This window comes from Hippopotamus amphibius, chromosome 14, assembly GCF_030028045.1.
Source record: "Hippopotamus amphibius kiboko isolate mHipAmp2 chromosome 14, mHipAmp2.hap2, whole genome shotgun sequence".
Lineage (NCBI taxonomy): Eukaryota > Metazoa > Chordata > Mammalia > Artiodactyla > Hippopotamidae > Hippopotamus > Hippopotamus amphibius.
The window spans coordinates 351,818-414,874 of record NC_080199.1 but is presented as its reverse complement, the minus strand read 5'-3'; the positions used below and the strand labels follow the sequence as shown (position 1 = coordinate 414,874).

General features: G+C 61.4%; 1 protein-coding gene across 6 annotated transcripts; it reads right to left on the bottom strand.

Annotated features, from left to right (window-relative positions):
* Positions 1 to 10,054: 10,054 nt before the first annotated feature.
* Positions 10,055 to 42,068, bottom strand: GAS6 (growth arrest specific 6). 6 transcript variants are annotated; one of them, XM_057707365.1, is made up of 16 exons: positions 41,806 to 42,068; positions 41,470 to 41,636; positions 29,940 to 29,964; positions 28,571 to 28,633; positions 24,363 to 24,485; positions 23,465 to 23,587; positions 21,777 to 21,851; positions 21,179 to 21,307; positions 20,522 to 20,643; positions 19,811 to 19,929; positions 19,322 to 19,511; positions 17,203 to 17,367; positions 15,975 to 16,143; positions 12,674 to 12,849; positions 11,255 to 11,483; positions 10,055 to 10,468 (listed from the first exon to the last, which is right to left on the bottom strand). In XM_057707365.1, exons 1-16 carry the CDS (start codon positions 41,876 to 41,878, stop codon positions 10,317 to 10,319), a joined length of 2,100 nt encoding a protein of 699 aa, XP_057563348.1. In that variant the 5' UTR covers positions 41,879 to 42,068; the 3' UTR covers positions 10,055 to 10,316. The 6 variants fall into 6 exon arrangements, with proteins under 6 accessions (XP_057563348.1, XP_057563350.1, XP_057563351.1 ...); XM_057707367.1 differs by lacking the exon at positions 21,777 to 21,851; XM_057707370.1 differs by lacking the exon at positions 10,055 to 10,468 and having other exon boundaries at positions 11,292 to 11,483; positions 12,678 to 12,849.
* Positions 42,069 to 63,057: the final 20,989 nt, after the last annotated feature.

Here is a 63,057-nt window from a genome sequence, read left to right as displayed (position 1 = left end):
AGCCCCCTGCCCCAGCGCCGGCTGGGCACGCAGCTCTGTCGCAGCCCTCACGTCCAGAAGCCCCTCTCACGTGGTCTTCTGAGCCTGTGGACCGTTTCCTTTGAGAAGGAAGGACACGCGTGGACGCCTCTGGCCCCTTTGCCTCGGGAAGGCTGTCTGTCACAGACGTGGCAGCAAGGGGTGTCCGGGTTGTTTTGGTCCCTGCAGCCCCCCGCCCGCCCCCCCAATGAGGGGAGACCCAGAGTTCTTGATTTCCGGGTACAGGAAAGCTCCCTTTACACTGTCCTGCAGTCTGTTGTCAGTACCATCGTGTCTAAAGAAGCAAGGTAGAGCCTTTCATTAAAAACACTTTATTCCTAAAAAATACCTCAACAGTCACAGTAGTATCAAAGATCACCAATCACGAATCACCACGCAAGTAGGATAATAATGAAAGAGTTTTAAATATCACAAGAATTGCAAAAACGTGACACAGAGACACAACGTGAGCAAACGTGGCTGGGCGGACGTGCTGACCGACCTACCCAGTGCAGGGCTGCCTCAGACCTCCCGTTTGTAGAAAGTAAGCGTAGTTTGTAAAGCATGGTAAAGCGAGCTGTGCCTGCATTTTGCTAAACGTGGGCTCAAGACCCCAGTGTTACCAGGCGGGCCTGCGCCGATGGGCCCAGCACAGCCCTGACCTCGTGGCCTCTGTGGCTGGGACGCGGCCCCCCTCCTGTTGTGCTGGGACTTCAGTGCCAAAGGCCACGAGCGCAGCCAGGTCGCTCCTCGTCAATGTGGAATTTTAGGTGGGACTCTCCATGGCTAATCCTGCTGAATTGTTTGCTTGCTTTCGGCATATCGTAAAAAAATAACAAAACTAGCAGCGAGGAGGAAGAGGAACTCCACTGGCTGAGGTGGAGCCCGTGGCCACACTGAGAAGCAGCGTGAAGTCAGGTTTTGAAACGTCCTTTGCTTTGCTTGGTAGCCGGGTGAGGAGTTAGGCTCTGTGGCTAAGCTCTCCCTTTCGGGGGCTTCACGGTCACAGTGGCAGGCGTTTGGGGCCTGGAGGCGGCCTCGTGTGCCCCCCAGGACCCACAGAACAAGTGTCCCCGTGTCCAAGGCAGGCTTTTGCAGGACGAGTCCAACTCAGCTCTGCGACTTGGGGAGACCATTTTCCACCAAAGAAACGTGGTTTGAACATCGTGTAAAACAATGGTTATAAAAGAAGAATTCACATGGTTGTCTCCCTGCCTAGATTGTGTGTAGAACATAGAAGACATTCTTATCTGTGAGGCTTATAAGAACCAAATGAGTTGGGGCTTCCCTGATGGTGCAGTGGGTAAGAATCCACCTGCCAATGCAGGGGACACGGGTTTGAGCCCTGCCCCGGGAAGATCCCACATGCCACGGAGCAACGAAGCCCGTGCGCCACAACGACTGAGCCTGCGCTCTAGAGCCCGGGAGCCACAATTGTTGAGCCCGTGTGCCTCAACTGCTGAAGCCTGCACACCTAGAGCCCGTGCTCCGCAACAAGAGAAGCCACCGCAATGAGAAACCCATGTACCGCAATGAAGAGTAGCCCCCGCTCTCAACAGCTAGAGAAAGCCGGTGCGCAGCAACAAAGACCCAACACAGCCAGTAAGTAAGTAAGTAAGTAAGTAAATAAATAAATAAATTTATTTAAGAAAAAAGAACCACATGGGTCTTGTTTTGCATAAGGAAGATGATCTTACTACTCAGGACCCTCTATCGCCTACCCGAGCCCTCAGCTCTGCTGGAGGTGCAGCAGGCACCCCTCACGCCCGGGCGCCAGGCAGGGACCGGAAGGGGCCGTCAGGGCAGCAGCTGGAGCCGGGTAGCAGGACCAGCTCCCGTGTGCTCCCTCATCACAAAGGAAGAGGCACAGTAGTACTTTACAGAGGTTACACGTGTAAATTCAGGGACTTTTCACAAAATCTAAGAATTTATGTTGAGAATTAGGATATTAGCGCACACATCACAAACTGTCACGTGCCCTGCGTGGGGTGAGACCGGATCCCGGCGCCCTCCCTCCTGGGCCTGGCCTCCCGCTCGTCCAGGTGGAATCCACCCCGAGCTCCCCGCGTCAGGGCTTAACCCCAAACTGGCCCCCGCAGCCCCATCGCGTGTGTCTGTTCATCCTGCTTCACGTCAGGGAAGGTCCTGTGGCCCCCGTTTTCCCTCGTGGCGTCTGTTGGGAGATGCACAGGTCTCGTCGACATTTCTTGGGGACACCTGCGCGGACCTTACGGGCACTTAGGGCTCCGCGTGTGAGGCGCCCGGCCCGGCCTGGTCGGGGCCAGCCCGTGCCCGTCCGGCCGCCCACCCTGAACGCGTCACAAAACCGCACGAACCAAGCGGCGCAGTGTTGGATGGACACATGTCGCTTCAAGCCAGGGAAACCTCAGCCCATCTGGAGTCCGGTGGGTTCGGGGAGGAATTCTTCCTCCTTTGGGTGACTTTCCAGTGGATCCTTGGTTATGTTCCTGGCGTTTCTGGTTCAGGTGCCCGCAGCCGTGTTGCTTGGGCCACGGTTCTGATCACCGGCCTCGGTGCTCTGCCCGCAGCCAGGTCAGCCTCCCCGTCACAGCGAGGAAACACCGTCACCCGTCTTACTCCTTCCACCTTCGTTGCTCCTGGAAGTGTCCGTCACGGCGGAGACACTGTCTGCGTGCAGGGCCCTCCACAGCCCCTGGGCTGGAGCCTCTGGGGGGAGGACGTGTCCCCCCGCCCGTGTCTGCAGGCACGCGCCGCAGGGCGTGTATAAGCACGTGCGAACCACGCCAGGCAGAAGCAAGAGAGGAGGAAGGAACCGGGGCTGGAGCTTGAACTGGACGCAGGGGCTGAGCTCCAGCTGCTCCCACGGGCACGCGGCTCGGCGCTTCCAGAGGGGAGGGGCTCCCCCAGGGCCCCTGCACCCACGAGGCTGGACCGTGTCAGGACCGAGGAGCAATTCCTCTTTCCTTGCCTTCTCTGGTGCCCGCACGCCACTTTCTGCACTCAGACATGAGCCCCAGGGCAGGGGGCGTCCTGGAGACGGAAACCTCTTGCCCGGCAAAGGCACGAGGGGCCCGGCCTCTGCTTTCCTCTCCTGATGGCAGAGCTCGACCACGGCGTCCGCTTGGGTCCGCGGAGCAGGAACCACACGAGGCCACCCGCTTGAAGGGCCGACGCCTTGCCCCGCGCACCCCCCGAGGGTCAGGAGGTCCGCCTGCCCCGCTGGCCTGCCTGGGCCCCACGGCACGGCAAGGCCCTCATCCACCTGGAAGACCCTAACTGTCCATCCGAGCCGGGGGTCTGCGGCCCAAGGCGTCACTCTGCTCGGTGGTCCCCGGATCCGCAAGAGCCCGGACAGGGAGGGAGCTCGGCTCCAGGGCTGCGGGGAGTGAAGCCACGGCCCCCGGGGTCCCATCAGGCCCGCCGCTGCCCCCGGAGCACACAGCAGAGAAGCCGGTTGCAGACCTGGAGCGGGCCTGTGCGCCCGGAACACGGGACGACCTTCAACCTCTGCACACGACCCAGGACGAGGCCCGTGGCGCTTCAGGGTTTCCCCGGGCTGTCCACACCTGCGTCACCGGACCTACGCTATCTGCCCTGCCAGGTCTCTCCCTCTTGCCTAGAGCCAGGCGCTGGCACAAAATGTTAAACGCCAAGGCCAACAGCTTGCTCTTGCCCACAGAAATGTCCTTACCCCTCACGCCAGCCACGAGGAGCGTGAATGACTCCACTCCCAGCCTGCGAGCCACCCCCTCCCGAGCCCCCAGGACCCTCCCCCCACCCCGGCACACAGCACCCGCCCAGGCCTGGCCTCGGCTGCTCTGGGGGCCGCTCCCCGGGGGGCCCGTCTCTGCCCAGGCGCTCCCACAGCAGAGCCCGGGCCGGCCGCGCTGCCGGGCCCCCCGTGGCTGGGTCTCCGTGGGGTCTCTCATCCCCAGTCGCAGACCGATGAGAAGGGCTGGAGGCTGCTGATGGGGCAGGGCTCCCTGCTGCCGCGATGGAACGTTCTGGCACCGACGGGGCAATGGCAGCACAGCCCAGGGAAGGCGCGGAAGCTGCGGGGCTGCACTGGCAGGCGGCGCGCGTCCGGGTGTGCGGCCTGGGTCTCGGGGGAAAGGCGCTCAGGGCCCGGCCGGGGACAGTCCCTGCTCGGGGGACGGGCACGACCGTTGGCGGCGGCGAGGAGAGGGGCCCTGGCCTGGTCCGAGCGGCCTGCGGTCACCCCCACTGCCCCGCCCTCCCCCTCCCCGCCCCGCCGGTCCTTCCGCGCGCGGTTCCGCCACCCCTGGGCGTGGGGAGAGAGCACAGAGGTGGCGGGAGGTGCTCCCTGGACCGTGGGGACGTGCCCGGCCGGGCGGCGTCCAGCCCGGGCGAGAGGCGGCGGGGACGCCTCGCTCTGTCAGCGGCTCTCGGGGCCGCCAGTGGCACGCCTATCCCTTTCCCATCTGCTAGGACTTTTTTATTATGGAACTTAATGCACGTGCAGAAAGCCTGCTGAAAACCAGCGTGTAGCGTGGTGACTGCTCACAGAGCGAGGCAGCCGCCCGTCCTGGGGGCCGGCCCGCCCTTCTGCGCCCGGCGCCCACCCTGCCGCTGTCCTGTCGCCGGTGGGGCGGCCGGTCCCCTGCAGGGACGGGCACCGGCCTCCGCCGAGCTTCCCGCTGGTGAGGGGCACGCGTGGGCTCCACCCCGAGCCCGGGCCCCGTGCCGCCCCTTGGGCTGTGGGTGGGCCTTGGCTGGCCTCAGGCCCCTGCGTGTGTGCTGGCCCCTGGCGTGGATTTGGGGCACACGGGGGACGTAGACTTTGCGGGACGACGCCCGGCCCCGGTCCGCGGGGTTGGCCCAGCGCAGCCGCAGCTCCAGCCCACCCAGATCTGGTCCCGCTCGGTGCGAGAACCTTTCCCGGCTGTGGGTGCAGGGGTTCCTCCTGTGGTTCTTCTCGTGGCGTCTGTAACCTCCTTATTAATGCAGCGGGGGCCCCGGTATTTCCTGTTCCGTCCCGCGCCCGCCGGGGCTTCCGCCCGTTCTTCTGTTGGGTCATTACTTTCTCTCGTCGATTTGCAGGAAGGACCTGTCATCCCTGTGGGCTCACGTGGGTACCCACACTCATGGGTTCATGTGGTTTCCAGTGTCTTCTCCGTCCTGAGCTGGCCTTGTCACGCTCTTGACGGTGCCTTGGGTGAACAGACGTTCTTGATGTATCGATGGATTGATTGGTTTGTTCACTTCTAATGGACTTTATTTTTTAGAGCAGTTTTAGAGTCACAGCAAAATTGAGAGGCAGGGACAGAGACGTCCCGTAGGCCCCTGCCCGACGCAGGTGCTACCTCCCCCATCCCCACATCCCCCACCCGAGGGTCCATCTGTTCCTGTCCACGAGCCCACACGGACCCGTCATCGTCCCCCAGAGTCCATCGTTTACATTAGGGTCACCTGGTCCCAACGTGTCTGCACGTTGTGTGCGTTTGGACAGATGTGTAGTGTCCTGTGTCCACCGTCACTGTCTCGTACAGAGTGGCTTCACTGCCCTGAAAGTCCCCGTGCTCCACCACTGACCCCTCCTCCCCCAACCCTCACCAACCGCTGGTCTTTCTATCGTACTAACTCCATAGCTCTGTCTTTTCCAGAATGTCACAGAGTTGGAATCATGCACTATGTAGCCTCTTCAGATTGGCTCCTCTTACTCAGCAACACGCATTTAAGCTTCTTCTGCGTCTTTGCATGGCTTAACAGCTCATTCTCTATCGCTGACGAATAACCCTCTGTCTGAGCGTAACACAGTTTGTTTGCCCATCACCTACTGAAGGGCCTCTTGGTTGCCTCCAGGTTTTGGTAACGGTGAATAGAGTTGCTATACACATCTGTGCGCATGTTTTCGTGTGGACGTTAGTTTCCAGCGCCTTTGGGTACATACGCAGGAGCACGCTTGCTGGATCACGCGGCGAGGGCGTGTTTAGCTTTGTGAGAAACGGTCTTCCACGGTGGCGGCCCCGTCTCGCACTCCCGCCCGCGATGCCGACTGCTGCTGCTGCTCCGCACCCTCGGCAGCGCTTGGCGTTGTCTGTGTTCTGGATTTTGGCCGTCCCAACAGGTGTGCGGTGGAGCCTCGCCGTTGTTTTAATTTGCATGTCCCTGAGGACATACGGCACTGAGTGTCTTTTCACGTGCGTATCTGCCATCTGTGTGTCTTCTTGGGTGAGGTGTCTGTGAAGGTCTTTGATCCGGTTTTTAATTGGCTTGTTTGTTTTCTTAGGGTGGAGTGTCAAGAGTTTTTTGTGTGTTTGGGGTAACAGTGCTTCGTCAGATGTGTCTTTTGCAAACACCTTCTTCGTCTGTGGCTTGTTTCATTCTCTTGATGGTGTCTTTGAGGAGCAGAAAATGTTCATTTTAATGAAGCCCAACTTATCCATTATTTCTTTCATGGACTGTGCCTTTGGTGTTGTATCTAAAAGGTCATCCGCAGTCTAAGGCCATCTGGATTTTCTCCTGCGCTGTCTTCTCGGAGTTTTATATTTTATGTTTTACGTCCGGTCTGTGATCCGTTTTGAGTTGACTTTGTGAAGGGTGTGGGGTCTGTGTCTGGATTCATTCACTTGCACGTGGATGTCCAGGTGCTCTAACCCCATGTGTGAAGACACTGTCTTTGCGCCGCTGTGTTACCTTTGATCCTTTGTCGAGGATCAGGTGACTCTGTTTTTGTGTGTCTGTTTCTGCGCTCTCTGTTCTGTCCGTTGATCTGTTTGCCTGTTCTTTTGGCAGCACCAGGCTGTACTGACCCCTGTAGCTTCAGAGTAAGTCTTGAAGTTTGGTAGCTTCCTCCAACTTTCTTTTTCTTGACGTTCTGGATTTTAATGCAGCCCAATTTTAAAATATTTTTCTTTAGCATGAGAACATCTTGTTTTATTTTATATTTTAAAGTAATCTTTCTTTACCCTGGTTCAAGAAAATACTCCTCCATCGCAGGGGTCAGCAAAGTTCCTCTGTAAAGGGGTGGTACCCAGTTCGGGTTTTGAGGGCCCACCGTTGCGAAGCCACCGCTCAGCCCTGCCATCGTGGCAGGAGAGAGGCTGCAGAGGATCATAAGTTAATGGGTCGGACCGTGTGCCAATAAAGCTTTATTGACAAGAACGGGGCGCATCTCATTGGGCCCAGAGGCTACGGTTTTACATTATCTCCTAAATGCTCTGTAGGTCACCTTTAGACTGAAATATGTGCTCTACTTGGAGTTCATCTTTTGTGTTCTGTGAGCTGGGGTCAAACTTCCTATTTCTTTCATGCAGAGGTTGCAGCGGGGTGATTTGCCCCAGGAGACGTGCTGCAGCGTCTGAGGACATCTTGACTCCAAACTGTGTGTGTGTTCGGAGCGGGGTGGCTACTGGCAGTGGGGATGGAGGTTTCAGAGGCGCCACCAAATACCCTAAACGGACAGAACAGCCCTTCACACTAAAACGGTATCAATCGATAGTATCTGAAAAACAAACAAAAGAAGGAAATGCAATCAAATATTACAGCTCTAAAACAAGTCACAGCTCTTCTCTTCAAAAAGCAAACCAAAATAAAACCCTGAGATCAACTCCGACCACATGTCAGCACAGCCCGTCGGGCCCCTCCCCGGGGGCGCGCAGTCAGAAGACGTGCAGCTCCCCGTCTGCCCAGCCCCGTGCGCAGTCTGGCCCCGGACCAGGTAGCAGCAAGGACGCCAGCCTGGCTGGCACAGCTGGGGAATGTCTTGCAGCCTCTGGCTCTGCGCTGGCCGTAAGCGTTCTCTTGGCAGTCGTTAGAATAACCCCTGGCGCCCGGTGGAAGTCTCTGGAAACCGCGCTAGGAAACAGATGTGCGCCTTGCTCTCCCGGGGGAGGGGTGGAGAGAAGATGAACCCGGGTGGTCAGAAAGCCCCTGAGAGCTGGCCTCCGCTCTGCGTCTGTGGGGCCAGAGCGTCCAGCCCCGGAGCTCAGTGTGTGTCCTGCCTGCTCTCTGGCCGTCCTGGCCTTCGTGAGGGCGTGGGGGCTGGCCGGGAGGAGGCTCCCAGCTGCCAGGGCAGCGTTCTGTAAGAACATTCCAGAGCTGCCTGCAGCGTGGACGGAAACCATCGCGCACGGCGGGAATGCTGCGGTTTCGGGGCTGAGAGATGGGCCAGGCCCCAGAATGGCGTTGCGCTCCCGAGGCCACGTGGGGCCAGAGGGCGGGCAGCACGGGGTCTCCTGGGGGCCGCGGGCGGGACCGTGGATGCCATTGCTCGGCGCTGTGCCCAGCGGCTCTGGGAGGCCGCGGGCGGCGGGTGACAGCCCTGCTCCCTGAGCCGACAGCCCCTGGGCCTGGTCCTCCTGGTCAACGTCAGGGTCCCCAGGACCTGGGCTCCCGAGCCCCGATGGAGAGCCCGAGGCCTGTCTGTAGCTCCAGGCCCAGCCTGACCAGTTCAGCCCAGCGGGCCGCCCCCCGACCCAGAGCCGGCGAGGGGCCCGTTTTGGGGTCCACTCAGGGCGTGGGCCGGCCCACAGTCTATGCGGGTCACAGATGGGGGGGATCCCACGGTGCCGTGGGAAGAGGCTGGGTGGAGGTGGACCTTTCAGGAGGACCCAGCCTCTCCAAGTCTCCTGACGGACCTCCCTGCCAGCCTTTCTATGGAAATCACTTGAAGAAGCTCTTGGGCCACTTCTCTGAAGTCCCGAGTCAGGAGAACTCCCACCCACCGGCCCCCGAGGTGTAGGGATGTCTGAGGGAGTGCACCGTGCCCAGCGGAGGCGGTGCCTGGACACACACACACGCAGGCACGCACACAGACACCCTCATGCAGAGACACGCACAGACAGCCACACACACACACACACACAGTCACAGTCACACACGTGCAGACACACACGCGCACACACACACGGCCGTGAGGTCGGCTGGGGAGCAGACCCGCGGGTTCAGGCCGGCAGGTCTGCAAGGACGAGGGTGACCAGCAGCGGGCTGACCCGGCGGCTCGTGCCAGCCCCGCCGGGCCCTGGGGCCGGGGCGCCTCTGCCTCCGGTGTCCTCGCCAAGTCACCCCGTGCCTTCAGGCCTCGGTCGGGGCCTCTTAGACGCGCCCGGCCTGGGGGTCCCTCCTGACGGGCGTCGGTGGTCGTGGAGACCCCGCCCCTTCAAGGGCTCGCCAGCCGCCCCTGCCCACGGGTCTCCGGGGTCACTCCGCCTTGCCCGTGCCGCCCGGCGGGGGCCCTTCGTGCTGTCCCCGTGGCCAAACCCCCTCCTCCAGGATCGAGAGGGAGCCCCTCCTCCTGAGGGGCCACGGTCACCCTGCTCCCCGTGGGCCCCGCGCGTGGCTGGGCTGGGGTCTTCGGCGCCTGCCCGTCCTTCCGGCCCCGCTCACCTCTGTGTCAGGTGGTGGCGTGTCGACCCCCGTCCAGCAGCCGGGGGTGCGGGCCGAGGCCCCGAAGCCGCTTGGAGGGACTCACCCCGTGAGGCTGACACGGGGCCGTGGGACCCTGGGCGGCCTGCCCGCCCGCCTCCAAGCACACCTGGGGGGGCAGCGTTTAACAGAACAGAACCGCAGTCCCGGGGCGGAGTCAACCCCCACCGGGCGCTGGAAACGGCCCAGGGCCCCCTCTGCGATGGCGCCCACAGCCGGGGACGTGTCCCCTGCAGCTGCGAACGGCGGGCTTGGTTCCACACCACCCCCCCCCCCCCCCCGTGCCCTGGGCTGTGCGTCCCCCGCGTTTCCCGCGGCGGAGGTCGTGGCGCCGTCACCGCCCCGCACCGAGCAGGGGCCCTTCCGGCTCTGCGCGCGGCCTCTCGACGTGGGAGGACAGGGCTTCCTCTTTAACCGGGGCACCGCGGCCGCGGGTGAGCGGGTGTGCGGAGGGAGAGGCAGATGCTTTATCTGCGGCCACGCGGGCCGGCGACCGGAGCGTCCCGTAGAGCGGCTCATCGCCATCACGGGCACGCAGCACGCAGACGCGACGACCCCCGGGGCGAGGCCGACGGACGTGGCGGACCCCCCTTGGCCTGGGGCCCTGGGGAGGCCCTGCCGCGGAGCGCCGAGGAGCAGAAACCGCCGACGCGGGGCTAGAAACGTTCCGTAAATATTTTATTTTTCCATAGTTTTAGGTCAGAAAGAAGCATCTGGTAATAAAAATAACAGAACTCTTTTCCCGGGTCCGCTCGGCAGCGCTGAGGTTAGTCCACTATTTACACGTATGTTACACGCGGGGAGGGAGGCCTCGAGGGGACTCGGCGGGCGAGGGCGGTGTCTCGGGCGGGGCAGGGGCCTTCCGCCGTCCTTCCTGGGCTGGCGGAGCTGAGGCGTGCGCGGCAGCGGGTGGCCAGCGGTGGCGGAGGCTAGGCGGCCGGCTCGACGGCGGGGCAGGAGTGGGCCGTGATGTCACTGTGCTTGTAGGCGGCCTCGTCCAGGTCCAGCACCTTCCGGTTGACCTCCAGCGTCATGCAGCCACGGTAGAAGGCCGTGACCGGGGCTGAGGTCACCGGCACATCTGGGCCACGGGGAAAGAACACACACGTCTCAGCGGGCAAGCTGCCTGGTGTCTGGGGTGCCCCCTCCGGGTCCCCGGCCTCCTTCAGGGCACAGCTCCCCTTCCTTGCAGAACCTCGCCCTCCGGCTCGGCCACACGCCCCAGGCGGGCAGCAAACCTCTGCCAGCGGGGTTGGCACCGCCGCCCTGAACCACCCGCCCCGGGGGCGCACGCAGTCCAATCAATTAAAGATTATCTCCTCGGCCCAGATGAGTCACGCAGGGCTCCCAGGCTCCCCCACCCTCCTCAAAGCTCTGTGTGTAAGACTAAATGCACTTTGCGTCTGGCGGCCGAGACACAGGTGCTGCGTCTGCGGCAAGTGGCCACGCGCCCCGAGCGGCGGGCGCAGGTGGGGCTTCCTGAGGCCCTGGCCTCGCCCACCTCCCGCCCCCCGTCCCGGAGCGCTCGGCTCCTCTGAGCGGACACGCGCCCCCAGACGCAGGAGGGGCCCGGGTCACGCTGCTGCTGCCGCGGCAGCTGGACCCCAGGCCCGCGTGGCCCGCTGGCTGGGCCCTCCCCACCGGCCCGGGCCGGAGCTGCCGTCTGCCACCCACGGTGGTGGGGGTGGGGGGCTGGGGGGCTGCAGGCCAGAGCTCGTCCTGCGCGTGTTCTCAGCCCGAACGCACACTCCGCCAGGCCCGGGCCGACACCCAGCAAGGCTCCCGACGCCGCCCCGGGCGCTTCTCTCTCGCTCTCAGCGCAGAGCACCCTGGCCCTGCACGGGGTGAGCACGTCGGGGTGCCCTACCTGGCAGCCCCCCGACGAAGGTGAGCACGGAGCCCCGCAGGTGCCCCCCGAGGACGGCCAGCCTCTCCTGCAGCCCCGCTGGGCTCACTTCACTCTGGCCCTTGGTGCCGTCCACCTCCAGCGTGGCCTCGTCCTTGTTCACAGAGACGGTCACCACGTGCTCCTGGCCGTCACAGACCTTGATCTCCATCAGGACCAGGGTGACGCTCTCCACGGCCAGGACAACCAGCTGTGGGGAGAAGCACGCCTGAGCAGGGCAGGCGGGCAGGTGGGCTGGTGGCCACGTGCCCCGGGCTCCGCTGTCCTGCTCTGGCCGGCGGGCCTCCTGTGAGCGGCGTCGCCTGCGGCCGGGGCGTGACAGGGTCTCCGTCTCTATACGTGTGAAGAAGGGGGCTGCTTGGACCCCGTGAAATGTGAGGGAGGACAGACAAAGCCACACGTCCCTGGACAGGGGTTGCGGGGAACACGCGGCAGCCACGCGGACGCGCAGGCACACGCCTGGGCAGAGGTGACCGTACCCCCGTGGGTCCATGGCTGGGACACAGGACAGGGCTGCCCCCTCCACGGGGAGCGGCCACAGGAGCACCACAGAGGGCTCAGGGCAGCAAATGCAAACATCCCAGGAGGTAGCAGGGCCGGCAGCCCGGGGTGCACACCCCAGGCAGAACAAGCCTCCAGCCACGTGGGCAGAGGGGTGATGACACGGACAGACACGCTCGGACAGCCGACGGCCCCGCCCTCTCCTCCCTCCCTCTCCCCGCCCAGGGCCGCGCCTCAGCTGGGTGGGCCTCCAGGCTGTTTATCCCAAGTGCCGGGACTGGGAAGGCGGGCCTGAGCGGGGCACGGGCCGCGCCCCTCGGCCTGCAGCCACGGTAAAAGGGGAGCCGGGTGGCCCTCGCGGGCAGGCTGACTTGGCGAACACACCATTCTTAGGACAGAAGGGAGAGAATAAACCTACTTCCACCGTCTCTTAGCTGTTCTCTGAGAAAACAGTAAGTGGGTGGGCACGGTGTGGACGCGGGGTCGCGAGGCAGCTGGGAGCAGCGGGGACTGCGTGCCGCTGACGGCAGCACGTCCAGGCGTGTGCTCAGAGCTCCGCCTGTGTCACCCGGGGACGGCTCGGCAAGCGTCTGGGGTGTGTCTGCACATCTGACTCTTCAAAAGGAAAATCTGATTTGTAAGCAAAATCGTCTGGCTTAAATACGAGTGATTAATTCAAATGACACCACTGAGCGGGTGGGAAGGTCTCCCCACCGCACGACTTGCTTGTGGGACCCCGACACGGTCCCTGGGCCACGTGTGGCTGGTCAGACCCTGGTGAGAGACGGGAGGGTGGACTAGAGCCTCAGGGGCAGGCAGCGGGCTGAGGCTGGGCCGGGGGCCGTGGCCCATCCTGGGGGGCGGCGCGGAGAGCGGTACCTGCTTTTTGAGCTTCTTGGTGGAGTGGTAGTCGACCAGGGCCACGGAGAGGGCCACGGCCTGGTCGTCGTTGCCCACCAGCGCCAGCAGCACCCCCGTGTCGGCGGCGGGCCGGATCCGAGCCACGGCCTCTATCTCCCAGGTGGTCTCGGTCCCCACGCCCGGCGATGTCCGAGCTGCGGCGAAGGCGGCACGTCACCAGGCGATCCGGACGGGGTAGGCGGGGAGGGAGGCGGGAGGAGCAGGGCCGCGAGCGCCCCGGCCCCCCGGCCGCAGGCCGTGGAGGACATGGGAAGCCGGCCACGCGGGGCTCAGCTGCCCAGGACCTGCTCTCTGCGCCAGCGGCTGGGACGTGACGAGGGACCAGGTGCTGGACTCGGGTCTGGGCCACAGCGCAGAGGCCCCGGGGCTGCCCGAGGACGGCCGCGCCGCCCGGCCCCACCGGGACCGCAGATGCACCCCGCGGGCCGCACCCGCCGTCCTGGGAGCCCCCGACGCCCTCCCCCGGGACGGCTGAACGGGGTGGGGTCTCAGCCCTCGAGCCCCCTGCACCTCACCTGCGGCTTCGCGCAGCCCTACGAGCTGAGAGACTTTGACGCGTCAAGAACGCCGTGAAAACGGAAGCTTCCTTGAACACCACCCAACAGCACATATGCCCTTACGTCCCGAGCCACACTTTCCTGCTGTTACAGTCACGCCTCCGAGGCTGAGGCTCTGTGCAGACGCGTCACACGGACGCAGTAGGTACTGTGCGTGCATTATAAACCGCACGGTGCGTCCCACGTGCGACGCACCTGGGTGAGATACACACGGCGCGTGCGTCTTGCACAAACGGCTCCAGAGCACTGCTGGTAGCAGGGCGGGACCCTGGCTCTTGGGGGCAAACATCACGTGACGTTTCCTCCCCACATTTCATCACCTGCTGCAGAGCAGCCGGAAGAAAACCTCCGCCCTCTTGGTTTTCAAGTGTTTGCAGCTCGCGAGACCGTCAGGGGCTGCTTGGGCAGAAGGAGGGAGAGGCCACACCTGCGCCCGTCCGGGCGCAGACCTTGCTGCGGGCCGGTCTCTGCCCGCAGCGGACTGTGAGTCCCTCCAGCGGTGTGTGGGTCCTCACCCCCGGGGGCCCGCGACGGTCCATGCCAATGATTGTTCACGGAACCGGACGCACACAGAGCTGGGAAAAGTACCCCCCCCCCCCCGCCCTGCCTAAACCCAGCCTTCTCCTCTGTCGCCGTCTCCCCTGCATCCCTGCGGGAGCAAGGGCATCTTCTCTGCGGAGTTTCCCCTGACAGATGAGGCCCACGGCCTGCTTGTCACAAGCGTGTTTGCGGCCCCAGTGCCTGGGCTCCCCTGGGGAAGTTTTCTCACGTGGGGTCAACCCCGTGCCTCTCACCTGAGGGCTCCTCAGGCTTTGAGACCCAGTGAGTCCTGCTGCTGAGAATGGTATCTGTCGTTTCCTAATGCGTCCTTTCTGTGTTACAACGTGGACACTGATGGTATAGCTTAGGACATGTTAAGGATGCGTCAAGTTCTAACTACCATTTGGCCTCTGCTGTCACAGAACTTGCAGATCAGAACCACACGGCACAAGTGGCCAGCAGGCCACGGCAGGCACAGTGACAGCACTGCAGCCAGCAGAGACCGCGCCTGTGGCACCTGCGCTACCACGGTGTTAGTGAAAAAAGAATGAAACGTGATGTTCCGTGACGTGATATTAGATATCACGAGGACGCGTTCGGTTTGCGTGTACAAAACGAGGCCTGAAGGAGTGACGTGTGTTTTGCATGAGGGAGTGTGACTGGGAGTGAATGGTTCCTTTCTAAAAACCTTCAGTGACGTGGTGACACTTTTGACAGTCAAAGCAAAGACAGAAACGGGACGGTGACACAAGGTCTTGAGAGGATGGCCCGACTTGCTAAGGAAGAGGGAGCAAGTTCCATGGTCTCCGAGCTGGACTGGCGCTCTTTGAACTTGGATGCCACGTGGGGCAGCGAGGTCTGAAGGAGGGACCCCGCCGCCTGCCCTCCTGGGGGCACCTTCAACCATGAAAGGCTCAGTTTAGCAACAGAGGGGCTGGGGCGCGCCGGGGACGGTCGCAGGGTGAGAGCATGGAGGGGGTGGGTGGCCCCGGGAGGGGTGGCCTTGGCAGTGACGCAGGAGCCTGGCAGGAGTGGGCTACAGGGGAGGGGGAGGGGGGCGTGACCAGAGCCTCCCTGGACCAGGTGTCCACCCGGGGACGCCTCGCCGACCCGCGGAGAGAGGCGCACGGCTCCAGGGGCGGACTCCCTGGCGGGACCCAGGGCTCTCCCAACATCCTCAGCTCAAAAGCCACTCAGTGCCTGAGCGCAGGCGTGGTGACGACGCAGGGCTCCAGCTGGTGCCGGCCCAGGAAACAGAGGTTAACTCCAACCCCGTCTGAGGGGAAGCTGGGGAAATCCCGGGTCCAGACTCAGGCAGACCTGCTCCCCCGCCCCCCGCAAAGTGCACCCTGTCCAGGCCGACGTCCTCAGAGCAGGTGCAGCAACGGGACCGCCGGGCTTTCCGTAAAGGTGACGTCCAAGGGCTCGTTTATCAGCACATGAGGACTATTCGCCTTTACTGTAAATTACCAATTGACGATAAGAGGCGAGAGAGAGTTGTGCTTTGTTCTAGGAATTAAGGGCCCTGCTTTCCAGAAGCTGGAGGGACTCTGGGCTCACCCTCTGTCCCCTGCAGCCACACTGGCCCCCGGCTGCCCGTCCCACCCGCTGCAAGGCCTGCTCCTCTCTCTCCGGGTGTAAAAAGGAAAAGCTTCTTTGTTACTTTCAGCACCGGCCTGAAAAGCCTCAGTTCTCTGAGGCAGAGTGTCGGGCAGAGTGTCAGGCCACTGGCCTGTCCCCAGCAGGGGGCCTCTCTCCTTTTCCCTCTGAAACCTGAACTCGCCAGACTCCTGGGGTGCTGCCCCCGCCACGGCCCGCCGTGCCGTGACCCCAGTGCCGGGCGCTTCCCGGAGCAGCTCCGTCCACGTGGACGCGCCTGAGCCTGTCTCGTCTCAGAACCTTCCGCGAAGCTCCCCCTTAGAGACCTGCATCCTCCCGGCCTGCCTGTCTCGGCCACCAGATGCGGGCAGGGCGGCCGCCTGCCCTCCACGGTCCCTTTTTCCTCCCGGCCTGCGCACCCCTCCCACCCCCCGGGGCCCGGGGCCACCCCTCATGCCGTTGCCTGGGCAGCGGGCTCCTGCTTATCTGGTTTCTAGTGTATTTTGGCTACTTTCGGCTGGAAGGACAAGCACAGCCATCCCCACGCAGGAGCCCAGACTCACCATACTCCAGGCTGTAGAAGGCAAAGCCGCTCCCGGGGAAGAAGGACCCCCTCTCGATCACAGAGAAGCACTGCATTTTCACGTTCACCTTGACCGTCTCCTGGACGGTGGTGTCCTCCCCGTCCAGCCAGTGCCAGCTCCTCAGACAGCCGTCCAGACGGGGGTTCATCTGGAAAGACAGAGACCCCCGGTGCCTTCCTGGTGCCGCCCGGCCCGATGGCGCCCTCCTGGCTCAGGCACGTGGAAATCCACCACAAACGTGGACAGATCCTTCCACCACGGGCTCCGCACTCACAGGGGGCTCACGGCCTGACACCAGGTGGGCGGTACACGCGGCACGTCCACCCCCACGTGGACGAGGACAGTGCGCCCCGTCCTCTGCCTGCACCTGGTCTCCCTGCTCATCCAACAGACACGGGGCGCTGACCGCGGCCTGCCTGGAAGGATGAGGGTGAGAGGACGTTTACGTGGCAGCTGTGCCGGCGCACCTGCCGGAGGCCCGAAGCACCCGGCGTGCAGGTCAGGGGCTGGGGACGCCCGGCCGTGCACGTGCCGTGTGGCTCTGAGCCGATCAGGCCACCCCAGCCTTTATCTGTAAAACGAGGAGGCGTGAGGGGCATGGACGGGACCCTGGGGCGCGGCACACCCCTCGGCCCTCTGGAGGGGAGACACTGCTGACAACACCCTCCGCTCAGAACCTCAACTCGCCGGACTCACGTCTCCTGTTTGGTAGGGAAATCAGACCTGAACACCGGGGATGCTGGCCGCAGACGTCACCACACCGGGGGTGGGTGGGTGGGGGCGTGGACATGGGCACATGGTGGGGCGGGGTAGAGGGGGATGAAGGCACAGGACTTCGAGAAGTGACCAACGCCGACCTCCCATTAGGTCTTGTTTCCCCGTGGGAATCCCAGCAGCCTTCACATCCCAAACGTTCTTGGGAGCTGTCCAAAAAAATTGTGTTCTTTTTGTTAAAGAATAATTTTGTTGTGACTTACCTCCTCTGCAAAAAAGAGACATTTTTATAATCAATTCAGATGAAAACTCAAATGCCTTTCACAGAACGAGATGGTGAGGTACGTGAGGCAGCTGCACTGAGGCTTGTTACATTCTAGGAACGCGCGCCTGCCTCCAGGTCCTTTGCCAGACCTGGTAAGTGCGGCCCAGGCCACTTGGGGCTAAACCCTGCCTTCAGCATCCTGGGCTCTGCCCCAATGCCCGTACTTACAGGCTGGACGAGGTCTCTCTCCTTGAAGGGCATGCCTCCCACGGTCAGGTTCAGGTGGTACAGGCCCCTGTCCAGCTGGAACAGGTCCCCGGCCACAGCGATCTTCATGACAGCGTCCTTGTTCACCTTGATCACCAGGTTCCGCTCGAGCTCCTCCACGGAGATCTGAAGAGCACAGGTGCTGTGAGGGCGGACGTGTACCTTCTGAAGGGGCGCCCGACCTTGGGTACCAATTCCCGTCACTAGCCAGGGCCAAGAGACCCTCAGCCTCGGGGGTGACCGCGTCCCCATCACCACCCGGGGCCAACAGACCCCCAACCTCAGGGGAAACCACGTTCCCATCAACACCCAGGGCCAACAGACCTCCCCCAGCCTCGGAGAGATCACATTCCCATCCCCACCTGGGGCCAAGAGGCCCCCAGCCTTGGGGGAAACCATGTTCGCATCCCCACCTGGGGCCGAGAGACCCCCCAGCCTCCAGGGTCCGGGCTCATCCCCTGCACTGCCGCCCTGGCATCTGTGGTGGGGCTCCGACCCTGCTGGTTTTGGTCTCCCTCCCAGCGTTGCTCTCTCCCCATCGCCCTTCCTCCTCCAGGGGAGCCCACCTGCTGCCCCTTCCCCATCCCTGGGCCCTAAATTAAGCCTCCACCAGGGAGCTGCCTTCAGGGATGGGAATCGTGCCTGAGGTCACGGCCCCCCTCCGAGGGGTCAGCCCTGACGTCTCTGCTCCTGTCCTGGTCCTCCGCTTCTCCTGTCCCTCAGCTAAGCGCGCTGAAGACAAGAGGACACATTTTACTTCAGAATCTCCAGCAGCTGCTGGGTGCCTGGCACGGACTGGGTGCTGAGCGAACACATGAATTCTTCCTAAAACTTTTCATTCTTTCCTGCTTTCCTTGTAGGAAAATTGAAAAATCCATCCCTCTACACAGAATGCATCCTCCCCTCGGTTTCCTTTTTGGCTCAGGTGGAGAAACGTTTAGGTACCGGGTCTGGGTTTGGTCAGGAGACGGCAGTGTGCACGTGGGGCCTCGGGGGCAGGAAGGGCGGGCAGAGGACGTCGTGGAGCTGGCCCCGCACCTCGACGAGCAGTCTGCATCTCGGGCGGGCCGGCAGACGCCCACATCCACGGGTCGGGCCTCCCCCAGCCCCCTGCCCGCGGGCAGTGTCCTGGCCCTGCTCGGACCCTCGCATCCCTAGACGGTGGGGCAGTGGGCGGCCACGTGTGGAACTTCTTCGACCCTGAGATGGCTTCCCTCCAGACTGGACTGTTTTATCTGTAACTTTGCAGAAGGCATCCCTCCTGCTGCCTTGGAGATGCTAGTACTTTAAGAGTCCAGGAAAGGAGGAGCTAGCCACCACTAACAGGATGGAAATACCAGCAAACGTCTACAACGTTTTTATTCACAGAGACCAGGCAAATTTTTCCATTTTCTCTTCACTTCTAGAGGAAAAAAGAATGCTTTTCCCATGTCTCTTTCAAGCACTTACTTCTAAAAGCCCAGTTCCAACTAGGGGGTCTCCAAGTTTTGGGAGGGAGCCTGTGTGTCACAGGCAGCTTCGCTCCAGGCATCGTGAGGTGGGACAGAGCGGCAGCGCCAAGCCGCGGGACAGGCCCTGGGTGCTCAGGGCGCCTCCACCAGAGGTGGCCGCGCGTGCTGGAGGCCAGCAGGAGCGGAGCCGGCCCAGGGGCCAGAGCCCAGGACGGTGTCCTGAGTCATGTCTGACCCTGCCCCACACTGAGAGCTGGGCAGCTGGACCTCAGCCGCCTCGCAGCCTCGGCGCGCCTGACAGTCTGAGCTGGAGGGCCCTCGAGGTGGGGGTCCGGCAGCCCCCGGTCTCAGTCCAGCTGCCGGGGCCCCCCCTCCCCCAGCTGCGATAAGCAGAAGCGTCTCCAGACACAGCCAGGCGTCCCCGGCGGAGTCCCCCCGCTGAGAACCGCGGCCCCTGCGGTGGGAGCCCCGCTCTGTTCCACGGGGAGACACGGCCCACCAGAGCGCGGGCTTCCGGGGCGTCCGCCACGCCCGTGCCCCGCCGGCTGAGCGCGAGAGGCCAGGCAGAGGCGGGGTCCTCGGCCCCGGGGCCCGGGCCGGCCCAGGCAGCGCAGCGGGGCCGCACTCACCGTCTGCCACGAGCCGTGGTTGATGACGGGCCCGCTGCTGGTGACGCGGCCCACGCCCTGGTAGCGGAGCTGCAGCTCCAGCCGGCCGGCCCGCAGGCCCAGGACGATCCAGGTGCTGTCCCGACGGCCCCCGGCGAAGAACAGGACGCCCTCGGGGTCGAAGGTCCTGAAGTCGAACTCAGCCACCAGCCTGGGCGCCGGCAGGAAGGGGCGGGTCACCCCAGCTCGTGGCACGCGGCCCCGCCCAGCGAGGGCTCGCCCGGCCTCGGGAAGAGCCCCGTGAGCGGGCCGTGCGCGCCCACAGCCCGACGCCGGCAGCGCGTCCCCCGGGCGGTGATCGGCCCGCACCGGCCCCGAGCCCCACGCAGCCGCGCTGGACCGAGGGCGGACCGAGGGCAGCGCCGGGCACCCGGCATTCGGCCGCCCCCGGGGCCGGAGCCCAGCCTGTCCCGCCACGGCCCCCCTGCTCCGCGCAGGCCGCCTTCTCACCTCGTGGGCTGCAGCCGCTTGAAGCGCAGCCTGATCACGGGGGTCCCGCTGAACAGGCGGCCCAGGTACAGGGACTTCACGCTCCTGGCCACGTTGAAGGGCACGCAGGGCAAGATGTCCTGTCAGGCGGGGGGGGGCTGGCGTCGGGCAGGGGCACCCCGCTGGGCTCCCCCGGAACCCCGGGTCCCCGCGGCCCCCGGCCCAGCCTGGCGTCCGGGCCCCCAGGGGAGGCGGGGCTGCCTGCTGGCCACGCCCACCGCAGCTTCTCCAGCGTCCGCCCCGCCTTCCCTGCGCGCTCCCCTTCTGCTTTCATCTTTTAATTGTGGAATATTTTAAGTGCAGACAAGCGTGGAGAATAATAAAAATAACTACAAAATATTGTAAAACAAGCAAAGAATGGAGGCCTTGCAGACCATTGTTTCTAGAATGTTCCCTGCTCTGTGACACAGCCTCTACACTGCCCAGAGGACCCACGGTGGGAGCCCCGGGGGCTGTCATGGGGCCGCCAGCGCGGGCCTGCTCCCACGGTCGGGGGCCCTCGTGGCACACGTGTCGCGGAACCCGGACAGGGACCGCGTGCACGCGTCTGCGAGCGCGTCACACCCAGGGCAGGAGTCGCGGTGGCGACCACACGGCCACGACCCCCACCCCCGCGTCTCCCCACGGGGCCCAAGAACCGGCTCCTGGCCAGCGCTGGGGGCCGCGCGCTACCTCGCAGGTGCTCATGTCCCGGGACAGCTTGAGGCCCCCGCGGCCGTCGCAGTGGCAGGTGTAGCTCCCCGGGGAGTTGACGCAGGCCTGCTCGCAGCGCCCCTCCGCGCACTCGTCCACGTCTGCCGGCCACAAGGAAGCGCCTGAGCCCGCCGGCGCCACCGCGCACCCCGCTCTCTCGTCACAGCGCTGCGGACGTGCGTCCTCGCGCCCAGGACCCCGGAGCCCCCGGCCCGCGGCTCCCACCCGGCCGGCCGGCTCCTCCCCGGGCACAGGGTCACAGGTCGCGGTGCTCGGGATGGAGGCCGTCAGCACGGCAGGTCAGCGTGGAGCCCGGGGGCAGCCTGGTGGGGGCAGGACCGGGACCTCCATCCCCTCCCCGGTGGGGGGCAGCCGCTGGCCCCGGGCAGGAGGAGGGAGCCCGGCTCTCGGCGCCCTCGGGACGCGGCTGGGCCGGGCCGGGCCGCACCCAGGGCGGGGAAGAAGCCCGGGGCCCGGGAGAGCAGGGGCCCTGCCTTGTGGGCGTCCCTGGGTCTGGGGCCGGGGGCCAGCCGCACAGGAGGCAGGCGTCGCGTGCGTGCAGGTGCGCAGAGCCCACGCGCGCGCGCGCCCGCATGCCGTGCGCCTGCGACAGTGGTGCCCCCGGGCCCCGGGCACCTCGGCAGGCCTTCTCCTGGGAGTGGAAGGCATAGCCCTCGTCACAGAGGCAGGAGTAGGAGCCCGGCAGGTTCTGGCACCGAGCCTCCCCGCAGGCGCCCGCGTCCGCGTCCGCACATTCATCTAGGTCTGCGGGAAAAACCAGCTGCATTTCAGGTCCACCGGGCCCGCTGGCAGCCGGCTCCACACCAGCGGCCGCCCGCCCGGCCTGCGGAGTGAGCAGGGCCTGGCGGTGTCCACACAGTGGCCCTGGGTGGCACAGCCCTCCTCCCCTCCCTCTCCCCTCCCCCTCTTCTTCCTCTTCCTCTCCCTCCCTCCTCCCCCCCCCACCTCCATCCTTCCTTCCATCCACTGGGCTTTGCAGCTCCAGCGCAGGAGCAGGGGTGGGGGCGCGTCTGATCAGGGGCCTGGGCGAGAAGGCTGATTTCAGAGGCTGCACAGGGCACCAGCTGGCCGGGGTGCACATAACTGTTGCTTAATTCAAACGACTGCAGTCCAGCAAGGTAAAAGAGTAACGCCTGCGGCCTTTTGACCCTAAGTCCCATCCTGTGTCCCCGGAGCCCCGCGCGGACCGCCCAGCTGCCTGCGTAGGCCTCACCTGGGCTCCCTGGCTCCGCCTCCCTGCCTCTCCTCACACGGGGTCCACCCGTGGGGAGCCAAGGCCACAGTCGCCCTAATTGACAATCAAGGGTCCATCCTGAGGTTCTGTCCCTTCGGCCACTTTGGCAAACAAGTAGAGAAAGGCTGCAGTTAAGAACTGGTTGCTACAGAGACAGTCGGAATTTCTAGAAAGTGCAGATCAAATTGCATCGATTCCTCAGGAGCCAACACGGAACCACGTGCCACAAAGACTTGCAGCGCCTCGTGACTTCATTACAAGGGCAGTTCCGCAAACACGGGCTTCCAGAGGTGGAAACCAAGACGTCTCCCAGCGGCCACTTGCGGGAAGGCGGTTCCAGGCGGTCAGGACTGCTCTGCGTGATGACCAGACTGCGGCCATGACACAAGCTGCTCCACCCTGAGCAGAACGGCACCTCTGGCCTCACAGTTCCAAGAACTGGCCTTATGAGGATGGGATTAACACTGTTGCAGATGATAATCTATATCTCTGTGGGCATCAAAATAGTTGCAGCTTTGCTCTGCCCACGTGCGTACGTGGACACGCAGGACCACCAGCAAAGAGATGCTACAGACCCCCGTCGACAGCCTCCAACCTGAGAAGACGGCGCCCGCGTCAGCACGAAGAAGCTGCGGAAGATGGACCTTCACCCCAACCGCACAGACACGGACTGGGGATGGGCAGACAGCTCTTTACAGGAAACCGCCCTCAGGCGGAAGCCCCTCCTCTTGTCACTTCAGCAAAGCTGTATCGTAACTAACTGTTAAACCAGGCACCTCCGCGCTCTCCTCATCTCCAGCCCCAGCACACCCTTCAGATCTCTTGATCACACAACAGCCTGCCTAACGCGCCCGTTCTTTCTGTAGATCAAAGCAGCAGAAACGAAGCATCACAGGTGACCAGATCTCTCCCCCAGCGTCCCCGTCCATGCTCTCCCGGACAAACTGTGTGACCAAACTGTGTGACCAAGACAGCATCTAGAGGGAGACCACGCGGAGGTGACAGGCCTGCGCGCAGTGGGGGACGGCGAGGACGCTGACCCCGCATCTCCTTGGTGAAGCGAGACTCCTTCTCTGCTTCCCTTGAGACACTGTCACGGCCGAGAAGGCTCTTTGGAGGTGGTTTTTAGGGGATGCTGAGTCCACCATCTCCCCAGACGGCCTGCACTGCGATTAAAGGCACCTTTCCGTCTACCATGTGTGAACACTGATTTTGTAAGCAGAGAGCAGGGGGACCCCGGGGTCCCTGACCACGCCCCCCCCCGCCCCCCCAAGACATCCTGGACCCGACTCGCACAGAAATGTCTGCAGGCCCCGTGGCCTGGAAGGTGGCCTGGCAGCCTCCTTCCCTCCTGGGGCAGCGGCACAGTCTCCAGCCGGGCCGGCCCCATCCACAGGTCCCTGTGAATCAGCCCGTGTCACGGTGCTGGGGCAGCTCCCTGTGACTGCAGACATGCCTGGGCATGTGCTGTGTCTGCGGGACGCCCGCCGCCCTCCTGCCCTCCCTCCAGGGCCAGGGGAACCAGCCACGGCCTGCAGCCTCTTGCAGAGAAGCAAAGTGACCTTGGCTTCAGCCAGGTAGCAACTTGGCAATCGCAGAAGTAAGTGGGGAGGAGGAGAGAGGGAGGGCTACGGGGGCAGAGGCCGGGGTCCAGACCCAGGCCTCACCGTGGCAGGTCCGGCCGTCCAGGGAGAGCGTGTAGCCGCCGTGGCAGGCACACTGGAAGCTGCCTGGCTTGTTGTAGCAAATCTGGCTGCAGCCCCCGTTCTCCTGGCTGCACTCGTTGACATCTGGGAACAGGACACAGGGACGGGCAGAGCCAGAGGTGACCCACAGCCCACCCGGAGCGCGTGGCAGCGTCTGCACCCCCAGCCCCACGGGACCCCCCCTCAGATCCTGGGTGGGAGGCCACAGGGCCCAGCCCCATCACCAGGCCGGAGGCACTGAGGGGCCCAGGGCTCCCGCCACAGCGGGGGGCTGCCTGCGGGTCCCGGCCAGGTCCTGGGGGGTTTCTGCAGCGCCTCTGCTGACCCTGCACCCTCCAGATGCAGGGAGGTTGCACGTGAATTTGCTCTTGACTCCTCTCTGCTCCATGGGGCCGGGACGGGTGGGGCAGCCGCAGGCCTGGCTCAGGGAGGGGTCGCCACCCTCCCCAGCGCCCCGCCCCGAGGAGCTGGCCCGGCTCAGGCCCTGAGGTGTGGGCTCAGCACCACGGCTTTTCAAGTTCGGTGGCTCCCTGCCCAGGGGCAGACGCAGGACCTCCCCTCCCTGTCCAAACACTCGCACTTGAGGGGCTGAGGGCCCCGCCCGCCCAGCTTCTCCCCGGGGCTGAGCAGGGCCTGGCCGGCGAGGGGCCTGGCCCCCTGGACAGCTGGCCCCACAACGTCTCCTCACGCCCGCCTCAGCCAGACGGGCCGGCCCAGCTGTGTCCCCGGGAGGGGCGGTAGGGGGGCCTGGCAGGGAGAGGAAGAAGACGGGGGACTCACAGCCCCCCTGCCCTGGGCGGCCCGGCAGGGAGAGCCCAGCGCTGTGCCCTCGGCCCCCCGCCAGGCCGCCTGGCCTCACCTCTGTCGCAGAGCCGCCCCACCCAGCCGTCTCTGCACTGGCAGTAGAAGTTGCCCATGAGGTCCTGGCAGACGTGGGTCCCCTCCTTACTGCAGGGGTCTGGAGAGCACTGGTCAGGCAGCTCTGCGTTGAAAGGAAGGAGACGGTCACCCTGAGCTGCTCCCGGTCGGCTGGGAGGGGCCGCGGCAGGCCTGCAGCACGAACGTCCCCTCCGCGGGCCCCGGCCAGCCACACAGACCCCCCACCTCTGGGCAGGAGAGGGTCGCAGACCGGGCTGGCCGGGCCCCAGCTGCTCGCAGGAAAGCCAGCCTGGAGGGTGCGGCCGCCCACCCACGGGGCCAGAGGTGGGGCCGCGGCCCAGGGCAGTGGAGAGAGGAGTGGGCCTGGCGGGGCCCCAGGAGCTCGGACCTCCCGAGGAGCAGGTCCCAGGGCCCCGGCCCACCCGTGGGCCAGCCGGGCAGACGCAGGACGTGTCCCCGTCCTCGGCTGCCGCGCGCACCCTTCCAGGCCAGGCCCCCCGCTCCCTGGGCCCCGGCCCGCGCGCCGTCCCCAGCCCCGCTCCACGGCGCGGCCGCCCCTCCTCCTCCAGGTCTGCCTGCACCGCTGGGTTCCCGCAGGGGCCCCTCCGCCTCCTGCAGCACCTGGCAAGGCCGGCTGAGCGCTCGCCCACCCCCGTGCCACCCCCGAGTGTCTCAGGGGCCGCGTGGTGAGGAGGGGCGTGTCAGAAACGCGGGGGTCACGGGCAGGAAGGCCGCCCCGGCGGAGACCCTGCCCTCCCGGGAGAGAGACCCCGAGCTCGGAGGCCCCGTCCCTGGGCGGCCAGCGCAGGCGGCGTGGCAGGAGGGGGGCGCCGGGGGGGGGGAACGAGGAGAGGCTGGTCACAGGCCTCGTGCCAGCCCTTGTCCTTGGCACGGACCCAACACCACGCTTTGTCCCTCTGTGTCCCACGCGGCTCTGGGGACCTGGTCCCCGGGGAACCCCGCAGGGACCCCCGGCTTCGCGGTGACTCTGTATGATCGTCTGTGTCCAAGACACGAGAATGCCCGCCTCCCACGGGGTTCTCCGTGTGGCCTTTCCACGGGACACCCTGGAGTTTGCGTGCTCTATACAATGACACGCAGCACAGCACTGGCGAGTGTCGACCGGACACGGCAGCTCCAGGTATTCTGGAGGCACGTGCACAGCTGTCTCCCGCGGGCTCCGTGAGCACCCGCCACCCCTCAGCCAGTGGGAACTGGGCCTGGCGACTGGAGAAGCGAGGCGGCGGGCGAGGCGGGTCAGCCCTGGGGCCCCCACGCCGCTGTCACGAGGGCTCCCCCCGGGGACAGAAGGGCTGGGCCGGCCGGGGTCAAGACCAGTGCCAGGACGGAGCTGCAGGGACAGGTCAGCGTCCTGACCCTGTCTCGGCAAGAGGGGGCTCTGCGGGGGCAGGGAGACAGGCGGGGGCCGGGGGGTGGGGAACGTGCGCGGGGCCCGGGCGGCGCCCGGCTGTTCCCCCAACAGCACCCGGCACGTCGGAGGCCCCGCAGCAGGGACGGGGGGCCCGGGTGCATCTCCACTGGACGTGTTTGGTCAAGGGATTCAAGTTACTGCAGAAGCACACGCCCGGGCGCTGCCTTCGTTTGCAGTGTGCCTAGAATGCCTAACAAACAGCGCCCCCCAACCTGAAAAACCTCAGGGCCCCCAGGGCGGGCTCGAGAGGGCAACGCCGAGCTCTCCAGCGGGCGGCCCACTCCAGGAGACTCCACACACACCCAGCCCGGAAGACGTCCACCCGCCACGGCTTTTACGTGTTGCCTGCTGGGAAGCTTATCTCCAGGGCAGAGGAAGGAGGGCGTCTTCAGGTGCCCCCCGGCGTCTAGGAACTCAGGGGCCGCGGGCGGTCCACCGAGGGGCTCTGTGCCGAGCCGGATCCGAGCCCTGACCCAGGCCCCCTAGGCAGGAGGTCCGGGGTTATCTGGCCGGGTGACGGCGGTGAACGCACAGGAGAAGCAGCTGCCGTGTGGACAGGAACGTGCGGCCTCGGCGGACGGCCAGGCCAGCGTAGGCCTGTCTCAGGGGCTTTCGCTCCTCCGTCCGGAAACGTGAGGCTAACGACACGTCGTAACCTGGGCAACACACGCAAATGCGGGCCCATCGTTCTTACAGGAGAGAAGGGGCACCGAGACCCTTCCCTTGGGGGGACAATCGGCCAGGACTCTGTAGACGGCATCGCCACAGGCTTCTGGGACCCAGAGGTAACGCCTCAGAAACCAACCCTGGGCTCCCGGGGAGGCACATCTAGAGCGAAGGACCCCACGGAGCCCCACCCCACCTGGACCAGGGACCCCTCGGAGCTCCCAGCCTCTTCCCTGCGTCAGAGATGCTCGAGGCTGGTCATGAGCTAAACAGGACGCATCAGACAGCTTTTTCGCAGTCTCAAGAAAAGGACAGTCTGAAACTCAGGGACTAAAACAATCTAACACATTTGAGTATATAACTGAAAGAGAATTAAACACGGCTGATTCACTGTGTTTTGCAGCCAGAACGGGCACGAGAGTGTTAAGCCCTTATGTTCCAATAAAGAGCTTAGACACAAACACAGACGAAAAAGAAGGAGCCGGTTTGGCAAGCTGGCAACAAGGAAACAGCGGCAGGACAGCCAGCTGGGCGGCCGTGACGCGCGCGTCTGCCTGAGGCCGCGAGGTCTGGCCGAGGTCACGGCGGCCCCCGGGCGGCCGAGGGGCGGGGCTGCTCCCGTCACCGGGCCGTGGGCCGTGGGCTCCGGCGCCCCTGAGCGCCCGGGGGCCCCCGCCCCGCACCAGCGGCCCGTCTCCCCGCACGTGCTCTCCTGAGGCCCGCAGCGGGGCCCCTCCCCTCCTTCAGCCCCCATTTCTTCTGAGCCTCTGGTCTGGGTTGTCCGGACCTGCGGCGAGTGAGGCAAAGCCAGCGGCGGGCACGTGGGCAGGCGGCGACCGGTCACGGCGGCCGAGCCCCGGCCCCCGGGCTCTGGTGCTCTGGGTCCCCTGCCCGCCGCGGGGCCCCCGCAGGGCAGGTCCGGGCTGCGCGCAGGACTCCCCCGCGGGGCTGGCTGTGCGCTCGGAGCCCGCGTCCTCCCCGCGGCGCAGGCGCCTTAAAGCAGCTAGCGTGGGCGCTGGGCGGGGCGGGGCGGGGCGCTGGGCGGGGCGGGGGGGCGTGGCCGCGCCACGCGGCTCTCAGGCCAGAGCCAGGCCCGCGGTCAGGCTCGGCTGAGGCGGGCCTGCAGGTCCACGTGTGGATTCAAAGTCACGCAGAACGTCACTGCTGCCGCAGGACAATGTAGAATGACAACAAGAAAGACCCACGATTCGCCGACGAAAGATGTTGCTCCCTTTTGTACAAATGGCGAATTTACAAAATCGATGGACGGCGCCTACAAATGGAGAAAAGCGGGCAAAGAGTACGCACAAGCCCTTCACCAGGAAAAGAAACACCCGTTTCCTCGACACGGTGAAGCTCAGCTTCACTCGTGGGTCAGAAAAACACGCTGACTTGACTGGGGGTCGTATCTCACCTCTGCTACGGAGCCATATAAAAGGCAGGACGCGACGCCCGGGGCTGGGGCAGGTACGGGCGGGGGTCGCGGGGCCGGGTCTGTGTCTAAACGGAAGAAGGTCTCGGCTTTCCCTCAGCACCTCCATTCCTAGGGAGTGTTCTGCAGGTATATTCAGACAGGGAGGCCCCTCTGGCTTGGTCTGCTCTAATAAAAACCGCCAGCAGCCAGCCGTCCCCGGTGCACGCCGGCTGACAGCACGCACGCGGCCCGCCCCGGTGCGCGTGTGGACGCGGCCCCGCGAGGGCCCACACAGGAGGCGCCCGCGCCGCGGGGGGCAGGAAAGGAGGAGGGGTGACGGGTCCAGGAAGCTGCCACCTGTGTGGAAATAAGAGACTCCGTGTATGTGTTTACGGGTCTGAGAATATGCTTGGAACCAGTGGCCGCGGTGATAGGGGACTTGACTGACCAGACGGCGGAGCTGGACGGGCCTTCTCTCCGCCTGCGCAAGGTTTACATTTCACCCTGTGTGCATTTCCTGCCTGTTCAGAAAACCAACACGCACCTGCTTAGGAAAGGACGTTCTGGACCGAGGGAGTGGACCCCCTGGCAGGCGTCACGGCTCGAGAACGGAACGGAAATACAGCAAAACCCAAGTCCCCAAACTCAGGGGCTTCAAGGAAGGGGACAGACTTACTTTGCACGCAGGTGACGAAATCGGGGTTCTTTTTGTACGGAGATCCATGTTTACCGATGCACTCTGCAAGACAGGGAGGGCGGGGCGTCACCTCCGGCAAGGAGACGAGTCACGCTGACACACAACACGGGAACACCGTCGAACGAGAAGACGCCTCCACCCACGGGCAGAGAGGAGCGTGGGGCCCCTGCAGCCTCCTGGGTGGGCTCTCTCTGCCGTACAGAAGGCTCTCCGGGGGCACCCAGGACGCTTTCTGACCGTGGTCAGAGAGCGGGCCTCCATGTCAACCTGACCCCTGTTTGGTAACAGTGCCCTTGCTTTGCCTGCCAGTCTCTTTGGAGAACTAGTTCCTGCTCCTCCAGGCCGTCCGCCCCGGGGGCTGCACACGGAGGTGGGGGAGGGGAGGACCACCGGCGTCTGGGTGATCTGAACTTGAACTTGGGCACAAGGGTGTTGAGCCACTGCACTGGCCCTTCAGTAGGTCACTGCTGCGCGTCCCTGCCTGGGAGGACGTGGGCAGGGCAGTGGACAGCGCTGGAGGTGGCCCAGGGGACCACGTCGCCTTTGCCGCAGGAAACAAACCCACACACCCGAGAGCGAGGCCAGCAGGGAGCCGGACCGGGCTTCTCAGGGCCGCCCTCGGGTCCACTTGGCCTGTTGCCAGATGCGCACCCAGAGAAGGTACCGCTAAGAGGTTATAGGGTCAACGGAAAACTTACCAAAATGCACTTTACACAATTAAAAAGGAACGCCCCGGAGTGCTTCTCTCTCGATATAAGTACAGGCATCCAAAAGCCCCTTAAAACAGCACTGACTAAGGAGCAGTTCTCGGAGGAACTTTCCAGGAAAGGCTGGACTGTCTGCCTTCTTCCTCGCGTTCTCGCCCGCGCGTCCAGCGGGGCCGCCCCCGCCCCCGCTCCCCTCCCCAGACATCCCTGCTCGACGCCCAGGACTGTTTGCTTGCACGTGCCCTGTCATCCAAATTAAACCAAATCACTTCGCATGTGCTCGGCTTTAATTAATAACATGGGACCGATAACCAGAGCCCACATAAGCCAAAGCCCTTTGCGGCCTTCCGTAATTTCACAGGAGCAGAGCCCTGAGACCGAAGGCCAGGGAACCACGGAAGCAACCACGCTCCCAATCAGTGGGCTAGGCCTGGAATCCGAGTGGGGCCGAGGGGGAGCCAGTGGCACTGGCCGGAGGTGACAGCCGCACGGTCCCTAGGGTATAAAAGACACGAACCCGGCTTTGCCCTGCGCGCCCCGGGGAGCTCCCAACTCACGGTGTGATTAAGCCTCACCCCTCCAGGAGGAACTCGGACGTGGTCTGAGTCTCCCCACCAAAGGAGGCAGGGATTTCAACTTACCTAAATACCTTGGATAAAAGTACTCCTGCGGAAAAAGAAAAGGCAGCAGTTAACCGGCCGCGCGCCAGGCTTCCGAGCACCCCCACGGGCGGCTGTTCCGCGGAACCTCACGCTCCCCCCCGCCCCCCCCGCCCCGGGAACGGACCAGGAGCCAGGTGCTTTCGGCCCAGGCCGCCACGGGGCTTCTGCAGAATGACGTTTGCACCCTGAGACCACACCTGCCGTACCCAGCAACGCTGTGCAGGCGCAGTGTCTCTCAGGAGGATGAGAAAAAGCCAAGCCACAGACCCTGGAGGTCGCAGGGGCCCCTGGGGAGGTGGGAGGCCCTCGCGGGACTCCCAGCAGTCACCACATTTGTAAAAGGAACGCTCCGGCGACCACCAGGCGGGAGAACGCGTGCCCCTCCCGGCAGCAGCTCTGGTCGGGGAGCAGGGAGCAGCCACGGGAGCCCCGACCCCCGAGCACGCGGATGTCCGGCTCAGGCTGACTGCCGAGCAGTTTGGTCCTAAGTCCCCTCGCTGCTGGAACCAAGCAACTGCATGTCAGCTGTCACCTGCTTGCTGGGGTCCAACCCTCACGACCACCCTCCCAGGAAGGTCTTTCTAATCAGCCCCATCGTCACAGCTGAGTAAACGGAGGCTCGAGGCTGGCTGTGGAGTCTGACCAAGTCCCGTCCCAGCGAGGCAGGGGTGCCGGGCCCCGCGGGACCTGAACGTCACGCCTGCTGGTGGCCCACAGCCTCACGTGTCACCCCCACGCGCGCTTGGCGGGGGCCCTCGGCTGAGCCTGGGTGGGTGGGGGTGCCCTGCGAGGACGCACAGACGCGCTTTCAGGAAGCGACCTTCTCGTACAAACGTTTCTTTTAAAATGCAACTTCTTTAAAAGGGAAAGTAAGGACCAGAGCAAGTCTGGGACCGGTGACACGTGCGGTGTCCCTTTCGAAGGTGACATTCATGCAAATGTGACGAAGAGGCAGCGGGAAGGACCGTCCTCCTCTCGGCTCCCAGGCCCCCACCAAGCCTGGCTGTATTTCTTTCTCCCTCTTTTCAGTCCTGCACTGGCTGACGCCGGGGACGGACAGACGGGCAAGTCCGGGGCCCTGTGACGAGAGCTCTCGGGGTCCCGCGGGTTGTGGCATCTTTCGAGAGTCAGAGGAGAACAGAGGCCACCGGGCTTTGTCACAAAGGGAGGGGATTTGGTTCCGAAATAAAGGATTTAGGATGGACGCAGGAAGCGCCCGCTCAGGCTTAGGGAGCCCAGGGTTAGACCAGCATTGAACACGACGCAGGCCTACAGGGAAGCACCCGACACACACGTTTCCATGGCCGCAGCTTTCCGGAAGGGCGGGTTCCATCCTTCAGAACAGTGACCCGTTAGTAGTAACGTGTAATATGCTTAAATACCGAGCCCCACGGTGGTGCGAGGCCAGGCTCCCCGGCCCTCCGCGCCGCCCTGCTGCCTGCGGGTTTGTGAACCTGGGGACGTGCGGCCCGACGCCCCTTCGAGGAGCCGAGCCCACGGGCAGCTGGGGACACTCCGGTCTGCCGTGAGGCCGTGTGCGCTCCAGAGCTACAGGGAAGCGTGTCTGCGAGCCGCCTCCCCTGTCTCTGCGCCTGGTGATCTGTCCCCCACACGGGAAGGGAGAGCGAGTCTGCGTCACCCCCGGGAGGCGGGCCAGGTCCCCGCGGGGACCAGGGAGGCACGGGAACGCCGCCCTGACGCCGCCCCACTGCCCACCGCGGCCCTCACGTCCCGCCCACACATGGACCCGGGATGCCCGCGCCCGGCTCTGCCGACCAGCGGGGACGCTGCCTGGCGACGCAGCAGCGCACCGACCTTTCTGTCGTGGGACGTCCGGGACGTGCACCGGGAGTACGCAGCATGACGGGGCCACCCCACACGACGACGAACGTGGTTACTTCTCAAACAGCGCACTGAGAGTTTATTCCTTCCTTCAATATGTAACTGCCCGAAATTCTGTTTCCAACCATCTCCATCTCTCCTCCCTGACAAAGGAGGCTGGGACTCGGGTTCGGGACACGATGCAGGCAGGTGGAGTTTTCCCCGGGGGACAGTCTGCGGTGGCGTGGGGGCGGTAGGGGGCTGGCCAGTCCTCCGGCCACAGCCTTGCTGGCACATCTGTCTTCTGGCGGGGGGCTGTCAAGGTCACGGCAGCCTGAACTGCCGTCGCCGAGGCTTTGGCTTCCCAAGAGCGTGACACTCACAGCGGCCCCCGAAGATGCCCGCCTGCAGGTGGGCGCCCAGGCTCCCTCAGTCCTGCCCGTGGACCCCGAAGGGCTGCGAACCGTGGGGCTCCCCCAGGTTCTCCCAGCACGGCACATACACAAGCCACTCTCCTTCCTTTCTCCTAAATTCACCTCCTCAGGTGCTCCAAACGGAGTGCAAAAGACTCCACGAGACTGAAGGAAGCGTGGACACCACTTCCCAGGACACAGGCTTCCGGGATCCCCCAGCCCCTGCTCCACCCAGAGGACCCGGGGCGGGCCCTGCAAGGGGGGCAGGCCCCACAGACGCCCTGAGAGGGCGCGACACCCCCTCCTTCCTCAGACACTGAAGCGCACGTTGCAGGGAGGTCCTGGGTGTCACCACCCCGTGACCGGGGGGACCCTGGGGCCGTGCTACAGCTCTGCACGTCTGTACGTGGTTCCCGAGGCTGCACGCACCCCTCCATCCCCACGGCCGTGCCCTCCCACCCAACCCGCTCCCGCGTGCCAGGGACAGGGCCTGAGTGGCGGGGTGGAGGGTGCTCAGGAGCTGCTATGCCCGCCGGGAAGCACGGTCCTCTTGGTCCCCTTCGCAACAGTTTCAGGACAGCATGCACTGCTCGGGGCCTTGGTACGGGCGGCAGCGGCTCTCAGGGGCAGGGAGACCCGGGTCCCCTAACTGGGCCCTCACTTGCCGAGCACTCTCCTGAAACCTGCACCTCCCACGGCACGTCCCTCTGCACCGCCCATCACGTGCTTCCCACCTGCTCCGGGCACCTGCCGCACGCCAGCTGCACGGGCCCCGAGGCAGAGGGCGGCAGCCTTAGCTCTTAGCGGGTGCACGGTCAACTCTGTGGGGCAAAAACCCGAGCGGGGGGGGGGGGGGGGCTGGTCCCTCCGAGTGCAGGATTAAAAGGCACAGCATGGGCTGTGTGAGTGCCACTAAAAAGCCCCGCATGAGAGGCGTGTCGCACAAAACGTCTGTGACGTGGCTAAGCACAGGGCCTCCTGCCAGGCTCAAAAATACTCTTGGAGATAAACCTCCTAAAACAGGTTTGCTTCCACACACCTCTCCCCACAGGAGAGGTTGCAGGTGCGGCCCAGCAACCGCAATTCTTCCTTTATCCTCAGTAACAGAACTCTGGATTTAGTTGCAGCTGCAATGCACGCAGCTACGGGACCACACTTCCCAGCCTCCCTTGCAACTAGGGGTGGCCGTGTGACTAAATTCTGGCCACGCAAAGACTGAAACTGAATAAACAGAGTGGGGAGCTTTGGTTCTCCAGCCTCCTTGCTGGAATGCAGGCGTGATGGCTGGTGCTCCAGCACCTTGCCTGCTGTGTGAGGAGGCCTGGAAGACAAAGGCCAGGCACCAATACAGTGGAGCACAGAGAGGTCATGTAAGTCCCTGGGTCCCCACCAGTGAGCAGCCCTGGGCAGCCTGCCTCCCACCTTTTACATGAGAGATAAACTGTCTCGTTTAAACCACTGTTGTTTGCATTTTCCAAATTTATGAGGCAAAGATACCAGGCTAGCTGAATTTGAAAAAGGAGTGTAAATAGATTTATAATGACCTGCAAAGTAAAATTATAAATCTACCATGGGTGAAGATTTCATGAGTCAGTGAGCATGTTCTGGGAAATAGCCAATGCAAAGGCACTGATAAATACGGGTGTAGGCCAGTTAACAACGACATAAGAGAAAGTCTACAAGTCCCATATCACAGAACGACCACTTCAGGAGAGAATAACCCGATTATCTAGGATTAACAAAGGCTCGTGGGAATATGGATGAAGTCGCCATTTTTTGCAAAAATGTCTCCATTTATGGTAAGGATAACGTCGGCTTTCTAAAAATCATTGCTATTTCGAAAATAATATGCCCTGCCTCTCCCCCAAATCTTACTTCAATCCTTCTTTGTTCTGAAAGTTTAGTGCCTAATTACATTGATAGTCCAGATTTTACAAAGCATGAAATGGAATAAATTTGTTTTTATAATTTACAGTTTCATTCCTCGAGGTCAATTTGTACACTCACTGTGTAATCTGATCAGTGTTCAGCGGGTCACTCCAAGTGGCCTTTCTTCCCGTCTAATGTGCTCTCCTGGTGGAGGCCTCTCGGGGCTGCCGGGCTCCCACCTTCAAGGCACTGGCCGAGCACCCACAGTTCTGCTCGGAAACTCCTTTGTTCTCAAGACCAAACGCAGCGACGCTGCGCACTTGAGTGACTGGGACGCTCATGGGCAGGCAAGGAAACAACTGAGCCTCGCCGGGCACTGAGCCTCGCCTGCCAGGCCTGCCACGTCCCCCTTGGGAAAGGCAATTCACGGAGGTGAAGCAGCAGAACTTTATTCAAACCATGGCTATGCTGCACCAAGGGATTTCTAAGCACCAGGCCCCGTGCTAAGTCCTTCCTACACCCTCTGTGTTGGCACGAGAATGGCCCCAAAGACGTCCAGGTCCTCCTCCTGGGCAGGTGTGAAAATGGTGGGCCCCACAGCAAAGGGCAGGGAGGGTGCCGACTGGCTGACCTGGGGAGGAGGTGATTCTCCTGGGCCACTGGGGACTCAGGGGACCACGGGGTCCTCAAAGAGCAAGGCAGCGAGAGAGCCAGAAATGGCAACAGGGAAAGAACACCGACCTGCTGGCCAGAGGAGGGAGAGGGGCCCGAGGCAGGGACGCGGCAACTCCAGAAGGAAGGGGCCCCGAGAGACACACCAGACTCTGGCCTCCAGAAGGGTAAGTTTCTGCGGACGTGCTGCCGCCGCAGAGAGGAAATGCTGCATCTTCCCTGCGATCAGAGGGACGCTCCTGTCCCCGCCAACCTGTCCCTGCGGACACACGACTGCTGGCCTCACGCGCTCTGGCAGCACAGGCCCTGGCGAGGGGACAACCCTGTCCACCTGCCACCAACAGAGCCACACCCGCCAACCCCTAGCAGGATGCCAGCCCCGAGCAGTAGAGTGATGGAGTGCGTCCACCAGGAGCTCGTGGGGCAATGCGGCAGAGCGGGAACCAGCGGGCTCCGGGCAGGGACAAGGCCCTCGTGGTCTCCTGCACCAGGAGAGGGCGTGCTGGGCCGGCCTGGCCGGGGGCTCGGGCATCCTCCCAGAGCCTCAGGGAGAGAGTGTGCGTGGTCGCTTGGCAGCGTGAACGGGGACTGAGGCCCGGCAGGCGGGACGGAACGTGGGCCCGTCCTGGGAGGGGCTGGGGGGGCGGAGGCGGGGCGGCAGGCTTCAGCCCGAGGCCGAGGCCGAGAGGCGGAAGCAGCACCGACGACGGGAGAGAGGAAGGAGGGGAGAAGCCAGAGGGAGCGGGGAGAAAAGAGAAGAGGGAAGAGGAGCGTGGCCCAGGGCGCGGAGGAGCCTGCGACCACCCGCCCCTTCACCTGCGCCCACGCAGGCCGGGCTGCAGAGAACGCGCGTCGCCGGCAGGACAGGCGAGGATGGTATGGCCAGGTCGGCCAGGCCAGAAACGCAAGGTTACACGTCCCTGTTTACGTTAATTCGGGAAAAACAAGAGGATGTCTCTTCCCATCATGCAAAACCTCAAAATAAAATGCTGGACAGAGTACAAGGTGACAAGCTATCAGGGCAAACAGCGTGGCCCCAACACCGCCTTGGGGGAGAGGTGGCATCTCAGGCAGTCCCCGCAGACAGGACCCAGGCTCACCCTGGCGGCCTCCGTCACGCGGGTTCCCAGGTCAGCCCTGCGTTCCCTCTGGTCCTCCCGCTAAAGCCCGGCCTCCTCGCGTGGGTCAGTTCCTGGGCTGCATGCAGCGCAGGCGCGCCTCCGACGGGATGGCTCAGACCCCCCCCACGTGCCATCCTGCGACCCTCTGACAGCAGCTGTGACCGCACAGCGCCTGGCCGTTCCTGGCGTCTGGAAGGGAGGTGGGAGGGCACGTCGGTGCCTCTCGGGTCCCCGCTGGACCACGGCCCTGTGAACACGAGCGTTCAATTCCGAGCAGCACAGGACGGGCTGGTGCGAACGAGGACAGGCCCAGAGGACACACGTGGTGGGCGCAGACCCAGCGACTCCCACATGTCCTAGGTCAGGGGTCAGGGTCGGCCACACCCCACAGGAGAAGGTGCCCCTCCCCCGACAACTGCCAGCAGCCGCCTCCTAGCACGTTTTCCATTTCAACCTGAAGCATCGCACTAACGAAACCTGCGTCCACACCAGAGGCCCTGGGGGTGGCCCCTGCGGCTGCCAGTCACGCCACGTGCTGGGCAGGTGGCCCCAGCCCGGCCTCGGACCCTGTGGCCGCAGCCGTGGCCTTCCTGGGTGCCCAGGAGCTGGCCCAGCCCAGCTGTGGGACTTCCGTGGGGCACAGCATTTCAAGAAGAGGTCCTCAGAGAACTGGGTCTGGATGGCAGGGTCTGGAGACAGATGTGGAAAAGAACATATTTCATTACCATGAGCCCTAACTGGAAAGAAGCAAATTTCACCTAGACTTTGGAAAAAAGAACGTCCGAGAACATCACAAGTATGATGGTAACATCACCGCCTCCTTTGAATGAGAGTGCCCTTCTCAGAGGAGACAAAGAACTACGTCCACTTCCAACGTCTCCTTAACGACCACTTCACAGCTCAGCTCTCTCTCAGGGTCAAAATCTACAGGCGTTCGCACCAAGACCGCACGGAAATCACTGGACGAAGATGACCAGCAAAGGGACAGAGCATTCCCGACATCAAATACTGACCCCCGGCCACAGCACCGCCCGCATCCCAGAGACAGCCGCCACCTCCGACCTCAGGAGAGGCAGCCCGCAGAGCCAGGCGAGAGTGACACCCTGGCCGGCTTTGCTACGTCCCAGCCCAGCTACTTGGAATCTCAAGAAACAGGCCATAACCAGCAGCTTCTTAAAGGCTGTTTTGTTTCTAAATCCCACAGGCAGACCTGCGGTGACTTTCAAAATGCCTTTAATTGGTTTTCCACAGACGCTAAGCCCACAGGTGCAGACGAGGTGTCTTTCGGGGGCGGCCCTGTCCCTTCACCGCAGGGCCCAGCTCCGGGCCGCGCAGACCCCCGGGACTAACACAGGCGCGTGTGTAGGTGCGGGGGCAGCAGAGGGGGGCCGGGCAGAGCCCGTCTCTCCCCCAAGGCCACCAGGGGAGCGGCAGGCCTGGTGCGGGCGGCCCACGTGCTGGCCCGTCTAACCAGCCATCCGCGGGCCTCGGAGCCGTGTGGGGCCAGCTCCGGAGGAGACACGGCTGCTCAACAGCCCGCCCCTGCCGGCTTCCTGGGGCTCCCGGCGGGAGGCCCGGCCGCAGCCCCAGGGCAGGGGGCTTCCCAGGCAGACAGGCGCTGGGGCTGGGGCCCGCGCAGGGCGGGGCCCCAACGTGGCAGAGAGGGGCGTGGGCCTCGGTGTCTGCGCGTCCAAGTGAGTGTCAGGGGCTGCCGTCCAGGCGGGGTGGGACCCGGGGGGCAGGTGGGCTGCGGCTGTCCCGGAGGTCACTGGGGGTGAAGAGCCCCCCTCCTGCTGGGACCTCACTTCTGTCCCCGAGACCCCTTAGGCCACTCCCACAAGGGGAGACGTGAGGGAGGGGCTTTCACGTCCCCAAAGACTCTGGGGTCTCAGGAAGACAGGTGTCCTTGGAGGGCAGACACAGATCAAGTCAAGGCCAGCAGCCCCGCGGGGCTCTGAAACCGACTGTACCCCCAAAACCCTCTTGGGTAGGGAACCATCACCACTGGGCCCCCACGTCTGAGAGATGGGGGTCAGGGGAGTGCGGTGGGCGGGGAGGCAGACAGAGGCAGAGAGACACAGACAGAGAGACAAACAGATATCGCCAGACAGAGACAGAGAGACAGAGACACACGCGAGGTCAGAGGTCATGCTGGACTGCACCACGGGATGCTGGGAGGTCCTGAGCGGCTGGGGGGTGGGTGATTCTAGCCAAGCCGCGAACACTGTGAATCCTGTTGTTTACATCTCAAATTAACCGAGGTGACGGGGTCAAGGACCAGGACTTGGAATTCCTTCCAGCCCGCAGGCCTCTGGCACGGGTGCTGGGGGGGGGGGGGGGAACCGAGCCGGGCTGCAGGCTGCGGGTCAGGCTGGGTGAGTCTTTCATCCAGAATCCTTTCCGGAAGCCAAGGGCAAGGGTATCGGGCCTGGAACCGGCCTGCCGTAAAGGACTTAAGTGGGAAGGTGACTGCTGGGCTGGCCCGGCGAGCTGTCGCGGGAGCTCAGGGGATCCCGCAAGGGTGCCGGGGGGCCTGGCACCCAGCGTCCTCTGGACAAGACGCCAGAACGAGGGAAATGCCAGGAAGAGAGAGCAATAATGTGAAAGGAAAACAAGATAAGGAGGGAATCTAATCACCCCGGCAGGGCGGGGACACTCCCCTAAAGGCGAAAGAGTGCGGAGGAGAGGCCTTCGCGGAGGGAGGTAGGCGGACACCTGGGTCAGGAAGGCCCCCCGGCTCCCTTCCTGCCCAGCCCAGGTGCGCCACAGCCCCAGCAATCAGGAAGGTGCCCACAGCTACCCGCTCAAAGGAGAGCTCTGAGGTCAGGTGCCCCCCTCCCTCCCCCGAAGAGGAAGACGGCCGGCCCGGGGTGGAGGTGGGGCAACCCGCCCTGGCAGGAAGCGCCTGGACGCACCCAGCACAGAGGGCACAGCCTCCAGACGCCAGGAGCGGCCTGCAGCCCGGAGGGCCAGCGCCCCGTGCCCGAGCCCCCAGCCCCCCCGGAGCCCTAGGCACTGAACGGGGGAGGCGGCGCCGCCTCCTCTGTGGGCAGCGCTCCACCAGGTGTGCGGCTGCAGCCGGCCAGACACTTAGAGGACGCGCCGGCCCAGAGGTGGCCTTGGCCGCTGAGGCCTGGCCTTTCCTACGAGCACCCTGAGCTGGCGGGTGGACCACGGCCCGTGGGCGCTGGTCCCGCAGCCTCTCCTGTCACACCTCCGGACACAAACGGGAGGTCCCGCGATGTCCCGAGCTAAGGTCAGGGCGGCCCATCCTGGGTCACACCCGCAAACGCTCACAAAGAACATCTGAAGGCAAGGAACGGATGTTTCTCGAGAGCCCTGAGCTCCGTGGGGCAGAGGAATCCACTGTAATGTCGCTGGACGGCCTTTCTCCAAAGGTGTCTTAGCAGTGAGTTGTGTCTGGAGGGTCTCCCCAACCCCCGGGATCCGAGACCTCCCCACACTGAGGAAAGGAGAGGGTGGACACCCGGAGGGGTACCTGGTGGACCAGAGCAGGGCCAGACGCGAAGAAGCCCCCTGACCAGCAACCCCAAACCCCGACGCTAACCGGGCCCTCCCAGCCTTCCACACCTCAGCCGCTTGAGGGAAAGGATGAAAGACCCAGGACCAGACCCAGACAAAGAGGAAGCGGTCTACACAGCCGTCTACACAGCACGCAAGGGACGGGCTGAAACGAAGGGTCTGCACTGAATGTAAGGGAAGGCATAGGAGGGGCCGGTCCAGCCTGGGAAATAAACAAAGGGAAAGACGTGACTATGATTTGGGGTTGGGCGTCGCGAAGGAGGACAGAATTTTGGAAAATTACAGGTGGCTTTGACACGAAAGGAGTTCACTAGTTCCCAGTGAGGTGGACGGGGTGGGTGTGAGAGGACGCCCCCAGTGTCACAGCAGCTCCACCTCAGCAGGGAGGGGAGTCAGGATGCTGCCGGACGTGCCAAGTCCCTGCACAGAAATGGAGGTCGCATCACAGTCACAGGCTGCGAGCACCGCTTTCCTTTTCTTGTCTTCATTTCATCCACTGCAGACAAAATTATAATTAAAACATAAAAGCAGTTAAAGTCGGAGGGGGAACGGCTCTGGGACGTGCGACGGTGATTACTGTGTCGTGTCCAGTGCCAAGGCCCTTCTGTCCTGGACAAGCCGGGGCTGGGGCGGGGCAGGGGTGGGCTGGCCTGGGTGGTGGCCTCACCGCCCTCAAGTCTTGTCACCCGCAAGCCGCATCCCATACCCCCGGGCTGGGCCTGGGGTGGCGGGACGGCACCCGGCACACAACCCCACACCTGACCCGGGGAGGCCAGCACACAGCCCGCGGTGGGACCTTCACAAACCCTCCGCAGGCACAAGCCCCTCTGGGCCACCAGGACTCGTTATAAAAGAAACGGGAAAGCAGGCCAGAAGAGACGGGGCAGAACCGCTCCTTACGCTGCGGTTAAACCGTGTTGCTACTGACACCGAGGGCAGAGTCACGGCAGAAGCAGCCGTCACAGCTCAGCCACCGCACCCGCCAAAGGGAAGGAAGGGCACCGCCGGGCCACTGCTGTAAAGCCTGTTTCAGAAAGGGGGCCAGAGAGGTGGTCCAGCCACCCGCTCAGAAACCCCAGTGGAACTGAAAGCCCACAGCCCTGGCGGCCCTCCGCTGATCACGACAGGCGTCTATTGCATCGCCGAAGAATCCTTTGAAAGGAAACTCCCCCAGAAGCAAACACTGCTGTGAAATCACCCTGACCTGACCGCGCGAAACGATGCAGTGTAAGACCAGGCCACCCACCCGCCCACCGACAGGCGCGCATCGGGTCCTCCCCTGAACGGAGGCCACGCCGGGGCCGCGCCCTGCACTCGGCCGCCCGGCCGCCCCGCGTTCTCCGAGGACGGGATTAACAGAAACGCGCCCTGAGCCAGCACGTCGGGCTCCGAAGGCACCGGCGGCTTCTGCGAGCGCACTCGCCGCGGCTGCGCACGGGAGGCGGGGCCGCGCCCGCCCCGCCCCCCACCTGCGTGTCCCAGCTCCACGCCCGTCCGCACGTCGTGGGAGTGACAGTCGCTGCCGCCCGCAGGGGCAGCCTCACGCCTCGGAAGTGGGGGCTCCATCCCTCTAGACGCGGATCGGGGCGCTGGGCGCAGCCCGGCCCCCACCTCCAACCCCGCTAAGGGGCGGGGAAGCAGGAAACCATGCCGGGTTTTAGGCCATTTATTTCGTTCACGTTTTAAAACGGCTGCACCGCCGTGTTATCGCACGTTTCCTTCAGAGCGGCCGCTTTCCGAGGGCGGACGCCGAAGGTGGCCGCAGGGCCCCCGCAGGGCCCCACGCGGACATCCGCCACCCCCCCCCCCCCCCCAGCTAAGGCGGCACCCGGCGTCGCAGGAGGCCTGCGGGTGGGCCGGTGCCGGCGCCTAGGACCCTGCCCTTCCCGCGACGGCCGCCCCGCGGGAGGGCCTGGGTGTGCCCTGCGGCCGAAGGACGCTCCGGGGCTCCCACCCGCGCGCGCGCGCGCGGGGCGCCGGTACCCGCGCTCGAGCGGAGCCCGGCGGCCCCGACGCGCCGCATCGCGGCCCCAGGCGCCGGGCCCACCCCGCGCCGCGCCGCGCGCTCACCGTCTCGGGGTCGTTCTCGAACACTTCCCGGGCCTCCTCCCGGCTGCACAGCTCCTCGATGCACTCCCTCTCCAGGTGGCCCTGCTTGGCCTCCTCGAAGACCTGGTAGGCGCGGCGCTGCCTGGGCCTCAGGAACTGCGCCGCCTCGCGCGCCCGCAGCATCACGGCTTCCCGGGCGCGGGCGGAGGGCGCAGCGGGCGGAGCGGGGAGAGAGCGGGGACGCGCCATCAGCGCGGCAGGGCCGGGGCGCGCGGGTGCGGGCACCCGGGCTCCCCTCGCCCCCGGGGCGGCGGGTGCTGGCGCGGGGGGTCTCGCGCGGCCCCGCCGGGTACTCACTGTGCGCGGGCTCGGAGGCCAGCAGGAGCAGCAGCAGCGCGGCGCCCAGGGCGGCGGCGGGCCCGGGCGGCATGGCTGGGCTGGGCGGGGGCCGGGGCCGGGCCGGGGGCCGGGACGGAGCCGGGCCGGGAGCCGGGCGCGCGCGGTCAGGCCGCCCTGCGGGCCGTAGCGAGGCGCGGGCGCCGCGGGGCGGTGGCTCCGGTCATCCTGTGCGGGCGGCTCTGAAGGTCACATCCCGGCGGCGGCACCGCGGCGCTCGCGCGGGGCTGGGCGGGGGCGGCGGCGGGGGCGGGGCGCGCGGGCAGGACCGGCCTCGGGGCCGCGCAGGGCGGGCGGGGCGCGCGGGCGGGACCGGCCTCCGGGCCGCCGGGCCGAGCGCGTCCTCTCCGGGAAGATCAAAGCCCGGAGGGGAAACGGGCCCCTGGGCCGCGGGAGGGGACCCCGCGCGGGAGCCTCTCCGCGGTCGGCAGTTGAGGTCACGCGGGGCCAGCCTGACAGGTAGGGTCTGACCATTTACCAGATTCCAACCTCTTTCACCCCACCCCCCCGACCCACCCCAATCTACCGCCTCGGTTTTGGAGTCTTCTTTCTGGGTCACATTCTTCTCAAGACTTCAAACCCACCGAAGAAAAATAAACAGAAGTCAAACCGAGCCCCAGTGGGGTCCAGGGAGCGACGTTAAGCGATGTCCTTTTGTGATCTCTGCTTTCATAGTGATGCGTGGGAAACCTTGAGGGTCCGCGTGGGTGTTTAAACTGAAAGCAGCATTTTGATCGTTCTCGGAGACCAACTCTCTGTCTCTCGTCCCGGAATATTTCGCAAAGTCACGGGCAAAAACCCACACAAACAAGCAAAACCTAAACATAGTGGACCCCTCGGGGGACCGGAGCCGGCAGCGAGCCCGGCGCCGCGGGGAAGGGGCCTGTGCCGCCCCCTGGGCCTTCCTGCCCCGGAAACCGCGCCCCGAGACAGGAAGGTGAAAGGGCGGTCACGGTCCCCCCAGGCCGTCGATCTGCCCCGGGGGCTCGGCCGAGTCCGCACCTGTTCCTCCTGCTTTCCCTGTGCGAGGACGCGCCCGCGCCGCCGGTAGCGTCTTTGAGGTCCCAGGTGCGAAGGTGGGGTAGTGAGCGCTGATATGTTAAGTTCAGGAGAGAGGATGCTCTCCAGAACGCCCCACAAAGAGAGTTCACAGTTTAATGGCCAGGTCGTCCGCACCTGTGCCTGAGCTAGTTTCCAGGCCTCCGTTGTCAGGGGGCGACTTAACGCCCGGTGACTCAAAGGCGACCGCAGATGCTGGTGGAGGCGCTCGCACAGACTGTTGACCACATGAATCCTCCCGCTTGTCTTTCCTACGGAGGAGCACTGGCCTCAAACATCCGGGTGGGGCGAAAAATCCTTTAGTCGAAATTTACACCAGATCTTTAATTAATTAGTGGCGCTTCTGCTATTGGAGATCACTGAGCTTCCTGGATCTGTGAGTTTATACATTTCATCGAATTTGGAAAAAATCTGCGTAGTATTTTTTCAAATATTGTTTTATGCCTCTTAAACCTCTCCTCTCTTTTGAGAACTCCAGTGGCACCTACACACCGCTCCTGAAGTTCTTGCGGAGCTCATAAATGCTCGTTTCACTTTTTTACATCTTTTTTTCTTCTGTATTAACCCTGTCTGTTGTTATGCTTTCAAATCCCCTCATCTCCCCCTTTGTGGAGTCGCACCTGTTCGTGCACCCAGGGTGTCCCTCCCTGTGGGTTCGGCTGAAACCTTTCTGGACTGCAGCAGAGCAAGGTGCCCTCGGGGCTGAGGCTCCCCGGCAGAGGCCTCGGGCCGTCTGTCCAGAGCCCATGTGTGTATGACGCCACCCTGGAGGAAGACACTGCAACTGTTCCGCGGGGTTGGACCCTCTGCTCATTTCAGGTGGTTCTTTCCCAGCCGTGGGAGTCTCCACCCAAGACTGCCGTAACTCAGCTGAAGAGCCGAGGGACCGGGCGGGAGCCGGGCAGTGCTGGGGCCCACCTCCGTCTGTGAGCCGTCCCTCAGGGCCCTCTCCTCTGCTGCCTGATGTCAGTGTCTGGAAGGCTGTCAGTTCATACATTTGTCTGGTTTTCAGCTGGTTCAGACTCTGCCTGATAAACCAGACAGGAAGGTGAATCCGGGCCGTGTGACTCTGTCTTGGCAGCAGGAGCCTCCAGTCAGATTTTAAGGAAGATTTTTTGTTTTTGTTTTTTTTCCAAGCCATGTTTTGCACCCACTGGTAGGTACTTAGTATTTTGTTAACCTGCAGTTTTAATGATGTGGGATAGAGGGTAGCAGTTATGAGACAGGAGTCCTTATTTCCACGGTGCTTCTGTGGGTGTGCACGGCATCGTGTTGTGAGATGTATTTACTGCTGTGGGTTATGGCCCCAAAGTCTGAAAAACACTGCTTTCCACCGTGAATCAAGGTGGTCAGAGCCCCCTGAGGTGAAAGTCCTTCTGTAGAAAAGTCCTTCAGGGCCTTCCCTGGGGGTGACCAGCTTGTCCCAGTTTTCTAGGGATGTTCCCCGTTTAGTCCTGGGACCCAGGGCCCCCTCAGCCCAGGGCAGACCAGGGTGGTCGCTCCCCCGGCTCTGCCCCCTTGGGGGCCCCTTGGCAGTCCACGACTCACAAGTGGTTTTGTGCTGAATGTCCGTGTGTGAGGGGTTTTGGGGAATACTCCAGGGGTCTTGCCGTGGAAACGACTCGCATCTCCAGGGAAGGCCGCCCAGCTGGCTGTTAGCCTCTCCCTGTCTGAAATGGGGAGCCTCAGCCTAGCCTGAGGCCCGAGTCCCTGTCCCGGGCCTGGCGAGGTTGCAGAGCGGATGGCCGGAGGGGCCTTTGAGCCCAGATGCAGTTCGCTGCCGCCAGGTAGCGTGGCCTGTGGCAGTCACCTTTCTCCACCCCCACGTTCCTCATTTGTGACACAGCTCCACACAGGTCCACCTCCTGGTGTGTGTGACAGTGAGATGAGCTGGTGACTGGGGGCTCCTTGGCTGCACAAAGATCGCGTGGCTGTGGCTCCCAGTCCCGTGGCAGCTACTCCACCTCCGTGCCACCCCCAGCTGGTCTTAGGAGAGAAGGGCTGACAGGCTCGTCATCGGGTGTGTCTGTTGCTGGAGGGGCTGCTACGAAGCGGGTATTGGTTCCATCCAGAAACATCCCCACGCTCGGGTCTAGCACAGGAGGGACCTCAGGGGGCTGAGAGTCATGCAGAGGCCGTGGCTCTCGATGGCGGCACTGTGCCCAGGGCGGGGCGGCTCCCTGACCTGCAGGACTGGGGGCCGAGACAGGGATGGCCGTGTAGCAGGCGAGAGCACACATGCTTTGCCCCTGTGTTTGGGACGCAATGTGAGGCCTGGGCTGTCTCCCGGGGTAACTGCTGGGACACGCGCAGATTTCGGAGGTGTGTCCATCAGGGCCGGTGTGCTGCATGTGGAGCCGGTCGGTGGGTGACCGGGCAGGGTGTGGGTGTGGTGCTGGAACTCACTGGCTGTCCCGCAGGTCAGGGGTCCTCTGGCAGCGGCGGGGAGAGTGTGCGCTGTGCTTGCACCCGGAGCAGTCCGCCAGGGGCCCTGCAGGGCTCCTGCTGGAATGCCAGGGGTGAGTCTGCTTGGCCTGGTGTGGGCGGCGCTCACACCTGGGAGCCGGGCCACGTGCACGCCCTGCTGCACAGTGTGCTCAGTGGCCTGTGAGCAGGGCAGAGCTCCCTCCAAGAGGGAATGTTGCTGGGCAGACAAAATGCAACAGATGCCCCTTATCTAGAAGAGCTTTTGTGCTGGAGGTGTAGATAAACGTACCACGATAGGAAAGTTTACATTTTTAGAATTTCAGGATCAGTAACTTTTTCAGAACATTTTTTCCCTTCTGGCTGATAAAATATTTGTTAGAAAAATCTGTAAGTTGGCTTAGACTGTTTTCTGAAGATCTGAAAGCCGACTCGATCTGCAGGGTTTGGTCTCCCTTTGCTGCAGTGACCTTCAGATAGAGTCACAGTTCACGGGGCGCCTCCTCCTGGGGACCCGCACGCGGCCTCTGGTGCCGAGATCCGCGATGCGGGGGCTCAGGGCAGACCCCGCTCATCGCCCACAGAACTCCAGGAGGACTTTTAACTTTATCATCGTGACAAAGATACGGATTTTGCAAAGCCTGATAGAAAATGTTCTTTTTGCATCTACTAGCCTGCCGAGTAAATTCTGGAAGCTCAGTAGGGCTGAACACACTCCAAGCAGGTTTTAAGTTGAGGCAAAGTAACCGTGAAAGGATTGTTCCAGGTCCGTGTCTGCCTGGCTCCCGGGAGGGTCAGCGGGGCTTCTCCCCGGTGGGAGGCAGGAAGGAGCTGCAGGACGCCGGGTGGTGGACCCCGGGAGGCAGCCACGGGAGCTGGGAGCAGGGAGCAGGGCTGGGCGCTGAGCGCTACGGGAGCCGCAGGCGAACAGCCTCGTCCGCCACCGTTGCGTCAGCGGCACCGCAGGTACCCCGGGACCCTCTCCCCAAGGTGCGGCTCTGCATCCCTCGGTGTGGTACTGGCCACCTGTTCGCTTGCCATTTGCCAAAATATCGACGTTTCCAGGACTGTTCAGTGTGCAGCCGAGACGTCAACACAGGAGCTTGGGGCACGTTTCTAGAGGCCGGCAGAGCCGGGGGGACCGTCCTCCACAGGCTTCTGCCCGGAGCTACCGTAGGTGATGGGCTCTCCTTCTGTCTGTGGGTGTGACACTGTGTAGTTTTTAAAATTTCAAAGCCTGACTCTCACGCAGATACAGAATGAACAAGGATCAGATATCCATTAGCTCCCTCACGAGGGAAGCAGGAAATTCAGTGGGTTCAAAGAGCATTTTAGGATCAGGGTGCCCGCAGCCGTCGAGGGATGTGCGGGTAGGGCTGCCGGGTCGGATGCAGCACTGGTGACTGTGCTTCAGGGTCACTAGTATGTGTATGTGTCTTATATAGAGAACATGTTATGAAAATGTACATACAGATTCTGAAGTTATCTTTTCTTGTGGGAGGAAATTATTTACCCCTTTGCCGGGAAAGATCTGAGTTCACGTGTAACTCTGGAGCCCCACGCTGTAACCCACACGGTGCTGCACTCAGGTGAAGAAGCCGGTCTGGTGGGCTGCGAAAGGTGACAGGGTGACCGTGGGTGGACTCACCACGTGCTCTCCGGCGAGTCTCCAAGTTTGGGGTATTTTTCTCAACACAGATGGTGCTGTTCTACCTGTGAAGAGGCCATCATAGTATCAGAGAGGCAGGTGTGTTATCAGGTAGCACTTAACCTGCTCCGACGCGTGGCTGAACCCGTGATTCCCGGTGACAGGGAAGACGGTCTACAGGCCCAGTTCCTGCAGTTCACAAGCCCCCCGGGTCGTAGACCACTTAGTGCACCAGGCGGGGCGGGCGTGCAGGTGCCCCCCGGGGACCACGCGTCCTCACGAAGGGCCTGCTTGCTGGACAATTCTTTATTTGATGCTTCACGGAGAACAGGCAAATTCTTGCTGAAATTTCTGTTTGGGAGCCAAGGATAGACCCTTAGGCTGTTGTATCCATAAACCAAATTCCAGGTTCAACGATGAATTTGGTCGAGTTCTTAGAATGCACCGCGAGAGGCCGCCCGCCTCTGCTACACTGTCGCTTACGACGTGCCGTAGCAATTTTTTGTGTTTGGTGCTCAGGGCCCCTCGGACCTGGAGCTGGGCCTTCCCGACCTCTGGGGCGCGTGCAGGCCGTGGACATGCGGCTGCGCATGGCCTCCTCCCCCTCACTCTCACCGGGGCCATCTCCGGGCAGACGGAGAGCCCGTGCTCCCTGGGGATCTGTTTCGCTCCCTGAAGTCTGCTACGAGGGTCGCGGGACTGGAACACGGAGGTGACTCCACGGCACAGGCTGGCGTCTCCCCCTTCCTTCACAGGCTGCACTGCGTCCCCCGGGGGAGCTGTGTCCGCCCTCCCATCCCGGGCACCGCTCTGCCCCCCCCACCCCGTGACGCCCTGGTATTTAGTCCTCCCCACTGCCCCCTGCAACTCACGAGGCCCAAGGTTGCAATCTGCCTGTTTGTGTGACGTGGCGATTTCCCCGGGAGCTGAGCGAGTGGGGTAACTAGTCTCCAAAAGACCAGCTTCCGGTTAACCGGCCCAGGACCAGTGAGCAACCAGGGTCTGTACCCGGCGGAGGTGCCGGCCGCTGCAGGACGCCGAGGCCTTCCTCCCGTCCAGGCTGTCGCGCTTTGGGATGTGCGTGATTTATATTCACACGAAAGTGGATCGTCTGCTTTTTATTGAAAGAGGCAAAGGGAACACAACCAATTAGTTATGGTTGGTCAGTGTTGCCAAGTCCTCTGCGATCACGGAGGACGGGGCTGAGCAGGGCCTAGAAACCCACGTTTCACCGGCCCCAGAGGCACGGAGGTCGGCGTGCTCTGGTGCAGAGAGTGAGCTAACGGTGTCTGGGGATTCCGCAGAAGAGATGACTTGCTGGACTTAGGATCACTGCACGTGTGTTTGCCAAGCGTGATGCAGGCAGCCCTGGGAGCTGCCGCGACGTGCGGGGAGGGAGGCAGAGGCCGGATGCAGGCGAGGAGCTGCTGCCTGCTCCTCCAGGCCGCCCAGCTCCCCTCCCACGCTGGAAGGCTCAGCACAGGGGCCGACACCCCCTCACTGCCCGTTTGTCGAGGGCCATGGTGACACAGAGGCACGTGACCGGGAAACAGCCCAGACGGGCTGCAGGACTGCGTGTAAATCGAGCGCGTCTTGGTGAAGGAGGGGAGGGAGCTCCGGGCTCCGTAAATGGCTCTAATTTTTATGAAACTCAGGCCGAGGCTGTTGTCGTGTTCCTGTCCCTGTGGTTCACGTGTAGGAACCCAGTCAAGTGCGTTTCTGTGTAGAGTCAGAAAAAAGGGTATTTCCCAGAGGAAGATCTTTGAGGACTTACTACGCACCAAGCACATTGCAGGTCTGGGTGTCTGAGGACCACGGTATCACTGAGGGACGTGGTGGGACACAGCCATGTCTTGAGGGTCGATTGCATTTTCGGCACTTTCATTGCTTTTTTGCTTTTATTCCCATTTTATAGACGGGGGGCGTGAGGCTTGGAAAGGGTACGCGTCTTGCCCGTCGGAGGCAGAAGTGGTTGAACTGAGCTTGAATCAGGTTCTGTGGGGTCTTGCAGTGACCGCAGACCTTTACGCCATCCGTGGCGGGCGGGGGATGGGGTGCCATCGCCTTTCACGTTAGGAGCAATCTCCGCGTCACCGTTGGGAGACGCGTCCTGTCCACGGCTGGTCCGGGTCATGCCGGCGGTGCGAACTGCAGTCATCCTCTGTGTCGCACCTGTGGGAAGAGGAGCCTTCACGGGTGAAATTCATAACCGCTAAGCATTTCAGTGCGGCGTGTAGGGAGCTCATGGCGTCGCACAGCCACCAGCTCCGGGGTTTCAGGACGTCCCAGCTGTCAGAGGGGCGCCCGCCCCCCGCCCCCGGCCCCTGGCAGCCGCGACCTGAGTTGTGTTGCCCTGGATTGGCCCCTCCGGACCGCCCACCAGCAGGAGGCCGCGGCCTGTGTCCTGTGAGACGCGCCTCGGACACCCCGCTGGCGTTTCCAGGGTTCAGTCCGCTGCACGGGGCGCCGGAGCTGCGTTCCGTTTTTGGCTGGAGCACGTCCTGCTGTGCGGAGGGACTACATTTTGCCTTTTCATCACTTGAGGGACGCGGGTTGTTTCCGCTTTTTGGCAGCTGTGAACGTGGATGTGTGTGCATTGTATTTTCTCGTATTTCCATACGTGTCCCCATACACGTGGCTTCCTCTTTTTTCAGTTAATAGTTAATTTTTTTCAGAAGTGCATTTTGAAAATATTACCAATGCTTTTATTTCCATTGCTTTAAATCCAGTAAAGTTTATATTATAGTAAATGTTGTTTTGGTATAAATAAACTATTTAAACTTAAAATAACATGGTGAGTTTTAATGTGCCTACTTTTCAGTTTTCCAGCATCTTTCTCAAATATGTTTAATGTTCCAGAAAGTTATTAAAAACACACATGAGTACGTGTATCCAGAGTCTACACGTTTCCTTTCGTCTCAGGCCCGATGGGGCTCAGCTGGCACCGGTCACTGCCTGGTGCTGGGGGCACCAGGGGGGTTTGGGAAGCAAAAAGTCATCGTGACCATCGTAGTTAATAATAATTGGTGTCTGCGAGGACACCAGGTGTTTTCTCAGTCCTGAGTGAAGCACCTGCAGGAAGCTTGGCTGTGAAAACGTGGTACCTGGCGGTCCCAGTGGCTTGGAGCTGACTCGGGTCGTGGGTGCTGTGATGCCCGGTTTCCGTGTCCTCTGTCTCCTCCCTCCTCAGGGCCACGTGATTCGCCACGCCTTCTGGTCACGTGGCTAAGTTCTCAGCACGGCCTCGGGCCTCACACACTCCCGTCTGTCCTCCCAGGCCGGTGCCTGCCCTGCACACAGGACCCCAGGCAGTGGCAGGGCAGTGGGAGCGGAGGGCCCAGGTCTCTGTCCCCTGCCGGCCTCCTTGCTGCAGCTCAGCCTGGACGCCAGCCCACACAGGGACATCCAGGTCTTAGCTCTCTGGCGGAGGGGACCCAGCAGCCCCCAGGCTGCCCACATGGGCACGTGGCCTCCGTCCCCATCAACAGCCCTGACCTCCATCCAGCCTCACCCCTGGCCGACCTCACAGCTCAGAGGCTAGTTGGGAGACAGTGTGGGAGTTTACTGTGGGAATTTATCTGAGGTTGTGCCTGTTGTCCGGGGCTGCAGAAATCAGGGTGTCAACCTGACCCAAGACTCTATTTGACGCTTCCTGTGTCTGTTTCTGAGATTTGGACCAAAGGCCACAGAGTGAGCGGATGCAGGGACCGTTTGACCTTTGCCGGCACTTCGGGGACTTGGGAGAGGAAAAGCTGCGGTGGTGTTTAAGGCCAGGAAAACGGCTGCAATGTCTCAGCCCGTCTGGCACGTGGTCTGGCCCGGGCACCGCGTTTCTCCTGACGGTGACGGAGCCCCCGGGCAGTCACGGGCCGCCCGTGCAGCCCCCCACACGGGGAGGTCGCCCTTGGCTCTCCCAACCTCTTCAAAACGCGGCCAGGCTCTGGGGCCTGGAATGCGGCAGAGGAAAGGCTTATGTCCAGCCCAGCTTATCTGATTTCCCAGCTGGTGGCCCTGTCTTATCAACACAGGCTGCTTCCTGTGTTACAGCAGGCAGAGAGCTGGTGAGAGGGAGGGGCGGGCCGGAGGCTTTGGCAAAAGCCCAGTGTTGGTGGAGGTGACCCTCTGTCCCTGGTGGGGACTGGATGCGTGGTCTGGGATTCGGATGGTGATACCCCGAGTGGGGACACAGGTGAGCCGGGGGGGTGGAGGCCTTTCCCCTCCAAGTCGTTTGCTCCTAAACTCCCAGCAGGAGGCCGGTCCTGGAGAAGGCGAGCGAAGGCAGGTGAGCGCGTGGCTGAGATGGATGTGGAGAGGGCCCCCGACACGCGTGTCTGTGAGGCCCGCGGTGCACACAGCAGGTTACTGCAAGTAAGGTGCCCCGTGGTCCTCCCCACCCCCGGTCTTCTCATGGCGGAGGGTGTGGTCCAGCCCAGCCTCTCGGCTCAGGGGTCAGGGGCCCGGGGTCAGAGATGGCCCCTGGGGGCGGCCACACACAGAGCAGCTCATGTGCACGGTGCAAGGGTCACACCCCCCGGGACAGCACACACGCAGCCCCCCGGCCGTCCCTGCTGCAAGGACGCAGCCTTCGGCCGGCCTTGTTTTGTCTACACCACACCCGCTTCCTCCTGGGGTTATTTTAAGCCAGTCCAGACGTCATAGTATTTTATCCATAAATATTTCAGAAAGTATTTCTAAAAGATAAGAACTAAAAAGAAACCTCATGAAACCACAATTCCATATTTACAATAAAAACAATTGACAGTGATTCCTTAACATCATCAGATAGCAGGGTTCAGATGTCCCAGGTTGTTTCTCGCTATTTAAAGGAGCTGTTTTGGTCGTGTTCTGGTCTCTGGGACGGGCTCTGGGCGGGACACAAGGAGGGGGCCGAGGCAGGGGCCAGGCCGTGGCCCAGGGCGCGTGCGGGAGGCACATGGGGCCCGGACGCCAGGAGCTTGGTGCCCCCCACCCCAGGGGACACCCAGAGGGGCCTGTGCTCCCAGGAGTGGAGGCGGGGGTGGAGGGTGCAGAGGCGGGGGCGGGGAGAGGTGGGCTGGGGCCCGGGCAGGTGGTGGCAGCTCTTCTGGGATTCTGCCTTGGTCGGGCCACAGGCTTGTGACGTGTCCTGGTGGGAGCTGGCTGCCCCGAAGCCCTCCTTCCCGGGGGTCTGCGTGACCCCCAACCCCTCAGCCCAAGGGCACTGAATGCATGTGTGGCTGTGACCTCCACCGCCCTGTCCCAGACTGGCACGCAGTCCTGTCCAGGAGGGACGAGCCTTTCCAGGGCCGGAGGGTGGCGGGGCGGCGGGGCGTCAAACGCCACAGACGGGCTTCCCGCAGCTCCCGGGGTCAGCGTCTCCGGGGAAGGTGAAGCTGTGGCGGGCACCTCCCTCCGGCTCCTTCGCGGCCTGCAGACCCGCCGCGATGCGGGGGCATCACCCCCTCAGCAGCCTGCAGGTCCTCTCGTGCGCAGAGGCCCGCCTGCCGGGAGCGCGGATGCCGGGGTCGCGGTGGGGGTCTCAGGAGGCGTTTCCCTGAGCCGCACAAACTCGGCTCCGCGGGCAGCAGGTGCGCGGAGACCCGTCCCCCGGTGCCCGCGGCTCAGGGGCCTCCCCGCCTGCCCTCCCGTCGGGCCGTTTTGTAAACCACGCTGTCACCAGCCGTCGATGAGGCAGAAAACGGTAAAACCCACACGGTCCTGTAAGAAGTGGCCTCTCGGCCACAGACATTCAGGCGCCGGGGCTGCGTCCGCGGTCTGTGTCCTCGAAAGCGGCGCTTGGCTTCAGGTGCACAGGCGTGGGCCCGGGCAGCCACCCGGGGCGGTGGGGGGACCTCGAGGCCCGGGGTCGCGGTGTGTCTGCCGTCACCCCTCCCTGAGGGGGGAGGCACACGTGGGAGGATGGGGGCCGTCAGCTGTGCACCGCGCTGCCCCTCCTCCAGCCCTGCCCCCCCTCCCCGTCCCCCCTCAGTCCTCAAGCTGCACCCACTCCCCAATGTGAGGGCTGTTCACCACGCTCACGTGATCCCCCCGGAACCGTGGGAGATGCGGAGATGAGGGACACAGAGGACGTTAGACACGTAAACGTGGCATCTTTCTCAAAGCGCTTGCCTTCCTTACGGGGACGAATCCCAACTCCTAAACTGCACAGGTAAACGTAAAGGCGCACCTGGGATCCAGGCCCTGACCGGCGGCGGCGTGCGCACCTGCGCTCAGGGCGGTGGCCTTCCTCCCACTCGGGGCGTGGCGCCGGGGGCGGGGGGCGCCTGGGGAAGGAGGGGCTCCAGCCCGCGTGGGCGGGGCGCGGGCGGGGGCGCCGCCCTGCGTGGGCGCTGAGGCCGGGCTGGAGGGCGGGGTCGGGGGGAGGATGCGCTCCCTGTCCAGCCGCAGAGGGAGGCCGGGGCGGGGTCTGTGAGCAGCGAGCGAGGGGCGGGGAGGGAGGCTCGGGCCTTCTCGGGGAGGGATGCACGGGGGGGGGGGGGGGGGGGGTGCTGGCCACGGCGGGGTGGGGGGTGGGCCTCCTGGGAGGTACAGTCCTCACTCGGTGGGATCGGGTGCAGGCGGCCAGAAGCAGGGACGCGGGCCTGAGTGAGGGGAGGCGGGTTTGGGGCAGATGAGGGAGGTTCGGGTGTGTTCCTTCCCACGGACGTCCAGCGTTCCCGCCGGTGCACGGAGGGTCCGTCAGCCCCAGGGAGGTGTCGAGGGGGCGCCTGGTCCAGGGATGCGGAGGTGGGGCCGCCACACGCCCTGCGCCACCGCTGAGCTCTGGGCCCGTGCCCCCGGCGTGCGGCCCCCGTCACGTGCGGAGACCCTACGCCCCCCCGCCCCCCGTGTGCCGTGTCGGGAGGGGCCTGTGGGGCCGTGAGGGTGGGGCCCCCGGGGTGGGCCCGGCGCCCCGAGAGAGCGCTTGCTCCCCCTGCTCCGTCCCCACCGGAACCGACCGGGCGCTTGTCTGCAGGCCGCCCCGTCCGCAGCTGCCCACACAGGCCCGGACGGACAGGCCCCGGCACCTCTGAAGCGACCCACCCAGACCAGCCCCTCACGGTTCCTGAGCCTGACCCTTCGCCCCCTGGGCCGCAGACCCCCGGCCACAGCCCGGGGACGCTCCCCTCCCGTGGCCGGAGTCGAGGCAGCCACGGACGGCTCTCCGCTGGGCCCGAGGGCTTTGGCGGGACAAGGCCGCATCGACAGGACAAGTCCGCATCGACGGGACGAGGCCGCATCGGCAGGACGAGGCCGCATCGGCGGGACGAGGCCGCATCGACGGGACGAGGCCGCATCGACGGGACGAGGCCGCATCGGCAGCACGAGCCCGCCGCCGGCCGGCTCGCGCACCCCAGGGCCAGCCCGACACACGGGGAGCTCTGCTCGCCAAACCCTTTTAGGTTTGGGGGGGGGAAGGAAGGCGGAGGAAGCGCACCTGCCCGCGTCCTCCTGGCTCCCGGGAGGCCGTGTTTGCCTTCGGACCCCCTGACTAGCTGTCTCTCCTGCAGCCGATGGCTATTTTATTAGTATTATGGATAAAATTAGTTTTACTTTTGAGCTGGTAATATAGTCAGTCACATGGTTCCAGGTTCAAAAACTAAGACAATATAAAATCTCCGCTTTTGGTCCCATCTGCTCTGTTACCTTCCAATCAGTCTTCCTATCATCAAGGATCTTTCCACATTCGTTTACGCAGACAAGTGTGAATGGATATGTCTCCACCTCTCTTACCTTTAATGCAGCTCATTGAACACACTGTTCAGTACAGCGTCTCTTCATAACAGTGCCTGAAGGGTTCTTCCCTCAAAAAAAATGCATAGACTTTGTTTTTTAGAGTCGTGTTAGATCTGACAGAAAAATTGAAAATCTCTCTCTCTCTATTTGGATCTTTTCCGTCTCTTTCAACAGAGCTTTGTAGGTTTCCTCATATGGATGTTATACATCTATATATTTTGTTTACCTCTTTATATTTTGTTAGATTGTACCTACATATGTCTCCCTTTTACTGGTGCTAATGTAAGTAGTATCTTTTTAATTTCAAATTTCAGTTGTTCATTGCTGGTATATAGGAAAGCAATGGACATTTTATTAACATACCTTGTATCCTGCAGCCTTGCTAAGGTCACTTAGTTTTAGGATTAGATGTGGTTGATTCTGTGGGATTTTCTATGTAGACAATCATGTCATCTGCAAAATAGGATAGTTTTATGTCTTCCTTCCCAGTTTGTATACTTTTTATTTACTTTTCTTGTCTTGCTGCATTAGCTAGGACTTCCAGAACAGTGTTAAATAAGGGTGGTGAGAGAGGACACCCTTGCCTTGTTCCTGGTCTTAGGAGGAAAGATTCTAGTTTCTCATGATGAAGAATGATGTTCACTGTGGGTTTTGGTAGATGTTCTTCAGCAAGCTGAGGAAGTTCCCCTCTATTTCTAGTTTGCTGAGAGCTTTAATCGTGAACAGGTGTTGAATTTTTATCATGTGCTTTTTTTTGCATCTACGGATATGATTATATGACTTTTTCCTCTTTAGCCTGTTGATGCGACAATTACATTAATTGCTTTTCAAATGTTGAACAGCCTTGCGTACCTGGGATAAATCCTACTTGGTATATAATTCTTTTTATACATTGTTGGATTTGATTTGCTAATATTTTGTTGAGGATTTTTGCATCTAGGTTCATGAGAGACTGTGGTGTTTAGTTTGCCCTTTTCTGTGATGCCTTCATCTGGATTTTATATTAGGGTAATATTAGCCTCAAAGAATGAGTTACAGACTATTCGCGCCGCTTATATTTTCTGTACTAGATTGTAGCAAATTGGTATACTGTCTTCCTTAAACGATTGGTAGAACTCACCATGAATGTGTCTGAGTCTTTTGGAAGATTATTAATTATGGAATCAATTTCTTTAGTAAATACAGGCCTGTTGAGATGATCTCCTGCTCCTTGTGTGCATTTGGTGGACTGTGTCGTCCCTCTCATCCAGGTTACCAAAGGGATGGGAGCTGCGCTGATGAGCCTCTTACTCTCTGGTGCTGGTCATCTGCGCCTCCTCTTTTCTCCTCAGTCAGCTTAGCTAGAGATTTATCAATTTTACTGGTCTTTTCAAAGAATTAGCTTTTGGTTTTATTGATTTTCTCTATTATTTCCTGTTTTGCATTCTGTTGATTTATTACTTTCTCCTCTTCATTTTGAATTTAATCTGCTCATCTTTTCCTGGTTTCGTAAAGTGAGAGTTCAGGTTGTCGATTTCAGATCTCTGTTCTTTCTGATATGTGCATTCACTGCTGTAAATTCTCCTTTAAGCGCTGTTTTCACTGCCTCCCACAAATTTTAAGTTGTATTTTCATTTTCGTTTTGTCCAAAATACTTTTAAGTTTCTCTGGAGGCTTCTTCTTTTACCCACATGTTATTTAGAAATGTGTTGTTTAATCTCTAGGCATTTGGGACGTATCTTCAAACTCACTGCGTCTTCCCTCATCTACTAAGGAGCCCATCAAGGGTGTCCCTCACTCCTACTGTGAAGGTTTTCACTTCTCTCATCTCCTTTTTACTCTTTTAGAGTTTACATCTCTCTGGTGCGTTACCCCTCCGTTGTTGCATTTTGTGCGTTTTCCCCATTAGAGCCTTTAAACTTATTAATCCTAGTTATTTTAAATTCATGGTCTGATGATTCCAAAACCTCAGCCATATATGAGTTGGTTCTGATGCTTGTTTATCTGTTCAGTGTTTTTTTGCCTTTTATCTGCCTTGTGACTTTTGATGACAGCTGGATGCGATGTGTCAGCTTGAGGAGCTGAGACAAACAGACCGTTAGTCTTTGGTGTAAAGTGAGATGTTTATTATCTTTCTTGTCGTGTTGCACTGGCTACTACGTCCACTACATGCGGGGAAATGGTGGGAGCAGTCATTCTTACTTTGTTTCCTTTCTTAAGAGGAAATTGCTATTTCACTGTTAATCATTGTAACAACTGCAAGATTTTTTTTTAAATGCCCTTTATCAGACTGAGGTAATTACCCCTCTGTTTTGCTGTGTTCTACTAGTTTGGGTTCATCTAGTTTGCTGGGGGGTTTTTGGGTTTTAATATTTATTTATTTATTTGGCTGTGCTAGGTCTTAGTTGCGGCACACGGGATCCTCATTGCCACATGTAGGATCTTTGTTATGGCATGCAGGGTCTTTAGTTGTGGCATGTGGGCTCTTAGTTGTGGCATGCGGGATCTAGTTCCCTGACCAGGGATCGGACCTGGGCTCTCAGGAGTACAGAGAGTCTTGACCAGTGGACCAGCAGGGAACTCCCTGCTGGGTTTTTAGATCATGAATATTTGTCGACTTTTGTCAGTGCTCTCTACACCTGCTGAGATGATGATATGAATTAAACTTTTATTCTGTAATCCTGTAAATGACAAAAATTTACTTTCAGTTAAATTTTTTTTAATTTTAAGATAATTGAAGATTCACACTCAGTTTTAAAAGCAAAGCAGAGAGATTCCTGTACCCTTTACCCAGTCTCCCTCCGATGGTAAAACTGGTGCAGTGTTGCAGCTAGGACACCAAGATCAGCACAGCCAGAATACGGAGCCTCCACCACCACGAGGGTCCCAGCCTCTCCCTGCTTTTAGTCACACTCTGGTACCTTCAAGCAGTAGTTTTTCATATTGTGTCCAGAATATGTACTTGTTGTCTTTGGAAAGACTGGTTCATGAGGAGGTATTGCCATGAAGTAGAGCCTGTTCCTTTCTGTATCTTTTGTATGTTATGGAAATTACTGCTTTATCAAGTGTACAGACATTTTGTCTTCATTATATTTATTTCACAAAGCCATTTGTGTGGGAAAATATTCTGTTCATCAGTACAATACCAAATACAAATTATTATTGTTGGGCTCTGGAGTATCATCTGGCAATTAGAGTTTAAAAAGCATGATACTGTTGATTTTATCAGCCTTTTTCTCAGTCCTCTGGATTTTGTATCCAGAAAAGGTGACCAGATTTTCCTTAGAGCAGTCTTTTTCATTTCAAGATTGTAAAATTGTAAAAATATGTAACAATAGAAAAATCTTGTTTTCATCTATAGCTTCCCTCCCTCTCTCCCTCCCTCTTTCTTTCTTGCTCTTTTTCTTTCTTTCTTTCTTTTTCTCTCTTTCTTTCTTTCTTTCTTTCTTTCTTTCTTTCTTTCTTTCTTTCTTTCTTTCTTTCTTTCTTTCTTTCTTTCTTTCTTCTTTCTTTCTTCTTTTTCTCTTTTTTCCTCCATTCCTTCCCTCCTTCCTTCACATTTAAATCCTTGCCTCATCTGAAATGTACTTTAATACACGTGAGGGAGAATAAAGAGTAGGAATTTTGTTTTACCCAAATGGATAGTTGGTTCTCCTAGTATCATTTATTGAATAATTTATCATCTAAATATTTCATTTTGACTCCTCAGGTTAACCCTTATTTGTAAGCATTGCTATAGCTATTTCACAGACGTGGTAACTGAGATCAAGTTAAGTAAGTTGCAGAGCTAAAAACTTTGCAAAGCCAGAGTCAGATCAGGTTTGCTGGCTGCTGGGCCCACCCTCTTCCCCGTCTCCAGCTGAAAACCCCCATCTGATGTCAGAGCTCCGAGGGTCCTTGGGAACCACGTCTCCCAGGAGCTGCTGGCAGCAGTGTCTTTGGTTTGGGGGCTAGAGCTGCCTGGTAGGGCTGTGTTCTCGCGGGAGCGTCCTTGTGGCACTAAGAGCCCTGCTCCCTTGGATGGTCGAAGGCAGCTCAACCTGCACCAAATTCGGCGTCACACCGAACTGACGAGATCCTGTTGTTCATTTCAGAATCATGTGTTGCTATTTGAAATGCACCAATTGGATTCAGATGGGAAAAGTTGGAAGAAATAGGAAGCTTTCTGCTTCAGAGAGAGGAGAGATGGAGTTGGCTGTAGGCTGGGACATTCCTTCCCTTCATCCCACACGTTTCTGGTGGGAAAAGTATGCTTTCCTGGGAGGTGAGAAGGAGTGAAAGCAGTCGGCTTGGCAGATGGGCCAGGAGGGATTCCTCCCGACCGAGCCCGGAGGGAAGGCTGCTTCTCACACTGCCCGTCACACCCCAGAGGGTTCAGCAGGCAAGTGTGATGTCATGTCCATGTCTCCGGGCAGCTCACCGACTGTGGTTCCTGACCCGTGCACAAAGCACGTAGTTAACTGGGAGGTGCAGGTGGTCGCAGGGCAGGACCCACTACCTGCTGCATGGGGACCAGACAGCCTCCGGCCCCCTCACGGGTCCCAACACGGTCGACGGGGGACTGGCCGGGCTGTGGTGCAGAATCCATCGCTGCCCACTCCGTGGAGGATCTGCAGAGACGACACTAGCAGGTTCTTGCTGTGTGGGAGGTGAGCCTGTCGGTTCACTGGAGCTGGGGGTTCCGGGCCGGCGGGGCCTGTGCTCTGGGCAAAGCCAAACGGGATCCCAGCAGAACACAGACGCCGCCCCCCCCCACCCCAGTGAACCCTGCGGGGTCCTCGCCACCGAGAGATTGTCTTCAAACAAGCAAACAAGAGCAGCTGAAGGCTCAGAGGTTTATTTGCCTGGAAAAGTTATTTTCGAGGTTATCAGACGTTTTCACTATTAAAAGCGGGGATAAAGCAGAATCTGGTTTTGGATGAGAGAAGCCAGCCTCAGAAGAGAATCCGGAGACCTTACGCCCAGTCACGATCCTGCTCCTGGACCGCCTGTCCTGACGGGCGTGGGGATTTGGGAGGTAGAACTACGGGTTACAAGGTGCCGATACGTTGATCGTCCTATGTGACCCACACCCCCTTTCAATGACTCCCTGCCGCCCACTGGTGAGACAGGGTTCTGATGCTTTCTTCGCAGGTACAGGTTGGCTCTTGAAGCCAGTGGACCTGGATGCAGGCCGTGGGCACCTCTGTCTGTGGGCTCATCCTCGCGGTTCTGTCTCAGGAGGGAGGTGGTCCCGTGGGGATGCCAACGCACCGTCCTCCCGTTTCAGAGCGTCTGGAGGGAGATGCCGTGCCTCTGCTGTTTGGCCACGTGTGGATGAATCCCCAACTCCCTGGGGCTGGCTGGTGTCGGCGGTGGGGGACCCCAGCGGTGCTCTCACAAAGGGCCACTGGGTGGTTCCCAGCAAATGGGGAGAACGCAAGACACAGCGGAGCCGAGGCTTGCTCACAAGGCCCGCCCGTGGCTGGTGGTGATGGGCACTCAGAGTCAATAGATTCTCCCTAACGGAAAGGCCTGGGGTGGCGGTGGCATCAGTGCTGGGACATCTCCAGAAATAAAAGGCAGGATGTTCGGATTCTCTTCCCCATTCTAGAAATAGATTCTTGTTGCTGAGATGTCGTTTTCCCTACAGCGAGGCAGGAATTTAGATGCTCTGAACAGTCAACGGACCCAAGGCTTTCAGCTCCCGGGGGCCTGAGGTTCTTATTTCAAACTTGAAAGGGTCTGGAATAAGAATACATCATCGCTAATTGGACCTCAGGCTCCAACAAGGCAAAGATAAGCTTTATCGTAACCGCCCACAGGCTGGAGGAAGATGAAAGCCGTTCCTCTGAGATCAGGGACCGCAGGCAGAGCCACGCTTCCCTCCAGCTGAGTGGGCCCTGAGGATCTCAAGGTGTCTGGCGCCCGCGCCGGTGCCGGGAACGCCGTGGGCCAGGCCGCCCCCACCACCCTCGCACCCCCACCCTTGCCTGCAGCGCCTCCCTTTTCTCCTACTTGTGGAAACTGTAGGGTCGTTACAGGAAACAAAATATATCGCGCTGTCCTGGAAGCCATGACAAACTGAAAATTAGAGCCAAACTTCCAAGAAAGAGAGGAGAATGTAATCACGCCGTCCTGCGGGTACTTTGTTTTCTATGCAGCCGAGCTTTTCCTGCCCTGGGACCTGGGGGTTACAGCTCCCCACACCCGCCCCCGCCCAGCAGGTGCCTCTTCCAGGGTGCACGCCCTCCCCCCTCACTCGCGGGCCAGGACTTCGTGCTCTCTGAGGATTCAGAGCCTCTGTGCATGTTTTCCAGCACCCAGTACGTTGGCTGCAAATAGTGGATTGAAACTCTCACCCTGGGCTCTTCTTAAACAGTAAGTAACTGCTTCACAGTTTTTGCACAGCTCTTCAGGGTAGAAAAACAAACTCTTTCCCAAAACTCTCCAGCAAAACGCCCATGTTTCGGTATGTGAATATACTGTATTTAATTAAAAGCACCGGCTTGGTTTAAGGCCAGCCAGGTAATAGACATCCAAAGTCTTGAAGACATTCATATCCCTTGTTTCAATATTCTACTTCTGGGAATTTATCCCAAGGAAAGAATTCAAAACATGAAAAACATCTTTATGCCCCCAAATATTCATTATAGGATAGCATTATTTGTAACAGTGAAAAATACAAACAATTCAAGCGTCCGAAAGGGAGGTTATCCGGTGAACCACGATGGGTCTTTGAATGGCTGATGGTAAAGCACTGAACGCTGATGCTTGTCAAGAATTAACGGCATTTGGGGCTTCCCTGGTGGCGCAGTGGTTAAGCATCCGCCTGCCAAGGCAGGGGACACGGGTTCGAGCTCTGGTCCAGGAAGATCCCACATGCCTCAGGGCAACTAAGCCCGTATGCCACAACTACTGAGGCTGAGCTCTAGAGCCCTCGAGCCACAGCTACTGAGCCCGAGTGCTGCAGCTACTGAAGCCCAAGTCTCTAGAGCCTGTGGTCTGCAACAAGAGAGGCCACTGCACTGAGAAGCCCGTGCACGGCAACGAAGCGCAGCCCCGGCTCGCTGCAATTAGATGAAAGCCTGTGCGCAGCAATGAAGATCCAGCGCAGCCAAAAATTAAAAAAAAAACCAAAACCCAAGAGTTAATGCCATTTACTCATACATTCATGAGGGGTGGTCAAGTGTTTGATACACATGCTGTATGGGAACAGCTATTTTTCTTGAACTACGAGGCGAAATTTCTCAGAGACTGTGTGCGGAAAGGTCCACCACGGTTTTCCCTGGGTGATGGGACTCTAAGTGAGTTTTCTTTTTTCTTTTTTTCACTTTCCGACTTTCCTGGGTGAGCATTTTACGATAACAAACCACCCAGAAACCACCCATCACGTGGTGTGTATTTTCTGCTCGTGTATTCCTGATTTCTGTTGCTCTGGTGCCTTTTCCGCTGCACTGGAAATTCCTGGAGCCAGCGCAGGGCTGGGGAGCTGGCGTCCGGGGCGCCTGGCGGGGCCTGTGGGCGGGGCGGCCCGACCCGCGTCCGCAGAGGCCGCCCACCCCCGCCCCACGCACACGAGGAAACGGACGGAGCCGGCCCGGCGCGCTGGCCGCTCGCTCCAGCCCAGCGCAAGCTTCGCGGGGGAATTAATGTGTTTGGTCTGTTCGTGTGGTTCCTGGAAACGAGGTGAGTCATTCCCAAACACCTCCATTGTTTCAGCGCATACTTTCCCCGTGAGGTTGGCCCGGCAATCTGCAGGCCACAGCCAAGGCCTCAGAAAGCCCCGAGGACCATCCCTGAGCGTCCGCCCCGCTCAGGAGCGCAGCCCCGGCGTCGCACCCACGCTCTTCGAAATGTGCGTCTTGTCAGGGACAGAGGCCCTCTCGCTGACTTCCATCATCAGGGCCTGGCTGGATGGAGCAGGCCACTTTTGTAGCATTAAGAAAGAAACAGACTTCCAGGAAAATGGCCCAAAGGATAGCTTTCCTTGGGCTAAATACTCAGACAAAGCCAGAGTACTGTCCTAAGTAAAGGGCAACAAAGGTCCAGGCCGCAACTCTCCAAAAACAAGGAGGAATTTGGAGAAAAAGACCCTCTCTGGTCCAATTACCAGTAAGTGTTCTGGTGGCAGGGGGAGTGGACAGGGTAGGACAGAGACGGGAGGCCGAGTGCTGGGCGTGGGGCCTCTGAACTCACCCTGTCGCTCCAGCAGCTGAAGGGACACTATTTTGAAGAGAGAACAGCCAACACTTGTAAACGTGAGACGGGTTGCTGGCAGTCGAACACTAGCTCATAATCAGAGATCAAGCGGAGGTGCCGTGTTTGCAATTCTCCAAAAGGCACAGAAAGGGGTGGCACCCAAGCACCTGGCGGGATCACGACGTGTTCACTCACGAATGCCAGGG

Coding starts and splice junctions, on each gene's coding strand:
- GAS6 (XM_057707365.1), bottom strand. CDS start 41,878: ATGCCGCCCGGGCCCGCCGCCGCCCTGGGCGCCGCGCTGCTGCTGCTC. Junction 21,852..23,464: donor GGACGGCCGGACCTGCCACG/GTGAGGCCTGGG, acceptor ATTGTCAATTAG/GGCGACTGTGGCCTTGGCTC. Junction 10,469..11,254: donor CTTCGTCGGGGGGCTGCCAG/GTAGGGCACCCC, acceptor CCCGTGGCCCAG/ATGTGCCGGTGACCTCAGCC.